Raw genomic sequence first — 72089 nt, 5'->3', positions numbered from 1 at the left:
GTGTATTAGGTATCCTACTGTTTTGCTTTCTCTTTCTTTCTACATTGCTCTCCATATTGTTGCCCTCTCTGGATGAGCTGCTGCATGCTTCCTCCCCTGCATTCTCTGCTTGGAACACACATAGACAGACTGGTGGAGGCCTTGTTACACCTGGATATGTTAATTGTCGTATTTTTGATGAAAATACTGTTATCACTGCTGTCCTCTGGTCTTGTACAAATGTGCAGTGAAATTGTCTGTTTTGCAACTCGTAACATTAGGTCTAATGAGTGACCGACAGGTCAAACCATATTAGTTTCCAAATGCACTGTAGTCAAACTAAATTTGCTCCTGAAATCACAGGAAGATTTTGGCACTAGGAAGGTGACACATCTAATCTATCCAGATCTTTTTTTGAAGAAAGCAACCTTTTTTTATATATATATTTTGCCAAAGATGGCTTCCTTTTGCATATGGAGCTGATTTGATTAAAAGAAAAATAACCCCCACCCTGATATCCACTGTTTATGAAGTCCACAGTCAGCTTAGGAACCAGACACTCCTAATGAATAAGTAATCTCCGAGCAGAACAAATCACTTGTAACCCTTTTTGTACAACAAAAAAAAAATGGAAAAAAAAAACCAATCATTGAATAGTTTTCCTGTGTACTTCCTGTGTGTCTGGTAGGAAGGAATCTGAAGTCTGACCTTCACACCTGCTATAAATAAATCAGTTTGCTCAGATCAGATGTCACACCTCCTCTGTCTGCATGTGTTAACTGTATGATGAGCCTTCGTATCATCTACTCACATATGTTCTCTCTCTCTCTCTCTCTCTCTCTCTCTCTCTCTCTCTCTCTCTCTCTCTCTCTCTCTCTCTCTCTCTCTCTCCCTTTTATCTCCACAGAAGAGCCAAAGCTGGTACAATGTAAGTCATATACTATTTTTGCATTTTTTTCCCCAGTATGTGTGTTTTTATGTATTTGTGTGGTTACATGTTTGGCATTTCTATGTAGGAGTGTGTACATAGTTTGTGTGTTTGTGGATGTGTGTACAGCACACAGTAAGCTGTTGCACACAAGTGCTTGTTCTTGGTGAATGTATATTTTAGGAGTTGCTTTGTGGGTTATGAGGTTAAAGGTTGTTGGGGTAGATCCTGCTGACTGTCACCATAGCATCATTTAAACACTAGTGAGGGTCAGCGGCTCGCCAACATGGGATCATCTTGGTCTGAAGATAGCGACAGGTGGGCCTTTGAGATGCAGTAGATGGGATTATGATTGCTAAAGTAGAAAATGTTGCTGTCGAGGCGTCATTATAAGTGTCCATAATTTCGCCAAAGTGCTTCATTCCTCCATCCATCCATTATCCAAACCGCTTATCCTGCTCTTGTTGTGGCACGGTGGTCCAGTGGTTGCCACTGTTGCCTCATAGCAAGAAGGTCCTGGGTTCAAACCCCAGGCCATCCCAGGTCCTCTCTGTGTGGAGTTTGCATGTTTACTCTGTGTCTGCGTGGGTTTTCTCCGTGTGCTCCGGTTTCCTCCCACCATCAGAAAGACATGCATGTTAGGTAGGGTTAATACTCCAGTCTGTGCCCCTGAGCGAAAGAGAACTGGAATTGGTCCCCGGGTGCTGCAGTTGCCCACTGCTCCTATACAATAGGATGGATTAAACGCAGAGAGCACATTCATTGTAACCTGTACAATGACAAAATAAAGTGGCTTTCTTCTTTCTTCTATTAGTAGTTTCATATTTTACCACCAGGTGGTGTGGTACCCCTTTTACAAAGAGTCACTGCAGATTCAGTCAAGCCATTGAAAGAAGCTCTGAACCGCCACACAGATTATAGTTAAACGAGTTCTTGTTTCTTCTATGGGATTGAAGCGGTGTCTGTTGTGAAATGTAAGACCACTGGATTTTGCTGATCAAGTGTTGGACTTCGTACTTTTAAACAATGTCAAACCCTCGTTTCTCCTGAAATGTCTCATTTGGGTGCCCTTTTTTTCCCCATTTGTGTATTTTTTATTTCTTTCCTTTTTTTATACCCCTGTGTCTGTATACTTTTCCCTTTCTCCCCAGCATGAAAGACAACACATCCTGAGAGTAAGCATGACTTGTCTTCTTGTGCCCTTGATTTCTCTCGCCTTCTTTGCTTTGTTTGTTCCTGCGACCGGCCGGAGGACTGCGCCTCCCACCCCGGTGCTGTTCATGTCACTGACCTGTGCTCAAGCTTGTTTCCACCTGTTAGGACAGTAAGGCACCTTCTACTATTGAAATACACCCACTGTACTTCAATGGCTGAACCATCTGTCTAAAGCTTAAGCTACAAACACAGAATATTTTATAGACTATGTATCTTATTTCATGACGTTGCACATACACAAACTGTTGTGTATATTAATCTTCGAAGTCCTTAGATGTGCTTTCTTGGGAGCTAAGCCCTATCAGGTGGTAAGAAGTCTGCTGAGCAGTTCACCATATTTAACAGACTAGCTGACCATTAAAGAAATCACTTCACAATTCAAGCCTTGAATGGCCTTGAACGATAAAGGCAAATGGAGCATGGTGTTTTTAGTCTTGGCATGCTCCCCTCACCACAACTCTTACTGTCTCTGGTAGTGTCATTATGTATGGATAATGGGAGCCTTTAGCTTCATTGTTCAGGTATGACAGTCAAAAGCCTCTGTGTGGATGGAGAAAGCAGAGGAGTGCTGCTACATCTGATGCATCATCCCATACACTGAGACTCATGGTTTGTCTATACTCACTCCTGTTTGTTTGACCAATTGACAACTATGAGAGGAGCACATCAAGTCACCATCTAGATTTGATGTTTCTCTGATCAACACTGGGATATTGATACCAAACAAGGTGCAAATGTCAGGTTTAGAGACAGTGAGGAGTTTACTAACCACTGACACGGGATGCAATGACTGCACAACATATTGCAACCACAAGCGCTTTCAATTAAATAAAGCTTTTATTTTGAATCCAATCAACACTTATTGATTTTACCTGTTAATGTCATAAAAATGCAGGGGGTATCCGAGTGGCGTGGCGGTCTATTCCGTTGCCTACCAACACGGGGATCTCCGGTTCGAATCCTTGTGTTACCTCTGGCTTGGTCAGGCATCCCTACAGACACAATTGGCCGTGTCTGCAGGTGGGAAGCAAGATGTGGGTATGTGTCCTGGTCGCTGCACTAACGCCCCCTCTGGTTGGTCGGGGCGCCTGTTCGGGAGGGAGGGGGAACTGGGGGGAAGAGTGTGATCCTCCCACGTGCTACGTCCCCCTGGCGAAACGCCTCACTTTCAGGTGAAAAGAAGCAGCTGGCGACTCCACATGTATCGGAGGAGACATGTGGTAGTCTGCAGCCCTCCTCGGATCAGCAGAGGGGGTGGAGCAGTGACTGGGACTGCTCGGAAGAGTGGGGTAATTGGCCAAGTACAATTCTGAGAAAAGGGGGGGGTTCTTAAAAATGCAGGATGAAAGATCAAATTAAGGACGGTAAAAGAAAATAAAGGACTATTTTAAGCCTTGGCTCTGCTGCGGTGGGACATGTACAGACAGATGCAGCCTGGCAGCAGGACGGTGGCCACGATGTCTTGTGAACTCAGTGTACCTCATAAGTTAAGAGTCACACTCATTCTCACTTTGTTAACATTTGAAATTCTTGTTCTCATCAGTGAATGAAATAAGCCTGATATATGTGCATATATATGCTCCTCTCTGTGGCAATGATGATTTCTCACGGCACCAAACCCACAGTGATTAAACCCAGCCGTCCTAACGAGGGCCCTGACCTGTCAGGCACACCGCCTTACAATCCTTTAAGGCACACTTAGATAAAAGGGGAGAGAACTAACACAGAATGTCCTGTTTCAGTTAATAAGATGGTCACATTCAACACATGACGGTATTTGAATTGATTTGGTTTCATTGTTCTGCCAGAATAAGACTGAGACAAACAGGCAGAGAGATATAGTGGTACTCTCTGAACAGATGAAGAAGATGTCACAGATGAGGATTTAAGTTAGATGAATCAGAAAAGAACTAACCAACACTTCTCTCTTTCTTTGTTTTAATCCTGAGACTCAAATTTTGGAAATTCAGTGTCATCCTTGAACCCAGGCAAATGAAAACTGCCCTTGTTAGACTGGCCGCTAAGAGCAGAGGAGACTGCAAAGATATTGCGGCCCCTGACCCAGAGATTACTGAACTACTTTTTTTCCCCCTTTTTTTCCCCAATTGCACCTGGCCAATTACCCCACTCCTCCGAGCCGTCCCGGTCGCTGCTCCACCCCCTCTGCTGATCCGGGGAGGGCTGCAGACTACCACATGTCTCATCTGATACACATGGAGTCGCCAGCCGCTTCTTTTCACCTGACAGTGAGGCGTTTCGCCAGCAGGACGTAGCACATGGGAGGATCACGCTATTACCCCCCAGTTCCCCCTCCCCCCCAAACAGGCGCCCCGACCGACCAGAGGAGGTGCTAGTGCAGTGACCAGGACACATACCCATATCTGGCTTCTCACCCTCAGACACGGCCAATTGTGTCTGTAGAGACGCCCGAACAAACTGGAGGTAACATGGGGATTCGAACCAGTGATCCCCATGTTGGTAGGCAAAGGAATAGGCCGCTGTGCTACCCGTACGCCCCATACTAAACTACTTTTAAGCCCATCACTCACTTTCTTTCATTGTTTGGAGTCCTGAGAGGACAGATCCGGGTCCGTATCAGTCACATGGAAGCAGCGGTTCATTTTTGGAGTGATTTTAGCGTCTAGTGCTGAAATGTATAATGTAGCCCCTGTCAAACAAGAGAAAATGTGTTATGGAATAGCAGATCCTAGCCAATTTGACTCAGCTGGGCTAACTATTGAAATGATGCATCCCAAAAATCAAACTGACTTTGTTTGCAAACTGGCTACCCATTTATCAGTTCTGTACAGTTTATCTCCCACATTCTGCTGTTACACACACACACACACACACACACACACATATATTTCCATCAATCGATGGAAGACCAAAGTGAAAGAATGGGCTTATTGTTGGCAACCCTGAACACATGCACACCGCAAATACTCTCTCTCTCTCTCTCGCTCTCTCTCTCTCTCTGGCATTCACACACACACACGCACGCACGCACGCACGCACACACACACACACACACACACACACACACACACACACACACACACACACACACACACCCGTTCCTCAGCCCTCCCCCATTAAGGAGTCAAACCCCACCCTGGTTAACAGCACCAGTCTCTGCCATTGCTTGTTGTTTGTTCAGAAAGTTAATGATCAACCACTTCCATGAATACTGTCTTTATCTCCATCCTTGCCTCAGACTGAGGACCCTGCTGTCTGTAGGACGAGCACACTCTTACCTGCAGAGGCAACGCAGTATGAGTCTCAGTATTCTCCTCACCCACCTCGCTTCCTGTCTTTTACAAAATGAATTGAGTGAATGAAAAGGAGTTCCTGTGAGCAGACATGGCAATAATTTAGAGGGAAAAGTTGTTCTTGCAGATCCTTTTTTTAGGAACCGTCACTCTGTTGAAATTTCATCATTCTATCCAGAGTGTAAAGACATTTGCAATCAGAGCCTTTTTTTTCTTCATGAATGATCATCGCTATTTTTCACAGGAGTTAACTGCTTAGGATAATTCTTCAAGTGAAATCCGCTGCCCCATTTGGAAAGGGGAAATGGAAACACCACAGAACAGAAAACGAGGAATTTATGACTAAATTCCAAGATGCTGCCTCAAAGGAATTAGTGGCAGGACACCTGCAGCCATTGTCTGTTCAGCGATGCACACACAATAGGCAAAGCCTGTCATCATCATCATCATAATAATAAGCAAAGCCTGTCTGTGGAGATCGAAACAAGAGAAACAGTGACCTCAGTAGAGAGAGAGAGAGAGAGAGAGAGAGAGAGAGAGAGAGAGGGAGATAGAGACAGACAGAGAGAGAGTGAGTTTTAATTTAACATGAATGGTCAGGATGACCATAGGGACTCTGTACTAGTCCAGCTGCTACGTCCCGAGTTTTAAGTGCAGGAGTGCGCCCTGGAGCACTCGCTGTCATGATTAATGGCCTTGTTTTTGTGGTTTAAGTTTGCATCTGTCAACTGCAACCTAATCAAGTCGTCACATAGCAAGATGGACCAACCACACGCATTAACCCCCGAACAGAGACGCCCCCTCGTTGTTTCACACAAACCGTCTCTGCTATAAATAGGGAGGATCAGAACCTCAGATTAGTAAGATGGTTTTATTGGAGGAAAAAAACAACTTTTAATTCTCTCCTGTTACGAAGACTGATATATTTAGGTCCTTTGGCTTTTCTTCCATTGATTTTTTTTTTTGTTTGTTTGTTTATTTATTTGTTTAAATTTTCTTCTCAACGTGAGACCGTTTCATCTGTTTACAATCTTCGTCTGCGTGGAAAAACGTCACTTACTCTTGCTTCATTCACTGCTGGTCTTCGTCAGCGTAATAGTGAGGCATTCAGACCTGGACAACAGCACACACTTACCAGGACGAGTGGGGGGGGGGGCATAATAATAAAAGACTTGTGGGCCAGGGTTACTAGAGGGCAACAGCCGTAACTCGTCTTCCTGTGTGTGTGTGTGTGTGTGTGTGTGCGTGTGCGTGTGTGTGAAGAAGGAGAGGGAGCCAGAGAGAGCGAGATGAGGATCATGTGGCTGCAGTCAGCTGGGTCCAGCACTCTACGCTGAAAGGGAGCAGCACCCAAAACAAGGGGGCACTTTCCTTCAGCTTTTCAAAAATCGCTGGACGACAATTTCTGTCAACTGTGCGCGCTCCATCTCTATGTCCAGAGGACCCCCCAACGGGGTAATTGCAGATTTTAAGCTGTGGCATAAACCTGAGTGCCATAAGGATCTCTGGTGAGGACTATGGAAGCGAATGAGGAGTACACGATGGCAGAGTGGGAGGCTGTGCTGGAGCTGGACGAGGCGCTGGCGGGCTGGCTCATGCAGGGTCAAGCCCGAGGCAAGATGGGTTGTTGGGAGTGGGGCTGGGCTTCTACAGACCTCCAGGACCCGGGCTGGGACACAGAGGAGGTCCCTGCTGTAAGTTATCCTTCATATAGGAGTATAAAAGCACCAGGAGTCTAACCAAACTATATGGTTTTTGTTAGTTTGGTTAACCTCCCATGAAAAGAGCTGGAGCCGTAAAGGCAGGCGGGGAAGAAGGCAGCGACAGGTCTGGTTTTACGGTTGGGTTTCTGTTGCATTGTTGACTGCCTTAAGTGCAATGCTGTGGCTGCCTCTCACAGTTACACTCAAGGAAACAACTGCTGTTGAGATGAGTCACAGCTATCTGAGGTCTCCCAGGGGCTTTCTGAGCCTTCCTGTCTGGACTGTCTGGAGCTCGTGGCATGGCTGCTGTGTGATGTGGACTTACAAGACAAAAGAGATGTATTTGTTTGTGGTCATGGTAGTACTGAAGTTGCTGTGGTTGGTGTTTTGAAAGAAGGTAAATAAAGAGGAACGTCACATCATGAGTTGTTTGAAAGTAGTTCAGTAGGGTTTCAGGATATAATGTAGGGCTTTGAGGGAGGTCGCTTACTTTCCATCCATCTTCCTTCATTGTGCTATGGTGTTTTGGAGGCGTAGTTATCTCCCGTGTTTAAGTCTATTGATATGCTTCTGTTCAGAGGGTCAATCCTCCTGGTCCTTTCTTAATGAGTACAGGACATTAAGATGATTTTAATGTGAACAAGTTGGTTTTTTTCTTTGAATCTCATCCAAAAGGGTTTTTTTTTTTCAAACAGATCCTTTTGTCCCTGTGTTGGCACACGTTCTTTTATGGCGCTCTCTTCTGAGGAGGGCATCTGGCACTCTCACCAAGAGCTTTCACAACGCAACCAGCTTAATCATCTGGGCTTCCCTACTGATCCCTCTGCAAACACACCCACTGAATTCAAGTCCAAGAATGATTCAGACATAGTTCTGGAGAGAGGAAAAAAACTCAAGAAAAACATGTTCATTGAAAGTGTTGCGTTCTTTCCAGTACAAAATGCATACAATGCCAATGATGCCTTGACAGATTAATTAAAGCACATTTTGTACACAACACAAGCCCTTGTTTCAGTTGTCCCACCTCTTATTACTGAGCAAATGCCTGTAGGAGAAACATTGTTGTACTTGTACTTGTACTTAGACTGTAATGTAGCTTAAATATGCTCACAACCGCGGCGGCATGCTAACTGAATGATGTGGAGCGGGCTGATACTGTGACATGGTGCTTAGCAGCTCGCTGGTATTCAGTATGGTCTCTGACACAGCCTGAGGGTGGACCGTGCACTTCTGCATGCTGTACACTTTACTTCCATTTGCTGTGCTTGTCAAAACCCCCCACCACCATTCTCACATTGATTCAATATGTGTTTAGGGCCAACCAAAACAAAAGCAACCCAATCCTGACTAACATGAGAAATTTTAACAAGGTCGTCTCACTTCCTACTGAAAAGTGATAGACTATGAAGATGAGGGAGGGTTTTGGGAGCGTCCATGTGTTCTTCAGTGTTTCATCAGACCACGTCTGCCTTTCTCACTGAAGGTGCTGAGCCCCACATACAAGCAGCGCAATGAGGACTTCAGGAAACTCTTCAAGCAGCTCCCTGACACTGAGAGACTCATTGTGGGTGAGTTTCTTGCATCCCACATTAGATACACAAAGGACTTCATGACAACTAGCCGTCCATAGCTGCATTTCTTGCTATTACAAAGCTATTACTACTCACCACTTGTTTACCTTCTTAATACAGTCCTTTGACAGCAGAAATAGTCAAATAGGTAAATTTTGAAATGGCTCGATTCACACGTCTAGGTTATGAAATAGATGTGTGGATTTAGTTCATTAACAATATAAAAAGTATGTAGCTGACGTTGTTGCTGGAGTGTCTTCATCTTTCTTTACTGAAGTTATAGAGGAAAAACTCTAGACTCTAAACACTAAACTGCAGTGTTCTAACATTCCCAGTAGGTTGAGGCAATGGTCCCCAGTGACCCTGTACCAGCCCGCCACCTATTGCTGAGCCGTGCAAACATGGACCATTTGTTGCCAGTTTTGCAAACCCCAAAGCTAAAACAAAGATTACATTCAATTTGGCACCATCCGCATCTGTAGGGTATGTAGCAATGTATTCATGTATGGCAGCCCCCTTTTCCCAGCTGGAACTAAAATAGTCAGGTCAGCTTCTTTCTCCAGGATGATGCAACCACAGCCAAACTACAGGGTTAGTTTGCTAGAATTAACTATTCATACCCATATTCTGCTGTTCAGGCTAATGTGGATGGAACATGAAATATTGGATAGGTTATTGTTGTATTATAGCCTATGCACGTGTCAAACATGGTGCTTATATTTGTTGTTTTGCTTGGTCTTTTGCATACCACAGGAAAAAATCCTGTGGGCACCTCTGGCAACAAGATAAATCCAAATCTGTTCATTTTGAATGAATGAATGTATGATATAGGCAGTCTAGTGTCAAACGATGTTTCCATCATGACAGTACGTTCCTCCCTGTCAGATGGCAGACTGGTTGGGCTGTGAAAATATTCTGAATATAAAATGGGGCTGTGGTGTGAGACGGTTTGTTGACCCTGGGCTAAAGCATATACAATGTATTGCCAATGCTGTCAGCACTTTGTTGCGCGCTATTCTTTCCCATTCCCCCATCTGCCTTGTTACCACTCCCCGCTCCAACTTGCCAGTACATTTCTTAAACTCATAAAATAGCTTTAGTGTAAAATTGAGCTCAGACTATTGCTTTTGATTTTAGCGTAGCAGAAAAGAGACGTGTGTCCTCATTGTGACCCTGTGTCCTGTGTGTTTGCAGACTACTCATGTGCCCTGCAGCGGGATATCCTCCTTCAGGGACGACTCTACCTCTCTGAGAACTGGATCTGTTTCTACAGCAACATCTTCCGCTGGGAAACACTGGTACATACGTGCACTCTGTGGAGCTCATTGCTTTCTCATACCTGTTTATTGTGTGGTCAACAATGTGGCGTGTGGTGATTTATTTATTTATTTCTTGGTGTTTATGTGTGTATATGTGTGTGTGTGCGTGTGCGTGCGTGCGTGCATGTGTGTGTAGTTGACGGTGCGGCTAAAGGACATCTGCTCCATGACGAAGGAGAAAACTGCCCGCCTCATCCCCAATGCCATCCAGGTCTGCACAGACAATGAGAAGGTAAGGGCCATAGAAGAACTACACAGATTAGTTCGGTGTACACAGTAAATAAGGCATGCACACATCACAACTTTCAACATTATCTCTCTCTATAAATACATATATGTCGTCGGGATAACACTCCTTTAGCAGCCGTAGTATGGAGCGGCTTTCTGTGTGTCTCTGAACGGCACCAAAATTGTGTGGGAAAAGTGTCTGTCAATGACATCACTGGCAGATAATCAGGGAATTGCTGTCTTTATAGTATTGCATTCGCTGGCATTCGCCCCATCAAATGTATGAAGCATTGTTATCAGGTAGCAGCAAACCAGGGAGTAGATTGTCGTTTTCACAATTGTGTATTGTATGTGAGTGACTTCACTGACAAAACACCTTTTCCATACAATTTTGGTGGCATTTCAAAGACATACGGAAGACTGCTCTGTATTATAGCTACAAGTGGAGTGTTATCTCTGCAATGATTAGCCCAGATTTGGGGAAGTCTGACTAATAAAAAGGGAGTTTGCTGTGTCACTTCTCTTTTCCAACAGAATGGAGAATTGGCATTACAAAGTGGTGACAGGCTCAAATCATTGCAGCCTGTTAGTGCTTGGCACCACTAGTTCAGCCTGCCTGAAGAGATGCATGTATCCAGGAGCGTAGGAGACTATGTAGTGAGCGTTGTATGTGCGTGTATTCATGGATGGATATGGAGAAATTATGAGAATTTCAATTATGCTGTGTGAGCTGGCAATAGATACTTCTTCCCTTCTTAAACTTCACATTTAAAAGGGGTCTCTCTATCTAAATCAGTAGCATAATATTTAAACACTACCCATCTTTACCACTACCACCATTCCTTTTCCACAGCACTTTTTCACCTCATTCGGGGCCAGGGACCGGACCTACATGATGATGTTCAGACTGTGGCAGAATGCTCTGCTGGACAAGGTGAGCCGACAACCTGAAATAACCCCGTCACTTAGTTAGTCATCTCCCCGTCCATCTTACACTTAACTCAGAATGCCTTAAACATTCAAAAAACAAAAGATTTACCACTGATGTACGTTACCCTGGCATGTCTTGAAATAAAATTGATTAGGATATTCTATTTCCTTCTCATTTTGAACAATAATCACATTTAGTGATTTGATATTTCCATTTAGTTTTTGCAGGTTCCTTTTTTTTTAGGGGGGGGGGATTTTGTCCCCCCCCCTTTTTCTCCCCAATTGTATCTGGCCAATTACCCCACTCTTCTGAGCCATCCCGGTCGCTGCTCCACCCCCTCTGCTGATCCGGGGAGGGCTGCAGACTACCACATGCCTCCTCTGATACATGTGGAGTTGCCAGCCACTTCTTTTCACCTGACAGTGAGGAGTTTTGCAAGGGGGACATAGCGTGTGGGAGGATCACGCTATTCCCCCCAGTTCCCCCAAACAGGCGCCCCAACTGACCAGAGGTGGTGCTAGTGCAGCGACCAGGACACATACCCACATCCGGTTTCCCACCCACAGACACGGCCAATTGTGTTTGTAGGGATGCCTGACCAAGCCAGCAGTAACGCGGGGATTCGAACCGGTGATCCCCGTGTTGGTAGGCAAAGGAATAGACCGCTACACTACCCAGACCCCTGTGCTGGTTCCTTTTTGATTGTTTTATCTTTTCCTTTGCAGCCACTGTGCCCCAAGGAGCTGTGGCACTTTGTCCATCAGTGCTATGGCAGTGAACTGGGTCTTACCAGTGACGACGAGGACTATGTTCCCCCCGATGACGATTTCAATACTATGGGGTAAGTGAGGTTACAGAAGTTAGCCCATTCATTTCCAGTGTGAAGGCTATAAATATTGTCATATATAATTGACATGGTTGGTTAAGAGACACTTGATTGGTAGTGTCACTGTTATGAGAACCTTGGCTCTGTGATTTAAACACACACAGACAAATACACGTGTACTTTCCTCTCTCAGTCACTTAGGCTTACACATTGTCGCCTACTTTCCCATCCTCCATCTCATGCTGACACAAATACACACTCTCACATAGATACAGAAGCACACACACCCTCTCAGATGCATGTGCATTAAAATGCAAGTATCCCGGCATTATTTGCTTTAAATTCCTTGTAGATTAAGTGGGCTTCCTATGACAGAGCAGTTAACTTTTCACCACCTCAGTGTTTCAGAAGCACATGAAATGCGCTTTCAATTACTTGACTCTGATTGTCAAAATCTACTTACACTAATGGAGTTGCCCTCAGAAGATAACCAAACACAATGCACATTTACAAGTACAACATTTTATTGCAAAGACCAGTAAACATCTTGCTTGCCTGGTGTGCTGCTGCTCCCAGGTTCTGTGAAGAAATTCCAAATGAGGAGAATGAGATCAACAATGACAACTCCTCCAAGAGCAGTGCTGAGGCCAAGCCTGAGGGAAGCCCTCCTCCAGTGCACAAGAAGGTCATCCCCAACAGCGCCATCCCCAGCCTGACAAACAGTGATGCACCCATCACAGTGAGTTTGTATGTTGCATAAGATGCACATAAACAGATGCATAAACACAGTTGTAGGCAAAACTCAAATGACGGCTACACCTTGAGCAGGATAGCCGTTGGGTAGAGTTCTTAGTACAGAAACACCCATTTCTGTACCCATCTGTTCTGCTGAGGTGGCTGAGCCTGTGCACTGATGCAGGGTGGCGCTATTCAAAAAAACATCACAGGGTATTTCGTAAGCAGTAGCTCTCTCCAGAGTTGTGCATTTTATGTAACTTATGCAGTCCATGAGGTGCTGTGGGGACTAAACTAAGAACAACATCCCGGCTCTTGTACGTCATGCCCAAAACTAGCTGAACCAACCATTTTAAATCTGTTAAACCATTCTTACTTCTGTCTAATGGCACATAACATTTGTTCCCTTTCTCTTCCCAATGAAGAGAAGAATGATGACAAAAAGGCCAAATTAAGCTCTCAAATTCCATATTACCTCCTTTGTTAAATTAGATGTATTGTTGCACATGGGTTGCTCTGACTCTCTCTCTCTCTCTCTCTCTCACACCTCTCTCTCTCACCCCCCCCCCCGTTTCCCGCCCAGTTTGACCTGCCATCAGAGGAGTATGCAGACTGTGTGCCAGATGGGGAGTTCCTGGATGTGCCGCTGGTGGTAGTGGAAAAGAGCAACGAGTCCAGCAGTCCCAGTGGCCCCGTCCCCTCCCCCTCACTGGACTTCAACGACAACGAGGACATCCCCACTGAGCTCAGTGACTCCTCTGAGACTCATGACGAGGGTGAATCTTTCCCGACACCAAGCACACAAAGATACTCTAAACACATGTTGCCTCCATGAAGTGGACCAACCAGCTGAATCCATGTGAAAAACTGAAGTCCTTTTGGCTTTTAACTTTTGAATCCATATCAGTCTTAATGGGGAATTAATGTGAAGCAGGGCATATATTATTAAGTATTGAACACAATATTAGATTATGAAGCATAGATTATAAATTGTGGAACACAATATTTAAATGGTGTTTACAGTGAACACTAAGTATGCTGTAGCAACTAGTCTTTAAAGGTGAAGACAAACATTTTACAGTACTTTCACTGCTTCAGGCTTAAATCTTGCTTGTGTACCTGCCTAAATTTACTGAGAGATTTGGTTTTGGGGATGGAGTAATGGCAGCTGGTTCAATGAGGTTTTGCTCTTCAAATGGGCTGTTCAAGTAGCAATGTTTTATGTATGGACTGACTTTCCTCAGGATAAAAAATTGACCTTTAAAGACACCTTCTTAAATACCAGTGATGTTGTTTTTCACAGTGCCTGTGTGTCTCTCTGATGGCTAGGTGAGGTGCAGGCTTTCCATGATGATCTGAATGGCAGACAGTACATTAATGAGATCTACAAGTTCAGCGTGGACAAGCTGTATGACATCCTCTTCACAGAGTCGCAGTTCATGAGTGACTTCATGGAACAGCGGCGATTCTCAGGTCAGTATTTCTTCTTGAATTTAGGATTTATTATTGTTAACTGTTGATTGCGCATCAGTACTTTCTATTGGATCATATATTATTTTTCTCTGGTCATGACACTGAGCAGTATTCAGGACTGATGTTACATAAAACAGGATAGAACTCTAATGATTACAGATAGTGCAAAAATGTTTTTGACCACATCCTGTGTTCAAAAGAAACCTTAACGTGCAACATGCAGCCCAAAAAAACAAAACTTCCTTTTGATGTGACCAGATAGACCAGAGTTGGATCAAGTGATACTGAAAAAATGCAGAACTTGATCTTTCCCTGGTCCAAAACTATCATCCAGTCTTGCTGTCCCTTCAAATCAGTCTCAATTTCAGAGTCGTCACTACTGAAACTGCTTGTCTTGCACTTAATGAAGTACTCTATTCAGCCAAAGCTGCCTTGAAGTCATCAGTACTCATACTTCTTGCCTTATCTGCTATTTTTGACAAAATGAATCAACAGATTCTCCTGTCACCATTCATGGACCAGGGCATTATTGGCATGACACTGGGGATGCAGTCGTATCTGACAGGGAGGTCATACCACATATGACGGAAGGGTCAGGTGTCCAGCCCCAGACAAGTTACAGTGCTCACTGCTCGGCCACGTTCTTTTTTTCACTCATTACTACCTCTCTTAGTCCATTCACCTTAGAACACAGTTTCTCCTACAATTGCTCTGCTGACAAAACCCAACTCCACCTTTCTTCTCCACCAGTAGACACTGAGGTGCCTACACAAGATGCTGGGAAATATTGATCCAGCTTCGTACATCGATAATCTTGATCTCCAGATCTGCAAGGAACCGCTGGTTGGTGGTCGCCAACTAGCCCTTTTTTCTTTTTCTTTTTTTAATGATCAACATATCTTTATTTGTATTTGAAATTATGAAAGAACAGCAACAACTACTTGAACAGTGCACATCTCTGTGCATGTCTGCCCCCTCCCTTATTCAACAGACTTCCACATCAATTGCCCCTTTAAAATTACATTTAATAATTGAACATATACATTACTAGAACAAAAATAATACTGCTGTAAAATAAAAAATTAATAATGAATAATATCTATAAACAAAATGTTGAAATAATAGTAATAATTAGAAAAGAAAGGAGGCATGTTAAAGTATTTATGACATTGTGACAGTGTTGTCCATCTTTTCCGATTGTCTTTAATCCAGAGACCAATAGTTAGAGGGAGCTCCCATTCGAATAGTATAAAATATCTGACTAGGAGCAAAGGCTAGTATATATGTTTGGCATATTGACTGATACAAAGGTTGCATGACGTAATTCCAAATTTTGCAGTGGCACAAAGTTCTAAGGGTGTTTGTAGGACCTCAGGGAAAAGAAAAAAAAACAGAATTAACTGTCTCTCATTTTTCTGGCCATACCACGAATATCTAACGTTCTTGACACTTTCAAAAGATCCAGTCATACTCATCTGATGATGTTGCTCAGTGCCTGATGCCAGCACCAGTCATCTCTCAGTTAGACTATTGCAGTGCACTTCTCACTGGTTTCCCAGGTTAAAACTTAGCTGGCTTTCTGGACAGTTTAACATATTGCACTGAAAACTGTACCAACTTACTTGCAAAACTATGTACACTCCTTTCAATGTAGATTCCTGTTCACCCCTTTTTTTTCTAGCGTGGACTGTCTCGAGGGAAAGTTGTCATGTCGCCCCCTGTTGTTTGCATTCAAAACTGACTGAATTAGATGGTTTGCACGTTTCAGTTCAAAAGGACTGGGCTCCAAATTCAGACCTTCTTTTTTTTTTTTTTTACCCGGCCCTGAAATGGTGGAATGAGCTCTCATCATCTATCAGGGCTTTAGACTCACTTACATCATTAAAGAAAGGCATAAAAACTTACTTGAATCCATTGATTGCCCCAGACATGACTGTGATGCTGCTTTGCGACATTGTCTAGCTTATTTATATATAATTCATTATCAAATACAATTTCCTCTCATTTTATGTTTCTACCTAGATGTGGTGTATCACCCCTGGAAGAAGGAGGATGCAGGAAACCAGACCAGAGAGATCATGTACACCATTTCACTGTCCAATCCACTTGCGCCTAAAACAGCAACAGTCACTGAGACACAAGTAAAGTCTTCTCATCTGTTTATAAGAAAAAATTATGATAGCATACAGTTGCCCAAAAAACAATGTAGAGGGAAAAAAAATTAGTTATATTGCAAGCATGCATTTTATTCTACCTCACTTTCAAAGAAATAATCCAATGAGAATATTATTATACTGGGCCACATTTTCTCTCTCTGTTGTCAGACTCTTTACAAGGCTAGTCAGGAAAGTGAGTGCTATATCATCGACGCTGAGGTCATCACCCATGATGTGCCCTATCATGACTATTTCTACACCCTCAACCGCTACATGCTCACTAGGGTGGCCAAGAACAAGTGTCGGTTAAGGTGAGTGAACTGAGATCAGTTACTCGGCCCCATGACCTCTCACCCTCCAGTCATGTTTGAGCAACATGTGGATGTGGAAGTGTGATTTAGATTATTGCCACCTCCGGAATGAGGCTGGAATAATCCACTGATATTAAACTGGTGAACATGATATCATTTTGAATGGAGAATTTGTCACTGTGTTTAAAAAATCGATTTAAAGATGAGCAATCACAAGAAGCAGATTCTCTTGATGTTTATTTAATTATTTGGTTTTGAAATGTCATAATATGTTCGATATGTGTTTCTTAATGTTCTCTCTGACTCCATCTTCCTCAGGGTATCGACCGAGCTGCGCTATAGGAAGCAACCTTGGGGACTGGTTAAAGGCTTCATTGAGAAGAACTTTTGGAGTGGGCTGGATGAGAATTTCCGCCATCTTGGTAAGATTCAGCACATGTTGGTATGAAGACCCAGTGGTCAGTGAGGAATTTCAGTCTCCTGTGAGACCATACCTGGAGTGTCCCTGAAACAGAAATTAGACCCTTATCTGCTCTGGGGATACAGGTGGTCTGGTGCTATTACAGCAGTGCATGGATTTGAATGAGATGGAGTAAGCATTCACACTTGTTACATTTGCTTAGAAAAATCTGCAGCTGGCAGTTACAATGGCTGGACTTTCAGAGAATAGGAATAGGACATGCCTATTTAAGGGACATTGGGAATGAAAATTAAAAAAGAAAAAAAAGACATATGGACCCCTTTAGGAGCACTCACAAAGATTATGATCTGCTAATTTAACTAATTTAAAAGCTTCCAAATGGAGAAGAATGTGATACAATTGTTTCCTTTCCTCCTCTCAGAGATGGAGCTGTCGAAGGTGGAGGAGCTGCTAACTGAGTCCCACCACCCATCCCCTAAGGCCAAAGTGGGAAAGAACTCCACTGTGAGGCGGAGGAAGAGGCCGCTCCCTCACATGCGCAGCCAGCACCTGGAGGAGGCTCTCAGCCCCGTTACCACCCCAACAGATGAGGAGGTTATCCATCGCATCAAACAGGTGGCGGGCTCCACCCAGACCCGACATCAGAGCTCAGAGCACCATCACTTGTCCGGAGGCCTGGCGCTCTACAGCGTCTCCAAATTGCTGCTCATCATCAGCTTTGTGTGAGCCACAACACATACAAACACAAAGTATATCATGTACATGACCTGCAATTTTTTTACGTTTGGGTATTTTTATTTCCACCACACCCCTCCAAAAATAAATGTTTTGCATCACATCCTTAGTTAAAACTGCACCACTGGTGTTTGCTGTAAGAATCTATCCAAAAAAACAACATCGTTATGAAGTAGAGCAAATTCCTAAAGGGAAACACCCCTCAGCTAAAAATCAGTCAACAGTTATGACTGACTGGTTTAAGCTGCTGCTTTTGTTGATTAGGTAATTTACATACTCTTGTTTAGATAACTTGTAAGTCATTATTTTAAATCTGACATGTCTTTTTTGCTAGGCAGAGGGGAAAAAATGTCCTGCACTTTCTGAGACTCTTCAGTGGGAAATGTACTATTGACAATTGTTAGTGCTGGCTCTGTCTGTCTATCTGTCAGCCTGTCTGTCTGTCTGTCTGTCGGTCAATGCAATCCAACAGATCCATTATTACTGTTCTTAGCTGCAGCTGTTTTAACCTGTAGATAGCAACAAACTCACTAAAATTGTCTACGGTTTAGTTACTCTTTAACGTTGTGTGGAAGAGGTTTCATTTTCGTACAGGACAATGATCCAAAACAGCTTTGGCAGGACTATTTGAAGTCCAGGGAAGAGCAACAAGTGTTGACTTGGATGGCGTTCCCACCTTAACCCCATCATCACACATCTATGGGAGCATTTGAAAAGGGGAAAAGGCAAAGCTCTCTGCAACAGTACAGAATGACCCCTTTAATGCTCTCAAGGAGTGTGGGAATAATTTGGATTCTTAAATTCTGCACAAACTTGTAGAAGTGATGCCAGATATAACATAAGGTATAGTTAAAGCAAATGGTGGATATACCAAATAACAGAACTGTTGACTTTCTTTTCATATTCGCAAAATATGTTGATGTGTGTTCATAAAAACCAAAAAGATGTAGTATTACTTCAGCTATATCAACTTAGACAATTGTGTTATTGTATTATTTTTGGATCAGTGATGAACACACAGGTCTTGATAGTGGACTCAGACTTTTGAGCCCAGCTGTGTACACACAAAAGCACTTATCTGAGCCTATCTGGTACAATCGAGGGCCAGGGGAATAGCTGGTTTTAATATAAACATTTTTTTTATTTGTTCTGAATGTAACCCTTCTCTCCTCCTCTATTGCTCTCCATAGGATCTGTCTAAGGTACATGCATACCTTTCCCAATCATCTAAGCTTTGGCTTGGTTTTCATTGCCACTTTTCATTGATTAGCTAATTGGACATGTAATGCTTACAAAGCTCGGATATTAAAAGCTCATTTCATCTTGGCTGTTCTCTCTTCCCCTGTTAAGCCTGGTGTTGTTGGTGTTCCTCAACATGATGCTCTTCTACAAACTGTGGATGCTGGAGTACTCTGCACAGTCGCTTACAACCTGGCAAAGTCTGCGGCTTCACGAAAGGTAGATACACACACATGCAAAGTCAAATAGGAATGCAACCAAACGCAAATACTTACAAGGAAACATTTCACAGCCTTTTTACATCAATTGTTTACAAAAGATTTAAAGCTGAAATCTGTGATTTTCCCCAGTCCATCCCTCCGTCTGTCAGGGAGAACAACAAACAAGGAGTAGCAGCCATTGTTGCTCGTGTGCCATTGGCTGAGCAACAAACAGTTCCCACTGTTTTAAAGATGGCGTCCCTACACAGGCAATCTAATGTATTACAAACTACATCAAATTAAATGGGGATGCTACTGTACCATAGTATTGAATGTGGAGTTGGTAGATTAGCTGTCCAACAGAAACATCGCCACATTGTCATCATGTTTCAGTCCTTCTTCCTGTTTGAGTAGGAATGTATTTGTCGCTGCATCAGTGCTCATCCTGATCCTTCCAACAGCAGCATACAGAGAGCGTCTCCAACCTTGACCTAAATACCAGTTACTATTATACAGTGATTCAATGGTCCACATGGATAAAATAACAATTTACTCATGGAGAAAATCACAGATTCAGTCTTAAATATTACGTAGGTACAACGTAGTTAAATTACATTTGAGGTATGTAAGGATACTGAAAGTGTCTGCCTCTCAGTCTAGCTAACTAATCGTGAGGCGGCACGGTGGTCCAGTGGTTAGCACTGTGCCTCACAGCAAGAGGGTGCTGTGTTCAAACGACAGGCCATCCCAAGTCCTTTCTGTGTGGAGTTTGTGTGTTCTCCCTGTGTCTGTATGGGTTTCCTCCGGGTGCTCCAGTTTCCTCGCACCATCAAAAAGACATGCATGTTAGGGTTAATACTCCTGTCTGTGCCCCTGAGCAAGGCAATGGAAAGAAGAACTGGAGTTGGTCCCTGGGTGCTGCAGCTGCCCACTGCTCCTATACAATAGGATGGGCTAAATGCAGAGAACAAATTCATTGTAACCTGTACAATGACAAAAAATAAAGTGGCTTTCTTCTTTTCTTCTAATGCTGCAGAGACTGAACACAATTTTGCTGTTTGGTGGCCAGGTTTTTTTTTCTCTCCCAGAAGGCCTACTGGCTTACACACATATAATATAAGCACAGGCTCGAACATAAACATTAATGCTGCTATTACCACCAACCACTCAATCATAGCCATATTAATGTTGAGGAGGGTTAGGAAAACACCTCTGAAATGGTTGTGGGTTTATTGACACAATTAACTAAACTGTTGTTGGCATTCTGTCAAAATGGCAGTCATGGTTCACTGGGTTTGCCCTGTGTGTGTGTGTGTGTGTAAACGGATGTGTTACCAGTAAACTGCCTCAGACGCAGATGGAGTGGGCTCAGCTCCTGGAGTCACAGCAGCGTTACCATGATGCCGAGCTGCAGAAGTGGAGAGAGATAATCAAGTCCTCTGTGGTGCTATTAGACCAGGTGCTGAGACATACAGAGACACTTACAAGATTATAACACATTCTAGCAGAAACATAGCACTAAGAGGCTTACACAGCCCTGGGAAAATAACAATCATAGCAATAGTCTTACTGTTGCAATTGGTTTATGTCAGTGAAATAAAACTTTACCTACATTTTATGATGCTATAATTCTTTGCTGTAAAGTCACAGTATTCTTTAAAGCAACATTGGGTATTTGTTTTTTCTGTTAATTTATTAAGCTCTGGAGTGTGTACACAACAAATTTAGACCTCTGGTGCTTCAATACACCACTTAATTCCACTGCTGTCTCCTCAAATGGTCTGGTGAGACAAGCTATGCAGAACTGTTGTGATAGCAGAGAAACAGACGTGATCCTTTATTCATGCACAGGATATGACGCTTGCTACGAGGCATGATACAAATGCACCTGGGATTTAAGATGTTTTCCTCTTGGCATGTTGATGGTAGATGTTGCAGCAAGATATGTGTGGTCCATTGGTGAAGAACAAAAGATCTAAAATCCCACATTCCTTTTTTTATCATGCCTCGTAGCGAGCGTCCTTGCCTGTACATGAGGAAACAATTACATCTAGTTCACAAAATGGATAGAAAAATTACACAATTTTGTTTTAAGTAAGTGGTATTCAGCGTTCTCTGTGCACAGTTATGCGGTAGTAACATGAGCCAGTGGTCAGTTGTCCCCCATCCACATGCACATCATTAGCATTAGCATCATTAGCATTGGACCATGTCGTTCCACAAACTTCTTTCCCATTTCACCAGTTTTCTATTTCTCTGTCGGCTTTCATACTATCTGTTGAGTTGATTAAAAAAAAAACACAACATTTGAGGAATCGAAGAAAGTTGAATCAGTTCATCTGGTCACAACGTTTATGAACTGATTCAACTTTCTTTGATTTTCTTACCTGGATTATTGAGCATGCATGAACACATCTGAGGAAAAATAACTTGACAGATTAACAATCTCAGAAAATTGGTGAATGTTCCTTTTTTTCTTGTGCATCCTTTTTGATTGATTTATATCATGCAAGCCATTTCACTGATTGTTTTTCTCTTTTTCCTCTTGCCTAGATGAAAGACTCTTTATTGAACCTACAGCAGGGAATTGGCTTAAGGGACTACAGCCCTGAGGCTGAAGAGAAGAGAAGTCGCTATCACTGACACACCACTCCAAGGCCATGAGGGCATGCTGTGCAATATAGTAGGACCTGTTCAGTTTGTGTACCAGTATGCAGGCAACAGCAAGACAGACAGAGGACAGAAAAAAGCAAGGCAGGACCAACAGTGAGCAGATCCCCAACGGGGACAACAAAGGGACAATGTAGAGCCCATCCTCCTCCTCAAGAGGTCACTACTCCAGTGAGGAGAAACCACGACAGGAAGTTCCGCACACACACACACACACACACACACACACACACACACACACACACACACACACTCACACACACCGTCATAGACAGGAACTGAGGTGTGCCCAACAGCACGTAGGCATTGTGGGAAGGTGGTAGATCCTGTACACCTTGACCACCCCTTGACTCTCCTTCTCTTCTCTTTTAATTTGATGTATTTTTTTTCAAGAGCATCCTGTGGTAAGCCATGGCTATGAGAAGAGTCAAGGAGACGAAGAGGGAAATCTGCTGCATGCACTTAGTCAACTTAGCTTCCTTCAGTTAGCGCTACATGGTCCAATTCCTGTCTGTGTGTGTCAAAAAAGAAGAACAGAGCAAGAGGAGAGATAAATGAAAAGAAAGAGGGTCCTTTCAAGTCGTAAAGGCTTTCTACACTCTCTCGACTGTTCCAAAACAATCACCCCTGCAGGTCCTCGCTGCAGTGTCCCTTTTACAAAGCTCCACACTGGTCAGTAGGTGCATTATGGATGCAGGATCGTTGGCATGGCGGTAGAAGGATGTACACTGAAGTATTGTTTGGGGAAGCTCAAGTTCCCTGATTGCTCCCTGCTGCCTTGTTTCAGCCTGGCCTTCATGCTCCCTGTCAGGGCTGGTTCCCTGCTTAGCCGGGGCCAGGTAACGGTGTTGAAAATGTTTCTGCTGATTAACTGTATCTACTGATTCCACTTTTCGATTTCAGGAATAGAGTCGAGTGATTGTGAAGATCCTTTGTGGGCCCAATGTTTTCTTGGAATACGCTCCAAACAAACTTGGGATTTGGAGATGCTTAAGAGTCGACTGTGCACCTGTAGACTTAACTTTTCAAACAGTTCAGATGTTTTTTTTACAGTCACGTCCGATAATATCTATATCAAGTTTGCTGCCATTGCTACTTAATCATGATACATTTGTTTTTCTTTTCACTATAAGTGTTGATTTCATTATTTGGTACATGTCTCTACCAAGCCACCCTTCCAAGAGAAGAGAATGTATTAGGCAGGACAAATACACCGTGCAGACTGGGAGCAAATGTTTTAGTCCAGCACAAAGGGATGCTGCAGCCAGACAAGCTGGGACACCTGTGTTCTCACGTGTTTTATTACTAAACTGTGACTATATCTCTTTGAATATGTTTCAAAATAGAAAGAATTCTATGAATATATTTGAAATATATACGTATATTTCATTATTTAAATATATATTTCAAATTATATAAATACTACATATATTTATTGTTAATTTATGTACAAAACAAAAAGTTAGAGCTCTAGACTGATTAATGAATTTCTAACAAATGTATTCTCTTCTGAAATGCTTACCAGATATGTCTGTGACATGTCTACTGTACATGTGTGAGTGTGTATTGGTGCAAGTGTATTCACGTGTGTGTGTGTGTGTGCGTGCGTGCGTGCATGTGTGTGAGAGACAGAGATTATGTGTGTTTTATGAGTTCTACGTGAAGTGTGACAATTTTTACCATTCCACATGTGTAGATTTGTAAGTATTTCATTTCTGGCACATGTAGCCATACTGCCTTTTTGATGCCCATGCGTGTGGATGCAGCCTTGCATAAGCCCCAACAGGCTACAGTTTACAATCCAAGAGTTTTGTTCCAAAATGAGGTGTCCACCATTTGAAACAATTAAGTCACACCTATTTTCACATAGAAGACTGATCGCACAACATTAACATTTTATGGTACTCTCTGGTGGATAAGGTAGCTTACGTACTTTTGTTGACAAAATGATGGGAATTTCAAAGGATTGATACTTTGAATTATAGAGACATTGAGTGACGAAATTCAACGCGTGATTTGCTTTTCAAAAATGGATTTATAGCATTTTGGAAATCAACTCTTCCATCTGCCCTCCTATGGGCAGCTCTGTGTCCATGCCACCACATCAGGGTCATGGTCTGCCCCGCGACCTTTCACCTTCACACCCTGCCATGCTCTCCCTTCTGTGTGTCAAATGCTTGTTTTGAATGCAACGAAAGCATGAGAATGGACTTTATACAACTAAATTTAACCAAAAGAGCTAAGTGTACATGTACCCTCACAAGATGTCACGGTATTTCTAGCGACGTATTTACCATGTATTTGACGTAATGTACATAGTGGTTTGGGTGCGGTAGTTTGCCAGTGGACACCCTTTTAGAAGGATGTAACTCAGCAATGAAAGCACTTCCAAAGGAAAAGATGAGGTTACCTTTGTAAAAAACAAACAAAAAAACAAAAAAGAAGAAGAAGAGATGCAATTTATTAACTTTCCACATATAGAATGAAAGAGAAAATGGCTGTGCACTAGTTTGGAGGTGAAAGCAGGGCTAGTCAGTTTCATTGGGTTTGCTCATAAGATAATACTGAACATTTCCAACATTTTGACCATAGCTGGATTTTCCTCTTGTCATTTCCTTCTCCTTCTGAAACAGTTTTACATTGGCATGTTTTATGACAGGTGATTTAAAGTGCATTTTTATTTCAAACCCACCACTTTGACATGTACTGAAAAATTGATAAGATGTTTTAAATTTGTATTTTAGAACATTAGTCCAAATAATATGAACTCCAAACTGCACAGAGAGTGTTGGTTTGGTGTGCGTCGGGAGTGAGTGGGTGGTGTAAAGGTGGAGGCGTCTGTACAGTGTGCCTACACTGCTGTATTAATACACCACTGAAAATGGAAAAGCATGCTGTGTGCGTGTGTATATTGCAATCTATATTGGTAAATTATTGAAATCATAAGATGTGAATCTGAGTGGTTGGAAATGTTTCTGTTTTATAGAAATCACTTTCACAATCAGACTAGATTGACGATAACAGATTATATACATGGGCCGTGTGTCACTTATATATGATTGTATATCATATATCTGAAAATGTGATTGAAATGCTTTAAGCAAGTTTTGTTTGTTTTTTTTTTATTATTATTATTTCTTATTCCCTTTTTAAAATTGGTTTAATTCAACCCAGGAAGTGAGGAAAATTCTGGACTATTTTGAGTTGGTTGATGATGTCCGTATGTGGTTTCTCTCACTCCATTTGTTCATAGCTTACCTTCTAGGGTTATCCGGCTTTGGCTTTATTGCCACCTCCATTTTTATTCTTCTGTAAATTTCAAAGCTTTTTTTTCATTATGTCAATATAAAGCTGACAGATATACTAGTTATGAGACGATTGAGTGGAAATTTTGATTTTTGTCAGAATTACTTAATACTTGAAGTATTATGTTACAATTATTCATTTAGGCTACCAAGACCAAGCATGTGCTTCATTTTGAGAGACATTATGGATCTGTCACAGGTAATCTTAACAAAGCTTGGTGATTTTTCACTGTGAAATTACAAAATTTTGGAATTTCACCTTCATCAATCCCTTCTGAAGTCCATGTAACTAAGAGTGCAAATGGCACATCTGATAATCCAAAAATGTAAACTATGATTACTCGTAGATATGACTTTTTGATTTTTTTTCTATATGTTCTTTTTTTCCTTTGCTGTGTGCACTCACACCATTATTGGCATTACACGTATGATTGTATGACTGCTATTGATGCACAACTGTGGAACCGAGGTGACTCGGGAGGCGTTGATATCACTCTTATGTCATTGTTGACACCTTATGAATTTCATGCTTCTCTGGCTATGTTAATTGGCATTTTTCTTATTTGTCTATGGTCACGGGTTATTGATGAAATAGCCCCTCATGAACAACACAGCACCAACAGCATCAGTTTACTCATAACAGGAATCATGCAGCCTCTTGGAAAAGACTACTGATCAACACTCAGCAGATGCTGTCCTTCAAGTGTGTCTTGATGAAATATGTACTGTTGTAGTTCTGTTCAAAAAGACTTCTATTGTATGTTTTTTTAGAATATGTTTTGAGAATTTTAGTGAAATTTATACATGAAATATATACAGTAGGTATATGTCGTGTATATCTGCAGTGTACACACACTGACTAAAAGAATCCAACCTGCGCTGCGCGTGGGTGTTGACTTGCCGATGATGTTGCCTAAGATAAAAGTGGCTTTCTGGTTCATGTGAAGTAGAGAAGGGAAATATGAAATAAAAAAAAGTATTGAACAAATCTGTTACGTTAATATTGGAGTTTGTTCTTTTGAGTTTTCATAAATGAAGCAGATAAAATTTGTCAAACTATTGTGATTACTGTCATGCATCTGAGAACAGTTTCTTGCCTCATAATCCGCTCAAACAAAATGTTAAAATGCCCAACAAAATTCCCAGCCCTCACTCTCTTCCTCTTCTTGGTCTCCAAAGTCATCCTACATACCACCATCCGATGCTGCCTAGCTATGTTCTCCCGTCACCACCTTGCAGTCTCCAAACCCTTTCAGATCACGCCTTCTAAATAAGATATTGTCCACCTGTGTGCACTTTCCTCCACTGTTGTATGTCACCCTGTGTTCCTCCCTCTTCTTGAAATATGTATTTACCACAGCCATTTCCATCCTTTTTGCAAAATCCACCACCATCTGTCCTTTCACATTTCTCTCCTTGACACCATACCTACCCATCACCTCCTCATCACTTCTGTTCCCTTCACCAACATGTCAATTGAAGTCCTCTCCAATCACCACTCTCTCCTCCTTGGGTATACACTCCACCACTTCCTCCAACTCACTCCAGAATTCTTCTTTCTCTTCCATCTCACACCCAACTTGTGGGGCATATGCACTGATAACATTCATCAATACACCTTCGATTTCCAGCTTCATACTCATCACTCTATCTGACACTCCCTTCACCTCCAGCACACTCTTGACATACTCTTCCTTCAGAATTACCCCTACCCCATTTCTCCTCCCATTCACACCATGGTAGAAGAGTTTGGACCCACCTCCGATACTCCTGGCCTTACTCCCCTTCCACCTGGTCTCTTGGACACACAGTATACTTACCTTTCTCCTTTCCATCATATCAGCCAGCTCACTCCCTTTACCAGTCATAGTGCCAACATTCAAAGTTCCGACTCTCACCTCCACACCCCTACCCTTCCTCCTCTCTCGCTGCCTCAGGACATGCCTTCCCCCTCTCATTCTCCTTCGCCCAACAGTAGTGTCATTTCCACCGGCACCCTGCTGGCTAACAGTAGCAGTGGCAGTCATTGGTAATCCGGGCCTCAGCTGATCCGGTATGGAAATCTTATTTATGATCCACATGTTTGATTTGGCAAAGATTTTATGCCGGACGCCCTCCCTGATGCAACCCTCCCCATTTTCTGGGCTTGGTACCAGCACTAAGAATGCACTCGTTTGTGCATCCTCAGTGGCTGGGTTAATACTTTTTGAATATAACAAAATAAAACAACACCCAATGGGGTACATTACGTATGTCATCTAGTGGCATGGGTGCGGCGCACAGCTGAAAGAACAGACAGGCAAAACATAAAAATGCCACATCTAATAACGGTCGTTACATGTATATCATCCAATGGGAGGGGGGGTGGAATAATAAAGGCAATGGCTTATTTGTAATCGCAAAGCAGATTTTTTTTTTCTGTGTCTACAGCTGCTGGCCAATTCATTTCTACTGTTCAAGGTAGACATATCAGGCTTGCAATAAAATATGTCTTTTGCTAGAGCATAGGTTACATCTTTTGTTGTTAGTTGAATATGCATTGCTGTTAGGATTTTCCATGAGGTAGCGTAACTAATGTTCTTGCTTGTCCACCAATGACAAAATGTGGCAGCTTAAGGCTGTTGCAGTTCTTGAATGCTCATTCCTGAAGCTACTCATACGGGCATTAAACCTAATTTTAAAAGGGCCCTCTGTTAGCCCAATGTAAGTGTCCACTTTGCAGTTGTCTTCTCTTGTCACTGATGCCTGGTAAATGACTCTAGTTCAGGACCGAATTTGGGAAAAACCCTTCAGAAAATGAGGTAGTAGGCATTTTGGGGCAGAAGTGTTTTCTTGGTTGTTCCTACAGTATTTTTTTGTGCTGAATCCATTTCTGCTGGATGCAAAGCTGTACAAGTTACGGTTTAGTCATAATTATTGATTAATTAGCATAATTATTGATTAATCGCCCAAACTTAGAAATGGCTATAATTTTCCTATTTGTTAATATTCAATATATGATTGTGTTGTATCATTGTAAAGGGGACCGTCTAGGCTTTCATTTAAGCCCATGGTTGTATCTTTCTTACAAACACAGAGGTCACATGACCTCTTTAAACCATAAATTACACATTTTCCCACAATTTTCGCCTAAACTATATAGTTTTTTTTATACCTGTGGGATCAAGGGATATCAGGGACCCAAAATTCAACAACTTCAATACTTAATGGCCTCTGTGGATTCAGGATATGTATAATATACCTATACTATTTCTTTGTGAGAGGTTATTGTGAGCCTTAAAGTAGCAGTAACAGGCTCATGCCCATTCACCTCCATTCATTTTTTGGACTAGCATTACATAAAAACTACCAAACCAATTTTCACTAAACTTTGTGGAGGTGTGTATCATGGTCCACCTTAAAGCCATTTCAATTTTGGGACTGATCCAACCCACAGGGCCAGTCCAAGTGCCACCCAAACATGTCAGATGACCACCCATTCACCCCCATTCATTTTTGGACCAGGATTTCATGAAAACTCTCAGACCAATTTTCACGAAAGTTGGTGAAAACCTGTAACATGGTCCAACTTAGAACCCATTCCATTTTTACACACTCAACAACTGCAACTGAGCGCACCACAAATCCACCAACAATCTAAGCAACCAGCAAGACGACTTAACGTCAACATCACTGCAGACCAGTTCAGAAGACTTGACGTTACAGCAGACAACTGCCAAACAGGTATGATGCTGCCAGTTGGTGTTTCTACTGTTGTTGATGTGATATTGCTGACTACATGGATTGCCTCATCGTCAGATTAGGTGGCCTTCATACTGCAATGAAATTCATGGCAGTCATCGGCAAGCACATCCAATCATCTGGACTGTTGGAAGCATGGGTTGAGAGCAACCTACTTGGCCCCAAAACTGCTGAACTAGTCATGATAGGGAAGTCCTACAATAAAGGAATCAGAGCCCACAAAATCACTCTCCAATCCATGTGGACGATGCTTATTCCTGAGCTGCTTAGCTTCCTGGGAGACAGGAATCCGGACCTCAAAGAGCAATTGGAGAAGACCAAGACCGGCCCTGCAGAAGATTTTGTGACGTTGCTTGCTTCCAAAGAGTTTGAAGCCACCACAGAAGCCTACTTGGCAGCCAATGACAACCCAAAATTCAGATTTTGGTGGGGCTACATGTAGATGGTCCACATCCTTCTGTTGTTCATTCGCGCTCAGAGAGATGGGATCTGGGACCTGCACCTTTATGCATTCCAGCGAATGTTGCCTTACTTCATGCGGTACAATCATACCAACTACGCTCGCTGGGGGACCATCTACCTGAATGAGGTGCACCAACTTCCACAGCAAGTCAAGAGGGAGTTTGAGGCTGGAAACTTTGTGGTCAAACGCTCTTCACAATGCTTCAAACAAGTGGACCCAGATCAAAGTCAGGAGTGGCTAGGCTGTATCGGCAAAAAGAGAGGAGGCATTATTGGAATCACAAAGACATCTTCAGCTCTCAGCCGGTGGGCTCTGTCTTTCAACCTCCGAAGTGATCTTGCCCATAACACCAGGGTGGCCTTGGGTCTGGGAACTGGTGACAACTGCATCCACAATGAAACCACAAAAGGCAGAATGAAACGGGACTCAAAAGATGAAGATTCTTTGCTCACTGTCTTGCAGAGATTTGGTCTCTTTTCCACTAACCTGCCCCAGACACTGCAAAAACATTGTGAACAATGACTTGGCTACACAGGATATCAAAGATGACCTGTTGAACGCTCCACAGAAAGGGCAAGATCAGTTGGATGCTTTTGTCAAGGAGAGGCTCATGCCATCTAAGGAGAGAAGAGTGGGCTTCAGGGACAAACTGATACACAACAAGTATTTGACTTTTTCCTCGCTGTTTGAAGAAAAACAGTCAGATCCCAAAACTGGAAAGGCAAAAACTGTCAAGGCAGACAGGAACATCCTACAGCGTCTCATCATAGCCTATGAAGCAGGAAGTACAGTCAACCTGGACAACATAATGATGCATGAACTGTTTGTTGTACCTCTGTCTTTGGCAGAGGTTAACGGGCAGCTTCGTTCAGGTTCAAAGGCAATATTTGCTAAGATCTTGACAGCTGACATACCATGTCCCAATCGCCTCAAAGCCAGAGATCTACAGTGTGAACCAATGCTAGTCATTGATGGACAAGCTGTAATCATTTCCATTGGAAAACCACAAGAAGCCAAAACCCTCTGAGACCTGGCAGACACCTTTGTTCAATCTGTTCTTCAAAGTGGCACACAGTTCCAGCGAATTGATGTCCTGTTCGATCGCTACCATGAGCACTCAATCAAAGGCGGAACACGGAAACAGCGTGGGAAAGGCTCGGTGGCAATCAGAAGACCAGTTACAAACAGAGATGTACCACTTCCTGCAAAGTGGGAGAACTTCATTGCTCACGAAGACAACAAGGCAGACCTTGCTCGCTTTCTCTCCCAACAGCTGATTCTGAGGGCACCAGCAAACAAAACCATAGTTGCTGCAGGTGGTTTCAGCGATGAAGAGAGGGTTGAAATTTCTGACCCAACCCTTGATACAGACAGCTTGGAAGCTAAACATGAAGAAGCAGCCATGTGTACCCACGTTCTCACCCTTTCAGTCACTACCCAAAGCTCATGACCATAGGTGAGGGTTGGAATGAAGATTGACTGGTAAATTGAGGGCTTTGCCTTCCGGCTCAGCTCCCTCTTCACCACAATGGTCCGGTACAATGCCCGCATTACTGCTGATGCTACACCAATCCACCTGTCACTCTCTCGCTCCATCCTACCCTCACTCGTGAACAAGACCCCGAGATACTTGAACTCCTTTGCTTGAAGCAACAACTCATCCCCAACCTGGAGTGAGCAGTCCACCATTTTCCGGTAGAGAACCATGGCCTCAGACGTGGAGGCGCTGACTCTCATCCCAGCCATTTGACACTCAGCTGCAAATCGCCCCAGTGCACACTGGAGGTCATGTTCTGATGAAGCCTAGAAAACCAATTCATCTGTGAAGAGCAGAGATGCAATTCTGAGGTTCCCAAAATGGACACTCCTCACCTTGTCTGCGCCTTGAGATCCTGTCCATGAATATCACAAACAGAATTGGAGACAAGGGGAAACCTTGGCGGAGTCCGACACCCAATGGAAACGTGTTTGACTTTGTGCTGAGAATGCGGACACAGCTCTCACTTTGGTTATACAAGGACCAGATGGCTTGTAGCAACTGTCCCGGTACCCCATACTCCCGCAGTGCTCCCCAAAGAATGCCGCGGGGTACACAGTCGTAAGCCTTCTCCAAGTCCACAAAACACATGTAGACTGGCTGGTCAAACTCCCATATCCCCCTCAACACTTCCTCGAGGGTAAAGAGTTGGTCCGTTGTTCCACGGCCAGGAAGGAATCCGCATTGTTCCTCCTGGATCCAAGGTTTGACAATTGATCTGAGCCTCCTTTCCAGCACCCTAGAGCAGTCTTTCCCAGGGAGGCTGATCAATGTGATGCCCCAATAATTGGAGCACACCCTCTGGTCCCCCTTTTTTAAATATGGGAACCACCACCCCAGTCTGCCACTCCAACGGTACTTCCCTGATCAGGGTGTGGGGATACTCGCAAGTCCCTAGTTGAGTGCCGCCATGTTGGAGTTCTACCCAGGGAATGAGAGGGTCTGACTGTTGTGTGGGCTTATATCCGGCCTTCTTGGAGTCTCTAGGTTGGGTCCTGGATAGGACTCCACCTCAGGACTCTATAGTTCTGCTGGAGGACTTCAACACTCACTTGGGCATGTCTGTGACAAGCTTTAGCGACAGGCGCTGGTAAACATCAGGACACGAAGAGCCATGGACATCTATAGCTCTGACAACGACTCCAAGAGGATACATTCTGAGTCTCATCACCAGCCAGTCAGACTAGCTTCGTCTAGTCAGAAAGGCACGAACTGAGGAAGCCTCTTGGATTAGAGGCGACACGTCTTCACGGATATATACCAAGTCCAGTTGCACTTGATTCAACTCCCTTGGATCACTTGGGCAATGATGGAGAAACTTGAAGGGGCGTGATTGGGATGAACGGCCTCCCTGAACCTGAGTAGTGCCTTGGTATTGGACTTCTGTGCGAGTCATGGATTGGCTATAACAAACACCATGTTCGAACATAAGGTAGTTCATAACTGTACTTCGTACCAGAACACCTTAGACTGAAGATCAATGATAGACTTTGTGGTTGCATCATCAGATATGCGGCCGTATGTTTTGGACACTCAGGTGAAGAGAGGAGCAGAACTGTCAACCGATCACCACCTGGTGGTGAGTTGGATCAGATGGCAGGGAAGGCTGCCAGACAGACCTGGCAAACCCAAATGTGTAGTTAGGGTGAACTGGGAATGTCTTGCGGAGGCCCCTGTCCTTGAGGTCTTCAACTCCCACCTCCAGAAGAAGTTCTCATGTATCCCGAGGAAGGCTGGGGACATGGAGTCTGAGTGGGCCATGTTCAAAGCCTCTATTGCAGATGCGGCAGGCAGGAGCTGTGGTCATAAGGTCACCGGTGCCTGACGAGGCGGCAACCTAAGAACCCGCTAGTGCAGCGGTCGGGAACCTATGGCTCGCGAGCCATATATGGCTCTTCCGGTGACGGCATATGGCTCCCAGACAATTTTGAGTTGAAAATTATTTTTTTTTCAAAAAAATCAGTTTGGAACTGATTTTAAAATACTTGTGATATTTCTTAATAATACTGTGTCATTTTAAAGTAAACAGAAATTAGTTTTGAAGATAAATTTCACGGGTCACGGGTCACCCGTGGGTCGGGTCGGGAACCAATGGCTCGCGAGCATGTCCGGGTCATTGTAAAGGTGAAGAAATCAATTTTATCAGATAGCCAACTAGTTTATCCGCTTCAACCCTTGTAACGGAAAAGATGGCGAAAAGAAAAAAAGACGATGATTACCGTGCATTCCAGGCTGCGTGGACAGAGGAATTTGCATTTGTGGAGAGAGCAGGATCTGCGGTATGTCTAATATGCAATGATAAAATTGCATCGATGAAACGGTCAAATATAAAGCGGCACTTCGATACGCACCATGCTTCATTTGCATTGAAATATCCAGCGGGGGACAGCAGGAAAAGGGCATGCGAGGAGCTACAGCGGAGAGTGCAGACGAGTCAGCAGCAACTACGTGTGTGGACCAAGCAAGGTGACGGCAATTCCGCTAGCTTTGCGGGGGCTTTGGCAATAGTAAGGAATGGAAAGTCATTCACAGATGGCGAGTATGCCAAAACATTCATGCTTGATGTGGCCAATGAACTGTTTGATGACTTCCCAAATAAAGACAAGATAATCAAACGAATAAAAGACATGCCCCTGTCAGCAAGAACTTTGCACGATCGTAGCATCATGATGGCAAATCAAGTCGAGGAAACACAAATTAAGGACATAAACGCCGGGACATACTTTTCTCTCGCGTTAGATGAGTCAACAGACGTTAGCCATCTATCTCAGTGCAGTATCATTGCCAGGTATGCTGCAGGTGACACACTGCGTGAGGAAAGCTTGGCTGTTTTGCCAATGAAAGGGACAACAAGAGGAGAGGATTTATTCATGTCTTTCATGGAGTTTGCTAAAGAAAAAAAACTACCGATGGATAAACTTATTTCTGTCTGTACTGATGGTGCACCCTGTATGTTGGGGAAGAACAAAGGATTTGTAGCGCTTCTCCGTGAACATGAAAAGAGAGCCATCCTAAGTTTTCATTGCATCCTGCACCAGGAGGCGCTTTGCGCTCAGACGTGTGGCCAGGAGCTTGGCGAGGTGATGTCTCTGGTCATTCGAGTGGTCAACTTTATTGTTGCCCGAGCTTTAAATGATCGCCAGTTTAAAGCTCTGTTAGAAGAAGTTGGGAATCATTATCCCGGTCTGCTTTTACACAGCAACGTGCGTTGGTTGTCAAGGGGGAAGGTGCTCAGCCGTTTTGCAGCTTGCCTGAGTGAAATCCGGACTTTTCTTGAAATGAAAGGCGTCAAGCATCCTGAGCTAGACAACACTGACTGGCTCCTGCAGTTTCACTATCTCGTGGACATAACTGGCCATCTGAACCAGCTCAATGTGAAAATGCAAGGTATTGGAAATACAATCTCATCCCTTCAACAAGCAGTGTTTGTATTTGAAAGCAAGCTGGAAGTCTTTCTCAGGGACATTGAAACAGGTCGTCTTCTGCACTTTGAAAGACTGCAACAATTTAGAGATGCATGCTTAGCAAGTGACTCCACTCAACATCTGGATCTCCAGCAGCTAGCGTGTGAGTCTCCAGCGTGTGAGTATTGCCGTATTGACCATGTTTGGCTCTACATATGCATGTGAACAGTCTTTCTCGCATATGAGGAACATTAAGACCAACCTACGCTCACGTTTAACTGATGGAAGCCTCAACGCCTGCATGAAGCTCAACCTCACCACGTATGAACCAGACTACAAGGCCATCAGCAAAACCATGCAGCACCAGAAGTCGCATTAAAAGTAAGACATATTTAATTTATTATACGTTAAAAATAGTATATGGCTCTCAATGAAATATATTTAGAAATATTTGGCTTTTATGGCTCTCCCAGTCAAAAAGGTTCCCGACCCCTGCGCTAGTGGATACTGGCGGTGGGGGAAGCCATCAGGCTGAAGAAGGAGGCCTTTCGGACTTGGTTTGCCCAGGGGTCCCCTGAAGCAGCAGACAGATACCGGGAGGCCAGAAGGGCTGCCGCTTCAGCGGAAACAGAAGCAAAAACTCGGGTGTGGGAGGAGTTTGGCGTGGCTATGGAGGAGAACTTTCAGTTGGCCTCAAGGAAGTTCTGGCAAACCATCCGGTGACTCAGGAAGGGGAAGCAGGGCTTGACTCAGGCTGTGTTCAGCCAGGGAGGGGAACTTTTGACCCAGACTGGGGATGTTGTCGAGTGATGGAAAGAACACTTTAGGAGCTCCTGAACCCGGCTAACACATCCTTAGTGGAGGAGGTAGAGTCTGAAGACTCAGGGGAAGCCCCACCCATATCCCTGGCAGAGGTCTCTAAGGTAGTTAAAAAGCTCCTCATTGGCAAGGTGCCAGTTGTGGATGAAATTCGCCCTGAGATGCTGAAGGCTCTGGACATTGTTGGGCTGTCTTGGTTGACACACCTCTTCAGTGTCGCGTGGAGGTCGGGGACAGTACCTGTGGAGCGAAAATGTATTATATATATATATATATATATATATATATATATATATATATATATATATATAAAGAGAGAGAATGAGAGAGAGAGAGAGAGAGAGAGAGAGAGAGAGAGAGAGAGAGAGAGAGAGAGAGAGAGAGCGTTTTTTTCTGGAACCCATCAATGGTGTTGTTGATAAAAGTGCTCAACAAATGAGGAACGGAATATTAAGACAGATGTAGGGAAAAAAACTTTAATAAATTGCATGCATTACAAGCTTGTTCCCTCCTCAGGGGAAGAAGCTTGTACTGCAATGTATTAAAGTTTTTTTCCTACATCTATCTTTATATAGATAGATAGATAGATAGATAGATAGATAGATAGATAGATAGATAGATAGATAGATAGATAGATAGATAGATAGATAGATAGATAGATAGATAGATAGATAGATATGTGGCATGCCTATGCCCAGTTTTCCACATCTTCGTACATCCCTACCCAAAAAACACCTCTGCCGTATTAGGTTTACTGCACATTCGATTCCTTGGTGCCCCATACTGTCATGGACACTTTCCAGCAGCTGGTCTCTCAAGCAAACAGGTAAGAGTAACTGCCAACACTGGCCATGACGTGGGTTATCTATGACACGATACAGCAGCCCTTCTCACTGCTTTATGTAACCCCACTGTTTCAGAAGGCGTTTGACAGAACTAGACAACCCTACTCTTTCTGTGTGATTTGGTTTCTTATCCCTGTCCCAAAACCTCCTAAACTCTCTAAGAGTATGGTACTTCTTCTGTTCTTGGGTATACCCTGGAAGAGTATGTGTGTTCCCCTGTGACTCATTCACTTCAGTGCAGCCTGACTCTAAAGCACGGATTTGCCGCAACTTAACGCACTACACACTGGCAGAGACAAGTTCAGGCTCTAAGACTGTTCCTCTTTTCATTAGGTTGCAAATTGTCACACAGTCATCATATTCTGAGTCAGAGTTTGGTTCAGGCTCCCCTGCAAACTCCTGCCGAGAAAGGGCATCTGCACCAGCATTACTATGTCCAGGACGATACTTAACCTCAAAATTGAACACTGACAGCTGTGCAACCCACCTCTGCTCTCTGGCACCGAGTTTAGCGGTCTTAAGCTGACATAGGGGATTGTTGTCGGTAAATATGACAAACTTCGATCCAAGTAAGTATGCCCTGAACTTTTCAGCTATTGCCCATTTTAATGCAAGTAGCTCCAGCTTCATGCTACTGTAGTTGCGGTCATGCTTCTCAGCCTTACGTAGTCTGCGGCTAGCATAGGCTATGACTCTTTTTGTGTCACCTTGCTGCTGGTACAACACAGTGACATGCGGTGAGGTTCGTGGCTGGGGAGGCACTGACTTTTTCAGAGTCAGATTTACAAATATATGAACCCAATATAGTAGCTTCAATTCACCATTCATTTGGCAGCTTGCACGTTGACTACTGCTTGTGTTTCATATCTCATCAGCATTCTTTACACACACATAATTAAAGTACATATTTGCACAAGGAGCGGCTCAGAGAAAGAGCGCATTTGCTCTGCACCGTGCGTGTTTTCCTAATTTGCCATCGTAATTAAAAAAATACCATTACTATTTTTTATATTGTGTAGTTTTTATCTATTGTTGCTTTTTGTATGTGTTTATCTTTGTACAGTGTCCTTAAGTTTCCAGAAAGGTGCTTATAAATAAAATGTATTATTATTATTATTACTACTATTAATATTTAATTAATTACATACTCATTCAATACAAATAAAAGGATGTACTGCAGTGTATGCATGGGCTTACCTTTACTTGAAAATGAAGCCCATTCTCCTATCCTTCTGGACAAAAATCTCCGTGACTTTGTTGTAAAAGTCCTCCTTATCTTCTTTTAGTTTTAGAAGTCTTTCCGTCCTGTAAACTCGTGGGCTCACACATACGCCCCATTCAGTGAGGCAGAGGTACTGGCTGCCTCATCTCATGCTTTTTCAGTGCGGTTTTATGTAAGATCAGCAAGACTAAATATGTTATACACATACATGAAATACATTAACTATTTTAAGGAAAGTGAGGACATATAATAAATGTGCCTACAAACATTACATTGGTGACAAACAGTGAGAAAGCAAAAGGCATGCACTCAACCCAGTTTGTGAGGGATTGCGCAATCTGAGGTGAGGCTCCACTCCTCACTGCCTCAACTCGCATATCTCCCCTCTAATTGAACAGGAAATATGCAAATTCAGCGATTTTGATAATAAAAATGATTTAAATTATTGGAATTGTACATAAATTACATTTATAGCACAGATCAGTAGACAAATATTAATATTTATTTTATTTTATCATCATTTGTTTTCTCTTTTCATGATGAAAGGTGAGGCTCTGCCTCACCTGCCTCCCCTGACCGCACGTCCCTGGTACAACACAGCCCCTAACCCATGCTGGCTTGCATTCATCTCAACTATGAATGGCTGTGTGAAGTCAGCAAAACCTAAGATGGGAGCGGAAGTGAGTCTTTCTTTCAGCTGCTCAAAACGTTTTGACATTCAGTAGTCCACACAGGGAACTAAACATTCGACTCATCTTAGCTGACTTCTCCTCACTTAGTGATTTACCAAGTCATGCAGCAGTCCAGCTATCTGAGAGAAACCCTGTATGAACTTCCTATAGTAGCTGCAAAATCCAAGAAAAGATCTAAGCTCCTTGACAGTGGTTGGGACCTCCCATTCGCTCACAGCTGAAACCTTGCTAGGATCTGTACCAACACCATCTGCAGACACCTGATGCCAAAGAAAACGTACACTCTCCTGCAGAAAGTCACACTTCTGCAACTTCACCTTAAGGCCCGTCTCAGCTAGATGCCTCAACACAGCCTCCAGTCTATCTAGATGATCCTCAAATGTTTGTGAGTAGACCAAGATGACCAAGATAAACTAACATAATCTGAAAGATAAGATCACTCATTGTAGCCTGCATGAGCCTCTGAAATGTTGCAGGACCATTGCAAACCCCGAACAGCATCCGTGAGTACTCAAATAAACCAAACGGTGTGGTAAAGGCTGTCTTTTGTCTATCTCTCTCATGCATGGCCACCCGTTGATAGCCACTTGACTGTCGAGAAGAACTTGGCCCCCCTCAGCGCATCAAAGCTCTGGTCTATTCTATGCAAGGGAAACGCATCGCGTTTTGTCTTAAGAGTTTAGTCCCCTGTAATCAACACATAACCTTAGACTACCATCGGCCTTGCGCACAAGCACCACAGGCGAGGCATATGCACTTGCACTCTCTTGAATGACATCCTGTTTCAACAGCTTGGCAATGTGCTCATTAACTTCCTTATACTGTGTTGGGGGAATTCGTCTGTAAGGTTGTGTCACTGGTACACCATCAGTCAAGTGTATCTCATGTTGCACTTTGTCAGTGTGGCCCAAATCCTCATCCTCAGAGGCAAAAACAGTAGAGTGCTTCTCAAACAGTGCTCTCAACTGGGCCTGCTGTTCTGGGCTACCTACCATCTTGACATTCTCAAAAATGGACTGTGTGTCTATCGGCTGGCCTATGTGGTTGTCAGTAGTGATCTCCTCTGTGTCTGCCTCTCTCTCACCTGAATCAAGCTGGCCACGAAAGGTTGTGTCAAACTCTGCCTGTGCTAGCTGCCTACACCTCTTGACAATGTTCATGCCCACCAGCCCAGGACCAGAGGAGGAGTTCAGTTCATCTTTGACAATCAGGAACCCGCACTCTGATATAGTCATCCCCCTGGTTCCCACATCTAATTCTACATAGCCTAAGTGGGGTATATCCAACCCGTTGGCTGCTGTTATCTTTAACCACTCAGATGTGAAGAGCATGTCATCATCTTCTCCAGACAGACGGTGTCTAAAGAAGCTCTCTGTGATTGTGCTGACATTACCACTAGTGTCTAATATACATGATGCTGGTACACCTTTGATTTTCAGGTCTACAACTGGACATTTGCCAACTGCGTGTTCAAGTTTTACAAGTTTGCCAACTCACCCCTCAAATGTTATAGTTAAATTTGCAGATGACACCACAGTCATTGGCCGTATCACCAACAATGACGAGATGGCCTACAGAGATGAGATTGAGCACCTCACATCATGGTGTACTACCAACAATCTTGTCCTTCATGTGCAGAAGACAAAGGAGCTGATTGTCAACTTCAGGAGGTCTAGAAGCTGCAGCCACTCCCCCATACACATCAATGGGGTGGAAGTGGAGCGTGTTTCCAGCTTTAAATTCCTTGGAGTCCACATCAGCGAGGACCTTTCGTGGACATTTAACACCCAGGCCCTTGTGAAAAAGGCCCAACAATGCCTGCATTTCCTGAGGAGGCTGAGGAGCGCCCGTCTACCCCCCAAAATTCTCACCAACTTCTACCACTGCACCATAGAGAGCATCCTGACCATCTGCATCTCAGTGTGGTATGGCAACTGCACCTCAGTAGACCAGAAAGCTCTGCAGCGGATCGTCAAGATGGCCCAGCATATCACCGGTACCCAGCTCCCAGCCATAAAAGACATTTATCACAAACGTTGCCTTCGAAGGGGTCTGAGCATCAGCAGAGATCCCACCCACCCCAACCATGGACTGTTCTCCCCCCTGCGCTCTGGGAGACGCTACAGGAGCCTCAGAGCCCGCACTACCAGGCTCAAAAACAGCTTCTTTCCACAAGCTGTTGCCCACCTGAACCTGGCTACCCACTGAATGTCTGTAGATATTTTTAAATATTTTGTACTCCAGCTCTTTTTTAACTTATTTTAGCTTTTGGTCTTCATGTGTGTATATCTTATCCTGTGTTTGCTGTGCTTGTGTCTGTTTTGCACTGTTTGGTGAAGCCACAGCCCTCATTTCATTTTTAACATGTGCCTGCACATTGTTTTTAATGACAATAAAATTGAATTGAATTGAATTGAATTGAAGTATCCCACTTCTGACACCAAATGTAGCGAATTCGGGGGCCAGCCCAGGAACTGCCACAGCCAGGACACAAACCCAGAAAAAAAACTCAAAAATAAATCAAAATACGGCAGTGGGCTTATCACTACAAGAAAACACATGAAAATGTACAAAATAAACATACATGCTCTCTAACCCCACTAGCAACCATGAAACAAGTGAGAATTCAACTCAACAGGAATACTTAAACCACACTCACATTCCATTTCCCTTCAACAGGGACCTCCAAGTTGAGCTTCTGGCTTTGTACAAAAATCCTCTATAATATCTACATGAAATAAAGATACATTTACAGAAACATTTGCTCAACTTAACCAAATACATAATTAGCTAAGGAGGCTATACTGTAGGCTTGGTTACCTTGCTAATCACGTTTGGACTTCCTCAAACAGTCTGGACATTCCACGACATTCATCGCGCTATTTGCACCTTAAAACAAAACATCCGTCAAACTACTATATAGGATACAACTATTAACCTCCACACTATAATATTGGATCGAGAGATGGCATCATTAAAGCATATTTACCCATGGATTTCATTTGATGGACTCAGAATGCATTTCGCCTGCGTCTCTCAGCTTACTCAACCGGAAAAGGACCAGAATCCCCTGAGCACAAGAAGAAATTCGCCATGGAATTCGTCATCTAGTGGCGCCAGATTGTAACAGCTAAGAGTTAGCCTTTTTTATGAGCTCTGTTGTTCCCTTAGGTACAATGTACAATCTTACCTTTTTTAATGGTTTGTACATATGAATTATATTTTAACATAACAGTAACTGTAAATACCTCTTCCCTTGTACATAGTTAAACAAAAATAAAATCTATTCTCTGTTTTTTATACTGAACATATTTACACAGGGTACATGGCATTTACCACCTGGCTACATACATAACAGTTATCGCTGATGTTAAAGAGTTGAAGAGGACTCCAGGAGATGTGGAACACTGGTGCTACAAGAGACTAATAACCCTGCCCACATGACGAAATATTAATATCCCCCTGCACGTTTCTAAAACAAAAATAAAATCATGACAATGAAATATTTATACAAAAAGGAGTGAGCATTGTTATTTCAGGGCCCGTGACCTCCTTTTCATCTATTGTGTGTTTACAGTAGTCTTTTAGACTTGACAGTCTCCGTTCATTTCTGTTTCACTCCACTTGTGTGTATTACAAGCATCAGGCACACACTAAAAGAGGCATTCTGGTGGAAAATGTGTGATATTCTCAGTCCTTCATTCCTTCTGCTATCAGGCTGTTAAATGCTGAGATTAGTCATTTTAAATAAATGCTTTATATTGTTTTAAACCACAATAGTTGGTTTATACTTTGTCTGTTTTTCACATGGCTTGTGGGCCTGTGCGTTCATTGACTGTAGTGGGGGAATGTGGCGTGCAGTGCATCTTGGAATGCTTCATTTGTTTATTTATTGTTCTATTCTTTTGACTGATGTCGATATTTGCCTTTTGCCTGGTCCTCATGCGAGTCTGCATGCAAGGGCCACATGAGGGTGGCAGTGTGCATCTCTTGCCCATGTACTGATCTGTCTGCTGTCTCTTACATGGTGATGATTGCCGCTTGTCTGTGAGTTTGTGTATGTCTGGGTGGACTGTGGGAACTGAATTGCCCTTCTGGGATAAATAAAGTTGTCTGAATCTGATTGTTTTTAAGGACGTGTACACACAGTTTATCAATGAGGCTGTATTCGAGAGCAGTATTTTCAGAAATGTGCCCTTGCAACGGCTGAAAAACGGCAGTTCAAATATTTATCCTCCTTTATGTGCATGGTGTAGAGATCCTGAAGGTCCCCACTGATTCTCCCTACCTCCAAACCATGTCCCACCTGCCACACATACACACTCATAGTGTGAACTGAGCATGTGGAATGATGGACCACCAGCTCATTCTTTGATATAAAGTGAGCAGCTAAATCCAGGTCAATTCTATAATATTGAGTTTGTTTGTTTGTTTGTTTGTTTGTTTGTTTGTTTGTTTGTTTGTTTGTTTGTTTGTTTGTTCGTTCGTTCGTTCGTTCGTTCGTTCGTTCGTTCGTTCGTTCGTTTGTTTGTTTGTTGGTTTGTTTCACATAACTGATACATGAATGTTCAAAAATCATTTTTCATACGCCGTTTATTTCCCTAAACTGTTACAATATGATACAATATGAATTTACTTTGCTTTTGAAATGGGCTACAAAACAACCATACTTCATCCTCTGTATGTACAAACCATAACTTGCTACACATTAGCTTGTTTGCTGGTTGCCCTGCGTCCAGGAATGACGTCATGATGAAGTCAGAGTGCAACACTGACATCACAGATTTTCCTCAAAAGTGCCGCGGCCGAGTCGCAATTGTTTGTGCGCAAGCGCAGATGAGTATCACGTCGTAAATCAGAGAAGTGAAAGAGCTAGTGCTGCTCCCCATCCTGAGAAGGGTGAAGTGCAGAAGAGTGGCTGAAAAGGAGGATAGAAGGGAGGTCATTTGTTTGTTGCCTTTTCAAATTGAATTTGTTTATTTCGATTTGTTTCTGACACGTTTAAATCGTTCAGAAAACGTCCAAATGTCACCACTAACAGCTACATTCAAAAGCTGTTTTCCTCTTTTGAAAAAAAAAATTGCAAAAACACACGATCCCCAGTTTTCATATTGACCTCCTACAGTTGTAGCCTACAGTTGTAGCCTACAATTGTATCATTAAATCATATAAATTGAGTCTTAATGTATGGAGTGCATGCCGAGACATCTGTGTTCACACGTGATGTACGGTGCTCCTTGCATATTAAGATTTATTGTTGCAACCTTGGAATCAAATGAAGTTGTCACGTAGGCGGTACCCAACACTCCAGTTCTACGATAGTTGATAGATAGATACAGTTTAACCAGAGGAAGAAAAAAACAAAACATGACAAGCGCGCCACTAGAAATATTCTCCCACTGAAATACGAATCAATCGATCCTGGACGAAAGGGGCGAGGTCGTCGCGGCACGAAAAATGAGATAGCTGAGGGGAAAACAGGACATTTCCTCCTGCCTCGCCATGTCCAATGAGAGCTAAAATTGGATGTGGAAGGGAGGGGTAAAATTCACCATATTCTGTGGCTGTTCGCAGAGGGCGGAGCGTCGTTGTAAGTTTGACAGCTGCGGAATAGAAAATGTATATAGCGAGCGAGCGAGCGCGCGCGCGCACACACACACACACACAGTCTGAGGAAAAGCATGCTGCTCAGCGGCCACTTCATCCTCACTCCAACAAACGGAACAGCACGGGTTTTGTAGCCTGCTCATTGCAGCTTTAAATCTCGTCCTCCAGAATGCTGAGTAGAAAGCGGGGCTGCTAGACATCTCCTCTCTTTTCTTCTCCCGCAAAGACTGGAAGCTGTTTGGCCATGCACCGCGCATTCTCCTACCCCATGACTGCGGAGCGCAGCCGGACCAAGGAGCGCCTGGAGGCGAGCGTGGCCGGCCTGTGCGAGCTGGAGCTCCGCCGGCAGAGGCAGGAGGCTCTGGTTCTCGGGGCCTTGGCTCTGGGAGACCCCATGCCCCACGCTCACTCCGCAAGCAAGATGTCGTGTTTCAGCAGCTGGGGAGAGGAAAACTTGACATTGAGACGACAGCTGGTAAGAAGTTTCTCCGTGCAGTTTCACCGCTTTGGCAATGTGTTAATGTCCATTTGAAAGAATGTGTATATACAAGAGACGCGTCCTCATGTACTGCTATACAGCATCAAACCACTTTCACCCCTGGTGTGATTAACATCGCCCAAAATAGTCTCGATGGTGTAGAATACAGCCCGGGATGCGGTTTTATTGTTAAATGCTTGACCGCTAGCTGGACATTTGGTCTAGGGTGCGTCTTTTGTGTTAAGGAGCGCCTTATCTGCCAAAAAAAGTTACTTAACTTGATTAATAGGGTCTCTATGTGAAAGGATGCAATGCATCTTCACCCTTGGGGCCGAAATGTTTGCATGTGGCAACGAAACCCGGGGGCGGGGGGGGGGCTCCGTTTGTGGTATAGGGGCTTACCATTGGGGGGGGGGGCTCCGTTTGTGGTATAGGGGCTTACCATTTAATGGCCCATTGTTCCCTGATCAGGGACTTTTATTGGTTTTAGTAGGTCTACTTAGCAAGCTCTTATTGATGCACCGTTGAGATTATAAGGAAGTGAGTGGCCTGCTGGATGCGTCCGTATGTGGCCTGGCCATTGCTATACAGTAATAGAGGCTGTGGATGAATTGGTAAGTTTCAACAAAGTAAATGCGCACTTTTGTTTTATTTCGCGGCCTCTGATTTCAACAAACATTCCCGTTCAGAGTGCTCATTCAGCTAAGAGGACTAAATGAAAAGAAGATAGAAAAAAGGAGCAAAACCCAGGAAACTTTTACGCACGACCGACCGACTATGGAAACACACCGAGATGTTTCCTTCTTCCGCTACCATTTCTTTATAGTTACTTGTTTTGTTTTGCCCCCCCCCCCCCTACTCATTTCATCCTCAGGGTCCTCTGGACCTTTTCTGTGTGTCACACTTCAGCAGTCCATTTAAGGTGGCTTTTGCGCAGTCCGCTCGCTGTCTCAATATTTCTACACCAGAGAGCCTTTATGAAAGGGGGGGGGGGTGAAATCAGCCGCCTCCCACCCTCATCTCTCTTTCTTTCTCCTCCCTCCTTCCGCTCCGTCCAGGCCTTAACAATAGCGGTGTATGGAGCGGAATACTAATGATGTGCGCGTCCCCGTCAACTGACAACGCGTCTCTCGCTGTGCACGTAGACACAGAGGAAGAGAGGTTTCCTCGTCCCCCCGCCGGCCGTGCGTTCTCCCCGTGCAAATGTTCATTTTCTTCTGACACCGGCTTGATTTCTTTTTCTTTTTGTATTAAATGCAACCTATATTGAAGCGTGCATGTAATTACACGGGGTAAATCCCTTAAAGATGGTGTCGAGGTAGTTTGCTGACATGTGTGTTATTGAACCATCAAGACGGGGCCTACAAAATATCAGGTCACCATATGCTCACAAAGCAAGGCCCAATCCCTCCTCCCATGTACGCTAAACTCTCCATAATGTATGTCTTGTGATCTGACCCAGAAACAAGTTACCTAGCCCACACTACTGGTGGGTGTGTGTGGGGGGGGGGGGGGGAGCGAGAGCGAGAGAGAGAATGTGCTGTGTGTCTCTACCTGTTTTGCCTTTTTTGTTTTGTTTTGTGTTTTCTTTATCTGCAGATGCAGGCAAATGTGCCTTGCCTCTGCATGTGCATCTGTCTGTGTATGTCCCTGTAGCCTCCGTGGATGGAGTGTGGCCCTGGACAGGCTGACGTGAGGTTTTCTGGTCCATGGAGCTATAGGTGTTGACAGCCACGGGAAGCCAGACAGCAGCTGGGAAAGCACAAAGCTCTGACTTCACACTCAACCCCCACCCCCCACCCCACCCCACCCGCTGTGTATGTTTGGAAAGCTTGGCCGAGCCTATACGTATATTACTGTCATCCGTGTGTGTGTGTGTGCGCGCGCGCGTGCGTGCACGTGCGTGCGTGTCTGTTTAATTGTCATCTGAATTTTAAGTAAGCTGTAAATAATTCACAGCCAATTCAAATCAAGCAAATTAATGTTGGTTGGTGTGCACTTACCTTCAAAGTGAGTACACAATATTTGTGTGTAAACAAATTCCTATCATGTATGTATGTCTTATTGTGTGTGCATCCAAACATCTGTGTGTCTTGCATAAATAGTGCATACATTAGTGTGTACTGCCAGATAATATATGTGTGGGTGTGCATTCATATGGTTGTCTTCCTGCTGGGTGTGTTTTGTTTGTGTGCTTATTGATTGGTTGGCTCGGCCGTCGTGTGATTTAGCTGTCTGCGGTGTAGTATGTGTCCTTGGATTGACACAGTGCCACATCATTAGTGAGCGAAGTGGACTGGATCTACCCCACACTGGCTGATCACTGGATGGATGGTAGCCTCCTAGTCTTTGTTCCAGCACACACACACACACACACACACATACTCAAAGAACAATAGAAGTTTCCCTGTTTGTATGCAAAATTATACAGTAAAGCAAATAAAAGAATATCTGACCCCCCCACACACACACACACAGATTCACAAACACACTTTCGATTCACAAATACACTTTCAAATACGTGCGTATGAACGAAAATGCATGTCGAGGATAAATTAACACTCGTTATCTACACTCAGAAACACATACACTCACAAGATGGCCAGATCTGGTGTCTCTTGACACAGCTGTTAGTTGCATGAGCACAGTCTGTGGTAAGTCACTAATGTAGAGAACTCTATTCACAGCCAGCCAGCCCCCTCTCCAGCCTGCAAGCCACCTCTCCAGCCTGCAAGCTGCTGTGCACATCGGGTCAGAGTCAGGGCCTGCTAATGAATCCCATCCACCTCTGTTGTGTAAACATTGTGTGTGTGTGTGTGTGTGTGTGTGTGTGTGTGTGTGTGTGTGTGTGTGTGTGTGTGTGTGTGTGTGTGTGTGTGTGTGTGTGTGTGTGTGTGTGTGTGTGTGTGTGTGTGTGTGTGGTAGTTTCCAGTGTTCCACAGCCCTCTCTTTTTGAAACAACTCACACCATTGCTTTATTTGAATGGAGATGCCTTGTGCGCCCTGTTCCATAGATGTCCAAGCTCCATAGCTTTTGTGATCCGGGCTTCAAAACCCTCGAAATGGCTTCAGGTGATGGGTGCTTTGTTAATGAAATCCCAGATGATACTGGACATAATCCATATCATGCCAACCAACAGAGCAATCTGAAAATCATTATATATATATATATATATATATATATATATATATATATATATATATATATATATATATATATATATATATATATATGGTGCACCATGATAGGAGATACTAGGACCACTAGGACTACATTGAGTTGTATCCCCTCTATGTCTCATTTGTCTGTTGGCTTGAATTTTTTTTGTAATCTTTTTTCTCAACCTTCATCCACATATCCCCTTCATGCTTTATGGTGAGTGGCTTTAACTCCTCCTGAGTCTATCCCATCCCCCACCAGCCAGGGGCGGAGGATGCAGTAAAACAGTAATGATACAGTGGGTCGGCTGTTAGGCAATCGGTGGAGACCATAAATAATGGAGAGAAATCAAAGACCCACTGCGACAGAGACCCTTCCAGGAGGCTGCGTTAAAGCCACACTGTACAGCTTTGTGTTGCATTGTGCTCTAGATAGTGCAGGGCTGGTTGGGCTGCCTCTCCATCAAGCCTTGTTTGCCTTCTGTGCCATTCATTACATTTTAATAAAACAAACGTTTCACAATGCGTGTGTGTAAGTCTGTGCGCGCGTGTGTGTGTGTGTGTGTGTGTGTGTGTGTGTGTGTGTGTGTGTGTGTGTGTGTGTGTGTGTGTGTGTGCCTGGTTCAAAACAAGAGGCAAAAGAATCAATTGTGTGAAAGTGCGTCATTGATTAATTGATTTCCAATCGTCTGCCCTCCTCCCTGCTCCTTCATTACCTCACACTACGTAATAGCTTGGACGAAACATCCGTCTTCCCCTCTCCTTCAGACAAACTGGCAATGAAGTGGCAATGGCAATGCTTTGTTTATTGTAAAAAGAAGAGTTTTTGTCGGGACAAAAGAAATCACAATTTTATTTATTTATTTATTTATTTGTTGCATCAAGAGGTTGTGTTGGAGACACAGGTTAGCTCGGGTCAATCCCCCCTTCAACAGCCGCTGCATTGTCCCTGCATTGATCTAGTATTCTAGACAAAGGAGCACAAGCTCCGGCACTGATTGGTGCAGTGGCCAGAGTATCACACTAAAAGACATTACAGAACTACTAGCTAGTTTTCTCTAATACATTTTTTAAACATCATATTACACATAGAATAATAAGGAATTCATCTCAGGAGTCCTGTTTGAGAGCAACTTGACAGGATGGAAATATTGGTAATTACTGGGATCAATTCCTACAGGTCATTCCTAAGGATGAAGAATTACTTGCTAGTTTTCCATAGATAAGCCTTTGTGTATTTTGGTGCTGTTTTACACTAGCATTGACTACAATTTGATGTGCACAAAATGTACTTGGCATTGGGTTCATCCCTTGGTTATCTCACATGCACTGTCTTTTAAAACGGGGCTGTATTTTTATGTGATCTCTCATCACTGACATGCATACAACAGGCCATGTGTCTACATCTCTCCTTGATACAGACATTGCACGTTAGTATTGGGTAAAAAACAAAAACAAAAAAAAAACATTAGTATTGGGTTGCCTCTGTAGACGCTACTATGGCTGCTATGGTAGCGCCTCCTTATGGCGACATGCTCAATTTTCTGGTAATGATGTCGCTTAATTAATGCATGCTTGCATCTGTCTGGGTCTTGTGCATTTATAGCATTGACCCATGCAGACAACCTTGCAAGCAAGCACATGCCGATTATGTGTTTTTGTCATACGACCTCGACATGAGCAAGGCGGAAATTAACGCCTAGCTTACTTGTAACAACGACGGATGTGTGTCGGATCCTTTAGTTCAGTGGTTCTCAACCTTTTTGGGGTCCTGGACCCACTGCGTATTTTTGATCTACCCTGAGGACCCCTCCACCTGACCTTGGGGGAGGGGGTTGCAATTTGATAGAAACAGTAGAAACTGCATTTTAAATTGCATTATAGCATTTACTCACTCTTTGGGGCAAAAATAAGAGTTTTCAGTTGTAACTTAGATATAGTTGACAAAACAGAATTCTTATGCAGTAACTTTCAGATATATGTAACAAAACAGAATATGTATTCAGTAACTTTTAACAATGCAAACGGGAGCGAGATCTCTTATTAAAATACAATAAATTACACTTGTGAAACAGATGTAATTAGAGAAAAAAGTCCTGTTACCCTTTATAGTTTAGGTAGATAAAGGTCTCAGTCACATTTGAGTAAAATAATCCTATTTCTATAAATGTCATAGGATCTTTTTTTAAGATATGTTATTTTCACGGACCCCTTGCAATTACACCACGGACCACTAGGGTTCCGTGGACCCCGGTTGAGAAACCCTGCTTTAGTTGACTGGTTTGCGCAGTCGCCCCGGGTTCGCTTCCCGGCTGCGGCGGTTCCCGGCTGCCCTCTGAACTTGCTATATTGGTATCAGAAGTGGGATGGTGAGACCATGAGGCCATCGGAAGCGCGTGCGCCCAGAGGCGTGAGGGAGCTGATATGCTGAAGTGCGGGGATGCGCTTCCCGAAGGAGGGGGGATAGTGAAACGACCATGGATAACTAGACTCGCTAGCCCTTGGCTAATGGGTCGGACCCTTTAGTCGACTGGTTAACGTAGTCGCCCGTGATGCGGGAGACGCGAGTTCGCGTCTTACCTGCGGCAGTTCCCGGCTGCTCCCTGAATTTGATACATGTTAAAGTATCTTTATCAGATTTTGTGTTTATGCATGATTTGTGGCTTTCTGCTCTTCATATTGTGTACCTGTGTGTACAGTTTTGAGTTACAACATGTGGGCAAGCAAATATCTTAGTTCATCTTGACAGAGTGAGTGTATGTATATTTGTATGTGTGCGTGCCTTGCGATCTTTCATCTATGTAAAAGAACATTTGAATTATTCATGTGCCAGCTGACTGCCTCCTCTGGCAGCTCTCTTATGTAAGAGGCCTGAGAAAAAATATATAGAGGACATACACAGATGTACTTCAGTACAGCTCCTGCTTCACACATATTCTCGTGGCATGTGATGCCCATTTTCAAGCTTTCTTTATCCAACATGCCCTTCTAATTAATGTAAGGCTGTGAAATACTCCTTCACAGGTCTAGAACGCATGAATGATAATGGACTTGGCACCTCATAAATAAGTTGTTTTTGTATCTTGACAAATTGAAAACATCCCAGTGTCTACACCTTCTTGTTCCTGCAATTAGCATTCATTTCCATCAAAAAGCCTTGCAGAGCAAGTTCAAATCAAAATATCACCTTCCAATTTTACATACTTATCTCGAAAAGTAATTGGATTGAATGATGATTTTCAAAGATTTAGCTCCATTACATCTCAAAGTCCTCACAGAATGAGACTCTGCTGCAGCTGCTGCATGAAAGCCAGGGTTAGCATTATAGCTGCATGTTTAAACAGTGACGGAATCAAGCAAAGGCTTTAAAGAAACATGCAAAAGCTAATGAGTTTCGGTGACTCTTCCTCTCAGAGCGCTCTCCAGACCTCACCCTGGGGATTGATCCAGGTGTTGGAACAGCAGGTGGGAGAGCTCAGGATCGACACTGACAACAGCGCCTTTGATGGAGTCCAAGGGGGCATGGGGGACAGTCGTCCTTGTTCAGGTACCCCTTAGTTGTACCGTTTGCTTACATCGCATTTCTGGCATACATGCAATATATATAGAGCTTGTTGAATGCATGGTAATAAGTCTAGTTTCATATAAAGATGAACCCATCATTTGTGGTTTCGAAATATGTTTGTAATGAATTTGACATTACTTTTACAGTGGGGTTTTTTTCATGCTCCAGTTGCTCATGTTTGTGGTTTGTAGTCTGTTTGTGAAATGCAGTGAGATGCTGAAAATAAGTTTCCGCAGCATGAATATTATATTCAGAGAATTGGAAAGGTCATTGGGGTGTACTGATGTAATTAATGAGCTCACTAACATCATTATTCCCATCCCGCTCTTCATCTTTCCCTCACTCACTCTCCTTGTGCATGTGCGTTCCCCCAGGCTTCTGTGAGCCAAGCGAGGGCCAATCTCCAAAAGAACGATCCTGTTCCACAGAGCTGACAGAATCAGCCTCATCCTGGGCTTACAACAGCGAGACGCCAAAATCTCTAGGTAAGAACAAATAGCAGGAAGATATAGGACTTACTTGAGGTGAACTTGATTTAAATTACCAGTCATTCACACCTCCCCAAAATCAGTTAAAAGACTTGTATATTTTTTTTAAATCGTGCGTCTTCACTTTTTTTCAAATATTTGAAACACATTTAATAATATTTCATGAGGACTTTTTATATGTCCTATGAAACGGCATTTAGAGCACCACGAACTTCTAACTTGATTTGATGTGTTTCCAAATGAAATGGAACTGAGGGAGATTGATTCGACTGACAGCCAAAAACGAGTGGGCATTTTGGAAGAATGTGGACATAGATATGCTATTGGCTAGTTTCAATTTGGTGGTAGAAGATCACTCATCTTTTTTCATACTCATTCCCATTCATTAGAAATTGTTGTTAGTGTACGCCAGCAAGTGCAGGATGATGTGATGAAAAGATTATTGTATTTGTCAGGGAGAGAAAAAACACAGATATATAAAATATATGTTTAATTTTGTGGGACCTTTATTAATTAGGAATTTTATATACTTACATGAATTTTAATTTTTTTTGATGCTGTCTATATAACTAGTCTGGTTTTCTTCTGTCTAGATAGAATGAAAACACACACAGAGGGATTGTTCACTCTACTCTGGCAACTATAATTTTTCTGGTAGCCATATTTGGAGACTTGACATCAGTGTCTTGATATGTTCGCCAAACTGAAAACACAAGCTAGACTTATCAAGGGAAACCTAAATATTATAACTTAACTATTGTTATAGTGCCGTATTTTGCTCATGGTTATCCTAATTTCATTTATTTTTAGATGCCCTCAACCTGAATGGAGAACACCTCATGAATGTGCCTGCTCCACATGCCACTCTGCCCCGCTCCTTCTCTGCCCTTTACCCGCCTCTTCAGGGCATTGCTGAGGAGGCAGCAGGTGAGGAGTTCTGGCAGTGGGAGGTCCAAGGTGCCAACCAAGCCTGGCATCAGCAGTCTGTGGAGGATCAAGTGTCTGAGGAGGACTATGAGCAGGCTGTAAGGGTCGAGGGTTATATCCTTGGTCTGATCCAGCGCCATACCCTGTTACCACGCCCATGTCAGCCTCGCACCAGCCTGAACCCTGACCTCCCATACTGTGGTGTCACCGCACAGAGCACTATATACAAGAAGACTCCTTCTCATACCCCTGAGCACTCCCCCGTCGACCTCTTTGTCAAGCCTCCCGTTGACCTTTCAACTAACCCCGAGAGCCAAGGCTGGGGTTGTGACCTGCTGCAGGGGGAGGCCTGTGGAGGAGAAGCCCCATCTTTGGAGGAGGGCTGTTATTTGGCCATGCCCTACCCCCACTCCAGCCTACCCTCCATGGCTGGAGGTCAATCACCTTCATTGCCCTCACTGGATCCCAACTGTGATGTTGGGTCTCTTGATCTTTGTCATGAGGCCCAGCCCCCTCAGCACCACACAGTCCCTTACTCCCAGACACATCACAACCAGAGCCTAGTCAGTGCTCAGTATATCCCAGGCCAAGGCTGCCATGCCCCTGTGCGGTCCCCCAGACACTTCTCACCAGTGCAGCCTAAGTCTGGTCGAGATGTCACCTCACCTGAACAGCCCAGCATCAAGTCCAAAACGTCTAAGAAGAACCAAGAGGAGCGCCAGAGGTCTAGGAATAAGACCAGTCGGTCCCAGTCAGACAACAGCCTTCAGGGCCATAGAGTTCTCCCTGAGCGCAGGTATAGCACCACAGAAAGGCCACAAGCCAGAAGGGAGCAGGCTCACAACCAGGACCATGTTGCAGGGACACAGGCTGGCTATACCAACAGTTCCAATGGGAGCCGACGCTGGTGCTCCAACCTGGAGCTCAGCCAGGATGAAGGGGATGTTCAATTGGGGCAAGCATACAGGAGACCACCTCGAAAGGCTCGTCATGACTACATTTCCCCCAGTGCTCATTTGCAGACTCACCATCACCGTCGCTACCATGGACAACCTCGGCACTCAGACTTTCCAGAGAGAGCACCTCTTTGTAGGGGAGAGGAGGGGAGCTACGCCGGGGCCGCTCCTGGAGAATCTGAGTCCAGCATGAGTGAGGTGTATTCGCCAGCCTCCAGCTCTCTGTCCAGTGACTCAGACGAAAGTGGGGGGCTAGTGTGGCCTCAACAGCTGCCTCCACGCCTCGTCCCATCCTCCTCCTCTTCATCTTCATCACCACAAGCCACAGCCAACACCTCCTCCCAGCCCAAGGCCTTCATCAAGATCAAAGCCTCACACGCTCTCAAGAAGAAAATCCTCAGATTCCGCTCTGGGTCTCTCAAGGTCATGACCACTGTTTGAAAAGCAAAAGTGAAAAACTGCTTCAGTAATGTAGCATTTTCTTAAGTATTGTCAGAGATGCAGCTAATTTTGATGATAACTATTAAATTACTAGCCCAGGTTTTGTACTCTATCTACCTCTACTCGTTATCCTGGCACAGAAGTGTTCCTACAATGGAAATGTTTATAGATGCCAGTATCATCTGGTTTACTTGCTAATGTATCATCATCAACCATAATGACAAGTTTTCTGGTCTGATACACTGTCATAATGTGCAGGTGCACATTGGCCATCTTGAAGAACACAGCTGACTGCAGGCTATGCTGCCAGTTATTTTTACATGCGTTTCTGAACATACTGGCTTTTGGTTAAGACTTCAATTTCAAAACTATATGTGTGGTTTGAATAGGGAAACAGTAAGTTATGCTCGTTTTATTCTGATAAGCAAACAGCCTTTATATGTGTATCTCTGAGTGCATAAAAGTGCGGCTCCTTTCCTAACCCAGCGGCACTTTTCAACTACGACAAAATGAAATGACCTCTGTGTGTCAATTTTTTGCATTGGACCTGTCACAGCTCATATTAGGGTGCGTTCACAACAATGCAACACTAAATATAGTGTCGGTCTGTTTGTACACACAAAGTGAAAACAGCATCAGTAGTGTGAAGATAGTTTGGTGTCTGGGTAGCGTAGCAGTCTATTCCGTTGCCTACCAACACAGGCATAGCCTGTTTGAATCCCCATGTTGCCTCCAGCTTGGTCGGGTGTCCCTACACAACTGGCTGTACCTGCGGGTGGGAAGCCGGATGTGGATATTTGTCCTGGTCGCTGCACTAGCGCCTTCTCTGGTCGGTCGGTCGGGCGCCTGTTGGGAGGGGGGGGGGACTGGGGAGAATAGCGTGATCTTCCCACGCGCTACATCCCCCTGGCGAAACTCCTCACTATCAGGTGAAAAGAAGCGGCTGGCGACCCCACATGTATCGGAGGAGGCGTGTGGTAGTCTGCAGCCCTCCCTGGATCGACAGAGGGGGTGGAGCAATTATTGGGACGGCTCGGAAGTGCGGGGTACAACTGGGGAGAAAAAGGGGGGAAAAGCCACAAAAAAAAAAGATAGTTTGGTGACATCATCGCGAGTCTGCTTGACCAGTGGCTACAGAGCCAATGATATTGTGCTAACATTACCATACTAGCGATTGTACAGAAAACGGCTTGTGTGCTATTGTAACAGGTGTCTGAAATTCAGATTTGACCAGAAACGTAAAGCGATTTGAGTGGCTGTTACAGCTAAAAAAGCGCTATATAAAATGCAACTTGATTGATTGATTGATTGATTGATTGGTTGGTTGATTGATTGATCGATTGATTGATACTAAAATCTATTCCACTATATGCTAGAGCGTAGCGTTATGTATCAAATTATTGTTGCAGCTGACAAAACAACAGCAAGTCATCGTTTTCCAAATGGGACACATGGAACACAGGATTTCTGACAAGTCCCTTGGTCCCCAAATGACTTTGAGAGTAAAGTAGATTACTTTCTAGTTGTCGTTCTATAAGTGACCATTTCCCGCATCTCGATTCTTGGGGCAAAACAGCGGCTTGTCGCACTGTATTGCCTCCTTCCCTTCACCTTTCACTGATTCTGTGCTGAGGTTGGGCATTGTGTTTGGTGTGAACGCACCATTATAGGGCCAACACACGTGCATGCCTGCTTTCACATGTGTTAACGCTCACTGAAACACAATAACAGACTGGCACACATTTTTATCTCTGTGAATATTTAGTGTACATAGCATTCTGTGGCCTTGTTTGGAAAGAATGTAGTTTGTAAATAAAGACAATTTTGCCCTTTGACTTGTTACTTTTACCATGTATTTTTGTTTTAGACTTGCAGCTCTTTCTAAAAAGTTCTTCCCTACAGAGATGTTATATTTTTTAGTATGTTTATCTGTATGAACATGCATCATTCTCCAATTCATTTTACATCCAGGGTCTTTTGTCCGCAACTGGACACATACTGTATCCATTATGGAACAATGTGCTGACTTCTGACCATTTTATAGTCCGGGGGAATGCAGTTTAGGTCTTGGCTTATGTACGCTTGAAATATTTTTCAAGTTACTCTCATGAGTATTTCTTACTGAATGCGATCTTACAGAGTGTTGAGATCGGTTCACAGTTCTCTTGTCAAATCATGAGAAAACGTGATGATCAGAAATGTCCATTTAAAAAAAAAAAGGAAAATGAATAAATAAAAACATATCCGTCCACGTGACATGGAATTAGATAAGCATTTGTTTGAATTACAAGTTCTAAAGTGATCACCAAAGCTTACATAACCTGACTGTTTTGGTTATCTTTGCTCTTTGGTGCAAAGATATCCTTGAATGGGCACAATAAATCACATGTTGTCCAACAAAGAGGTCGAAATCTTTTTTCATCTGCTATATTAAAAATGAGACGGTGACTGTGGGGTTTCTTATGGTGTAAGAGAAGTGGGGTAATCCTTCTGCAAACGGGAAATTACAAATTGCAACTGCCTGACCAGAATTTTAAACTGGAACTCTTCCTGAGGACTTTGTAGTCAAGTTATACAACATTGTTGCTTTCTTTTATGAAGCAATATTTCTTTCAAAGTTTATCATGATGAGGACAGGGGAATACAACCACTTTATCTCTCTATCATGTGTATATTCCATGTCGGCATCATAAAGGTCATCTGCTTATATACACATGTTGTGCGTGCATGTGTTTGTACCTTACATGTGAAACCCGGCGTTTGCAGTGTTTGTGGATCCCACTGCCTGGATGATATCAGTGGCTTGAAGTTGCACACACACACACACACACACACACACACACACACACACACACACACACACACACACACACACACACACACACACACACACACACACAAATGTTCAAACACGCTCCTTGTTGGCATTTTGGCATGTGTATTGGTCATCCCTTGGATAATTAAGTTTGGATTTCCACAGTGAATTAAAATTGCGAAGGAGAGGGGTTGAAACTTAAAGTTGGCTTTCCACTGGGACAACCTGTAAACCTACAATATCTTGCATTATACATTGCATCAAATATACAAAATGGAGTTGCTTTGGCCTATGCAACCTGACAAGATATTCTACAGAATGCACTGCCACTGCGGGTCTTATTTGAGCGATGGCTAGTAGAGTTCCTTGGATGCATCAGAGAAAAAGATTTGGACAAAAATCAGTGCATTTGTATCTTGTCTATTGTCGATTACAGATGCTTATGACAAATGAAGAGAGATTATCGTGTCAGTCTTGGCGTTTGAATGAAAACTCATGCGCATACAGATGGGTGACAAATTAAAGGAAAAACCCAACACCACGTGTCTTAGTAAGGTGTTGGGCCACCACGAGCCTCCAGGACAGCTTTAATGCTCCTTGTCATATATTCTACAAGTCTCTGAACTCTACTGGAGGGAAGGAAAGCATTCTTCCAAAAGATATTCCCTCGTTTGGTGTTTTGATGATAGTGGTGGAGAGGGCTGTCTAACACTTTGGTTTAAAAGCTCCCATAGGTGTTCAGTTGGCTTGAGATCTGGTAACTGAAGACCACTGCATATGGTTTACTTCGTGTTCATCCTTATCAAACCATTCAGTGACCCCTCTTGCCCTGTGTGTGTGTGTGGGGGGGGGCATGTGTCCTGGTCGCTGCAGTAGCGCCTCCTCTGGTCGGTCGGGGCGCCTGTTCAGGGGAGAGAGGGAGCTGGGGGAACAGAATGATCCTCCCACGTGCTACGTCCCCCTGGCGAAGCTCCTCACTGTCAGGTGAAAAGAAGCGGCTGGCGACTCCACATGTATCGTGTAGGAAAGCCCTTGTTAAGAAGAGGAGTTTGGTTTGGTAATTGTCCCTGCCCTTTAGATTTATTAGTTATTATTCATTGGCAAGATATAGTTATTGATGTTACAGCAATGCGATTGTTTGTTACTACCACGGGCTCCCGCTCGTATTACTGGTATTGTGCACTCACTTGAGTTTACTGGTAAGGTTACTGGCACTTGAAGAAATACAGACTTTCCGTTTCTAACCAACTTGTCTCAGTCCGTCTGTCTGCTAGTGAGCTACGGTTTGCCTCTTCCAATTTGAGGAAATGTGTGTCAATGACAGATACAACCACACATTCATCGAATAAATATCCTCAAACTGAAGCTCGGTGTGTTGCAAAACATATAATGTTAAACTGTTTGACACACTGTGTTGCAAAAACAAAACAGTGTCAAAATCGCACTCACTTCATGAGCTCTTTGACACAAAACGTATTTGACACAATGTGTTGCAAATCACATTGTGTCAAAAAAATGTTGTGCAGAACATATTGGCAGTCGTTTCATTTAGGACACGTTTTGTTGTGCATCCTTAGGTGAGCCCTTTTCTGACATTGTAGGCTACACGATTCAGCATTCTGTTCTATCATGTAGTATATCATTCCATCATTCTTGCAAATGTTGTCCATCCATCCATTATCTGAACCGTTTATCCTGCTCTCAGGGTCGCGGTGATCCTGGGGTCTATTCCAGCAGTCATTGAGCGGCAGGTGGAGAGACAACCTGGACAAGCCGCCAGGCCATCACAGGGCCGGCCGGCTGACACACACACACACACACACACACACACACACACACACACACACACACACTCATACCTAGGGACAATTTAGTATGGCCAATTTACCTGACTTACGTGTCTTTGGACTGTTGGAGGAAACCGGTTTCCCCGGAGGAAACCCGCGCAGACACGGGGAGAACATGCAAACTCCACACAGAGGACCGGGATGACCCACCAAGGTTGGACTACCCCGGGGCTCGAACCCAGAACCTTCTTGCTGTGAGGCCACCGTACCGCCCTTGCATATGTTGTTGTTGTTGCTGCCTCCAGCTTGGTCGGGCGTCTCGACACACAATTGGCCGTGTCTGCGGGTGGGAAGTCGGATGTGGGTATGTGTCCTGGTGGCTATATTTCAGCGCCTCCTCTGGTCGGTCGGGGCGTCTGTTCGGCGGGGGGGGGGGACTGGGGGCAACGCCGTGTATAGAGAGAGTCTGGCCATCCTTTGATCTTTGCAACACGCGCTGTGATTGGCTGAGAGCCTGTCACGCGCTTGAAGGGTGTCATGTTGCCTACCAACGTCGGGCTATGTCACCATGACGTTTCAATATTTTTTCCTGCGTTTTCAGCCCATTTCTTGCCGATTTGTAGCAGTTGAAGGAAAAATTGTGTGTTGTGCGGCTTGGGGCTGTTCCCCTTCAGCTTGGGCCTAGGCTGGTCCCCCTCAGTTTATTCCTACTTGTGCTTGGTGAGCTCATTTCAGTGTTTATGATTTTTCGATAAACTAACTTCCCTAGTGCAAGCCGAGAGTCTGTAAGGTATTGATGGGTGGAAATCAGTTGTATAGCACAGCCAAGCCATGCATAACCGTTGACAGAAATCAAGCAAATGTAAACAGTGTCAGGTTGTCATATGGGATGGGTTGAGTGACAGGCCTGAGCCTGAGCCGAGGCAGTGTGTGGGTAGTGTTGAGATAAACTAGACAAGAGCCCCAATACAGAACTAACACTGCACTGGCTAAACCTCGAAACAGGTAGGCCTAATATTTCTCAAGTGTCCCTGATATTATTGCTCATTATCATTCACTGGTAGCCTACTAAACGTTGCAAAATATGTAATACTGGTACTGATCATCAATTTACCCATCACACCAGTAGTGTAATGGATAAAAACTGAAGTCTCTGCAGTAAATTCTTTGGGTTGAAAGCTACGTGTATGCAGCAGAGGCCCCTGCTCAGTGCCTGCGACTGTGTTGTGACCGCTGGTCGGTTTCTCCCTGATCTCATCACCTTCATCATGGACTGTAAAAGTGAAACACATTATTACCATAACCTCTGCCCCTGATCTGGTGTTAAACTACCTACTCTGACTACTGGTATGCAATGATACAAACATTTCTGGCTCTCTGAAACTGGGATTGAAATGATGGAAAATCCATAATTTCTGGAACCCCAAGTACTGGTACTGAATGATGTAACATACATTAAGTGCCTCTCAAAATTATTTACGCAGTGGTATGGCCTTAAAAAGCCAAACCCTTTTCTCAATAGCTTCAATATGTTGTCCAAATTTTTAATCTAATAAATTATTTTTTCCTCTAAATTGGGGTCAAAGTCAAGTAATAGAAATTAACAGTGATCCATTCATAATACATTACTCTCACAAAACAGGGTAAGCTGTGAGCCTCATTTTCCCATGTGACCAATTAATAATGTCGCATTCATTGATACAGTATAATGAATGAGGCAGTTTACTCAAATTGTTTGTCTTTAATGAACTCCATCGGGGCATCCCCATGACATCTATGACCTCCAGTACTTCCGTACGTCCTATGTCATATCCTGTCGTATCAACTGTACACGTCATATGTCATATCCTATCATATCGACTGTAATGTGATAGGTTACAGGGAATACTACATCTCACTTCTTAAAATAAAATGCCTCCATAACATACAACACATTTGGCATCAATCACATTTCTACTGCCCCAGTAAGTAAACCATGTTATGACATAAGTGCATTATTCTAAACGTGCACATTTTTTAAAACACTAAATATTTCAAGGCAACAGGGAAAACATAACAATGCTATTTTTTTAGCACATGATAAACAGAACACTCGAACGAGGCATACCCTTTAGGTAAGTAGGTAGGATAAAGAGGTAAGTATCATATTCAAATCTTGCATTCAGTATGGTCAGTGCAATTCAAAATACAAAATAAGCAAGATAAGCAGGTAATAGTAAACTTTAACTCTTGCATTTGGCATGTTCAGTGTAATTCCGAAAATGTAAGGTTCAACATATGTTTATTATTTGTTTAGTTTTTTTGTTTTTTCACAAATGTCCATAGGGCAGCGATCCACCTACACCCTTTACATTTACAGGTCAAGGACCTTTCTTGGGTTAACTGCACGTCCGTAGTGTACGTGTATGAAGATGTAGTGTCCAGCGTTGACGTCCCTTGTTCTGTACCATCATTTGGTTCTGGCTGTACTTCACAGCTTGTGTGTGTAGTGTTGTCCTTTGGCTGTAGCAGATGACGACGATTGCGACAATAGGCTTGACCCTCATCAGTGTGGACGTTGTAGGATCTCTCTGTGTCTGCAGGCTCTGTCATATTGGCAGGTTTCCAAGGTCCGTTTGGTTGTTGGATGTGGACTGTGTCACCACACTTTAGTGTTGACAGTGGTCTGGCACTGAGGTCATATCTGTGAAAGTTCTCATTCATCCAGGTCATGGTTAGCCAAAGGAATTGAATCGAGTGCAACTGGACTTGGTATATATCCATGAAGATGTTTCACCTCTCATCCAAGAAGCTTCATCAGTTCGTGCCTTTCTGACTAGACCAAGCTAGTCTGACTGGCAGGTGATGAAACTCAGATATTTATCGTCTTTGGCATCATTATCAGAGCTAATGATGTCCATGGCTCTTTGTGTTCCGATGTTTAGCAATGCCCGTCGTTATCAGAGGTATTGATATGCGTGGCTCTTTTGTATTCCGATGTTTAGCAACGCCCGTTGGTCATTGGGGGTGTTAGTTTCGAATTCATTAGTGCTCCATTCAGTGGTCATGAGTCATTGGAGCCGTTAGTGACCGACTGTTGTTCTTGGAGGCTAAGCTTCTTGAGTCTCCTGGGTAGAGATGAAAGGACGGCATTGTAAGTGGGAGATAGGTGGTGTCGCAGACCTCCTCCTCTGTTGAGGGATAGTTTTTCCAGTTTCGCATAGATGGCTTCCTTCACCCCTCTTTCAAACCATCTATCTTCCCTGTCCAAAATGTGTAAGTTGCTGTCCTCGAAGGAGTGTGTCTTCTCCTTTAGGTGTAGATAAACTGCTGAGTCTTGTCCTGAGGAGTTTGGCCTTCTGTGTTGGGCCATCCGTTTGTGTAGTGGTTGTTTGGTTTCTCCTATGTATAGGTCAGTGCAATCCTCATTGCATTCTACAGTATACACCAGATTGCTTTTTTGGGTGTGTGGTATACGGTGGGATGAACCAGTCTTTGTTGGAGTGTGTTTCTGGGTTTGAAGTATACTAGGATGCAGTGTTTGTTAAAAATTCTCCTGAGTTTCTCGGAGACCCCAGAAACATACAGGATGACTATGTTATTCCTTCTGTTCCTTTTCTCCTCCTCGCTCACCCAGTTGGTCTTTTTGGAACATGATGCAGTTTTCACAAAAACTGCATCACAGTTGCACTCGATTCAATTCCTTTGGACACTGAGGTCATAGTATTGCTTCTGTCTGTGCTGACACTACTCTCCTGGCACACACAGCCTTTTGACAGGTAACTTGTGTCGAGTTGTTTACCAGTGGTGGGAAGTACTGACCTCAGTCTCCGACTCATTAGCAGCTGCGCTGGTGACTTCAGACCATCGACTGGAGTGTTGCGGTACTCCAGCAAGCTGAGATATGGATCCTTTCTTTCTGCTCTGGCTTTGTCCAGTATCATCTTGGCTGTCTGGACAGTTCTCTCTGCAAGGCCGTTACTCTGTGCATAGTGGGGGCTAGAAGTGATGTGGTTAAACTCCCATGCTTCTGGAATTCTCTTGAAATCCCTGAAACTATAACAAGGACCATTATCACTGATAACTCTCTCAGGTATTCCTTGTCTAGCAAATATGGCCTTCATTTTGTGGATGACTACAGACAAAGTAGTGTGATGTAGTCGTTCAATCTCAAAGTATCTACTGTAGTAATCTACAACTACTATGTGGTCTTGCCCTTCAGAAGTGAACAAGTCCATACCTACAACCTGCCATGGCCTCTCAGGAATGGGATGTGAGATCATTGGTTCTTTCGTGTTTGAGCAGCGGCGCTCTATGCATATGGGACATCTCCCCACTACATATTCTATCTGTACATTCATGCCAGGCCAAAATAGAATGTCTCTAGCCCTTTGTTTACTCTTTTCTACTCCCATGTGTCCTGTGTGTATGCGTCTTAGCATTTCTTCTCGTAGTGTGTGCAGGACGACGATTTTCTCACCTTTGAACAACACACCGTTGATTTCTGTGATCTCGTCCCTGTGATTCCAATATTCAGCAACACTGGGTGGACACTTCTTTCTTGATTCAGGCCAGCCCGAATTACCTGTTTCAACACGGTGAGCTGTGCGTCTCGGGATGTAGCTGCCTGGATTTCCATAAGCTTGCTGTCTGTCACTCACAGGGTAGGTTACTCATGAGCATGTGTACTTGGGCATCCATGCCTTCACTCAGATTGGTCTCGTCAGTGACTATTGACTTCCTGGACGTGTCTGTCACTTGAGTGTCTTTTCCGGGTCGGTGCATGATAGTGATGTCATATGTTTGCAGTTGCAGTATCATGCGCTGAAGTCTGACTAGTGCTGCTGCAAGGGGTTTCCTCAGTATTGATTCGAGAGGCTTGTGGTCAGACTCAATGACTACGTGGCGACCATACACGTATTGGTGAAAGCGCTTACACCGAAAGAGGACCACGTAGAGCTCCTTCTCAATTTGAGCGTAGTTTTCTTCAGACTGATTTAGTGACTTTGAGGCATATGCAGCTGGCCTACCTTCCTGTAGGAGCACTGCTCCGAGGCCACTCTTGGATGCATCAACTTGTGGTGTCGGTTCCTTTATTGGATCAAAGTACGTGAGGACTGGACCTGGTTCCCGTACAATGAGATCTTTAATGTTCTGGAATGCCTTGTCATGTGTTGAATGTCATCAACGATGGCTGCAACGCCACTGAGGCCCTCGTAGGTCTCATCAATCCTCCTCTGGAACTCATCCTGTGCTGAAATGACACCAAACGGAAGGCGGAGAAACCTGTACCGGCCAACCACAGTGTTAAAGGTTGTCAACATTGAAGACTCTTCTGTTAGTTTGATCGCCCAGTAGCCTGACCATGCATCATGCACACTGAAATATTGTGCTCCAGCCAGCTTTGGTGTGATGTCATCTAATGTAGGTATTGGGTAATGTGGTCTTTGTATTGCCTGATTCAGGTCTTTGGAGTCAAGGCACATTCTCAGCCTGCCAGTGCTGGGTTTTTCAACAACCACCAGTGCATTTACCCATTCTGTAGGTTCTGTTACCTTCTGGATGACTCCAGCTCTATCCATCTCATCCAGCTCTTCTTTCAAACGGTTGCAGAGCTTGAGTCGAATCCATCGTGCAGGGTACACCACTGGTACTGGATCTGGTTGCAGGTGGATTGTGCATTCTCCTGGGAACTGTCCAATGCCCTTAAACACATCAGAGTACTCAGCCATAATTTTAGTGGGTTCATTTTGTGCAGCACTGAGATAGCACCAGTTTGACTAAACCTGTGTCTAGCCAGGCTTGCAGGCCTAGGACAGGTGGGCCCTGTGTACTGACTATGTAAAACTCTCGCATGACAGTAGTGCCTTTGTACTTGCATTCTAGGTCACACATCCCTGTCATATGCAGTGATTGACCACCATATGCACTGAGTTTTATTTCTGCTGGTCTTAGATCTGCATCTCTGCATCTCTAAAGTCCCTGTCATAAATGTCTCTCGGTATTGTGTTTACATCAGCACGTGTCCAGTGTAACGGGGGCAGTCCTATGCTGTTCTCTGCTGGTCAGCCTGCTGCACGCCCGTCACTCTCATCATTAGCTCTGCGTTGTGTTCTATTTTCGGTGGGGTCCCAGGTGTTGTGGGGGGCCCTCAGTCTCTCATCATCATCATCATCATGATCAAGGAAGGAGGGGGGACACACAGGACTCTATTTGGCCCACCTTGCCATTTATTTTGGTTTCAAACCCTTCGACAAACGTCCAGTCCTCCAGCGGGAGCGGTGTTTCTTACGGACGTGGAGGTCGAAGTTCAACCACTGCCCGGACTTCACTCGTGTGCGTTAGAAGGAGAAACCGTCCACGGGACTCCGATGTAAGAAAGGATAAACAAGTATTTTATCCCACAGCTTGCAGTATCTTCTTACAGGGATACTCAAGGTTACGTTCTCCTCAACCAGCAAAACTGTCCTACGGTAAGAAACACGCGTGGCTCAGCTCGATCGCTGCTTGAGACTCCTCCCACAAAACAAAAATGGCCTCTCCCGCGTTCCCTCTTCCGTGTACCCACAAGACCTCTCTCTTAAAGCGACAGTACACGTATATGACGGTCGTTGTAAAACATACATAAAAGTAAATAATGACATAAAATAAAATGTCGTAAACACAAATAACAGCACACAGACAGGATTTTGTGATATTTCATACTCAAACAAAATAAAATAAAAACATTAATTTTAACCTGGTTACATTCACCCCGCCTGAAATTCACCAACATCCTGACAGCAGGATAAAAAGAGAAAGAGGAAAGGAAAAGCCCATCACTGACTACTGGCACAAGTGAAAAGAAGGACCTAGTCCTCCAGTCAACTTAGGAGCTACCTCGGTTACGAGGTCCAGAAAATAATGAGGTTGATCAAGTCTCAGAATTCCCTTAGATCAATGTGACGCCTGATACGCCACACCATGCACTTGGCCCAAAACAACCCTTTCTGATAGACACCTAATAACTCACATTAAACTAGTTTGAATGACTCCAACCTCCATCAAAGTTCAAACCCTCACACTCCGTAGAAATGGCATCTGAGCCATAGATTCTATTAACCTGTTCACTGACCTCACCAACCTCCCTGTGCGTGTCCTAACCCGACCATCGCTCTCTACTTGTGTGCGTGAGACAGTGCGAGCTGCAACATCTGTATCGAGTGAGGGTGGTGCCCCTGTGTGCGAATCAGTGTGAGATATAACACCTACATCGAGTGAGTGTGATGCCTCTATGTGTGGTGCATGTGTGTTGTGTAGTGCGTGTGTGTTGGGTGGAGACTGAGCAGTGGCCCCCACAGGACTGACTACCAGACTAGACGGAATGAACTCTTCCGCTTCTGCCCACTCAGATCTAGGTGAGTCTCCAAGTGATGAGACTGCTAGCCCCACTGCATCCCCTGAGACCGTCAGGCCATCTGCACTGTCCTCCTCATCGGACTCTGCGCAGTCAAACAACTGACTGGTTGTACTGGACTCTTCACCCTGATCTAACTCAGGAAGGGGCAAGAAGTTGACCTCCAACAAACGGTTCCTGTGCACCACCCTGGTGTGCCCCTCTGCATCCTGAATCTTGTAAACGTGGATATTGGGGTTCACACCGACAACCGTGTACACTCCGTTCTCCCATTTGTCAGCCAACTTTCTCTTCCCTCGCTCACTCTGGTTCGCAACCAAAACACGATCCCCGACAGACAGGACAGTGCCCTTGGCATGTCTGTTGTACTGTCGCGCCTGATGCTGCTGCTCAGCCGTGGAGTGCTTCCGAGCGATCTCCATTGCACTCCTTAGACAGGAAAGCAGAGACTGAGCATAGGAGTCATAATCAACAACGTGAGGGTCATGCAAAACCTGCCTGAACATAACATCCACCGGCAGTCTTGGGACACGCCCATACATCAGGAAGAAAGGCGCGTAACCCGTGGTTTCGTGAACAGTGGCATTGTACGCGAGCGTGAGAGAATGGATCTGCTGAGGCCACTGTTGCTTCTGCTGAAGCGGAAGGGAACGGAGCATATTCCCCATCGTGCGATTAAACCGCTCTGTCCCGCCATTACCCATAGGATGGTAGGCCGTCGTGTGGGACTTCGCTACACCCGCCAACCTGAGAAGCTCTGCAATCAGGTTGCTCTCAAAGTTTGTGCCCTGGTCAGAATGTATTCTCTCCGGAAACCCGGAAACACAGAATACATGATCCCAGAGTTTCTTGGCGACCTGCTTTGCTGTCTGATTGGCGCAGGGGAACGCGTGAGCAAGCTTAGTGAAGTGGTCAGTAACCACTAGGACATCGACCGACCGCTGCTTACTGTCCTCAGCGGACCAGAAATCCATACACACAAGCTGCATCGGTGCGGAGGTTTTAATGCTCTCCAGGGGCGCGCAAGCAGCTGGCTCTGGGGTCTTCCCAAACACACATCTCCGACAGCATCTGACATATGCTCTGATATCCCTCTCCATGTCAGGCCAATAAAAACGCTGCCTTGCAAGAGAGAGAGTACGGTCCTGGCCCTGATGACCAGCGTGATCGTGGATGCCAGACAGTGCCTTGTCTTTCAGACTCAGAGGTAAAACATACTGAGACCTCCTCTGCTTGGACACTGGGTCCTTTGTCACCCTGTACAAGACACCATCATTGACTTCCAACTTCTCCCACTGTTTCAGCAGCCTGAGGACCTTCTGGTCAGCACCATGCCTCTCACGTCTCAATGGCCGCTTCCGAACAGCGACAAAGGGCAACACCTTGGAGATGCAGGGGTCCTGCTCCTGACTCAACCTGAGCTCCTCGGTGGATAACATTGGCAGTGTATCCTGACCACCCGACAGATGCTGAACGTGCTGGACCAAACTGAGTGCTGTGAATACTGATGCATCAGGCCAGTCACATTTGGCTTGACAAAAAGCCCTGACCTCAGCTGCATCACAAGCAAACCCAGATCGCGCACTACTCACTGTTTGGGACTGGCAACTGAGTCTGAAAACATCCTGCACAGAGTCCCCCTCAACCCCGTCCGCTTCCTGAACAAGGGCCGGGTAGGGCTCCCTAAGTAGCCTCTGACTGACGGGCTTGGAAAAAGGGTCGCGACTCAAGGCATCCGCCACCACGTTTTTCTTCCCTGGCAGGTGTTTGAGATCGAAAGTGTAAGACGCCAACTTAGACACCCAGCGGATCTCACATGCGTCAAGCTTCGGCTTCGTTAGGAGATAAGTCAGCGGATTATTATCTGTCCAAACGGTGAAGCTTTGACCCTTCAGCCAGTGGCTGAACTTTTCACAAACACTCCACTTCAGTGCCATGAACTCCAGTCTATGAACTGGATACTTCCGCTGTGAGGCACTGAGGGACTTGCTTGCAAAACCAACAGGTCTGGCCTTGGACTCTCCTCGGGGCACTTGAGACAGCACCGCGCCGAGTCCGTCCAAAGACGCATCGACCGACAAAATGAAAGGCACCTAAAAGTCTGGATGGGCAAGCACCACACACTCCAGTAACATCGTCTTCAACAGATCAAATGCTTCCCCACATTCCACCGTCCAGTCTGCAGAGGTAAGCTTACGGAAGCTGCCATGGGGCTTCTTATCCTTAGCTGACCTCCCCCTCCTCTTTTGTCCAGCTGTAAGGGCGAACAGGGGCTTAGCCACGGAGGAGCAGTTCGGGAGGAAATGCTGGTAGTAAAATACCATACCAAGGAAAGATTTGATCCTACGAACAGAAGGCGTGCACCCATCACCTTCCATGAGATCCTGCACTGTCATGTTGGAGATGACCTCTACTTTGGAGGGATCGACAGACACACCTCCGCCATCAACCACGTGGCCCAAAAACCGCACCCGCTTCTGCAGCAGATGACACTTCTTCGGAGCCAGTTTCAAGTTGTTCTCCCTCAACCTCTGAAACACAGTGCGGAGCCTCGACAGAGCCTCAACCTCTGATGGCGCGAAGACAAGAAGATCCAAGATAGCACAAAAGCTTCGTGAAGTTCAGATCCCCAAAGATCCCAATCATCATTCTCATGAAGGCTGCAGGGCTATTACAAAGGCCCTGTGGCATGCGATTGTATTCATGCAACCCAAGGGGAGTCGTGAAAGCAGTGTACTTCTTGTCATCTTCATGCATTGGGATGTTGAAGAAGCCAGAGGTGAGGTCCATCGTACTAAAGAGGCAGTTACCACCCAGCGCGGCAAGACAGTCCGACTGGTGTGGCAAGGGATGAGCGTCTTTCAAGGTCCGAGCATTCAGCCATCTGAAATCAGTGCAGATCCGAAGCCCGCCATCCTTCTTCCACACCATAACCAGCGGTGAAGCGTATGCGCTCGAGGACTTCCGGATAATCCCTTTCTCCTCCATATCAGTGAGAACCTGTCTCAACTTCTGATAGTGGGCTGGGGGAACCCTCCTGTAGGGCAAGCGAAAGGGGCGCTCATCCACCAGATGGATGCGATGTGTGTATCCTGTGACCTCGCCACAGTCCATAGAGTCCCTGGAGAAGATGTCATGGTACTCGGTGAGCAGCTGAGTGAGCTGGGACTTGCATGCCTCACTAACCTGACAGGAGCTGAGGTCAATGTCACTGAGTCCGAGCTCTGACAAACTCCTAGCCGGCTGGACAGGCGGACAGGCACTATCTGTGGCGTTGGACTCATGCCTCCCTGCAACTGATTGCAGTCCCTGGAAAACATTAAAGTCCTCAATCGCCAAGCATGGAAACACATCAGCCAACTTGCAGTTCCTTTTCAGCGTGATGGCTTTGTCAGATGGATTGACAACAGTCATGGGTACCCACCTATCACCCCAGAGCGGTGTGACAAGTCGACCTACGAATACACTGCGTGGCATGGCCTTGGAGTCTGTCGGCTCCACAACAACAGTGATTCCAGCTGACATAGGCACCTTAGCAGGAAGTCTGCCCCAGACTAAGTGCTCGTGCCTCGGTAAGAGTGTCACGGCCTGGGTGAGCTTAACAGTACCTATCTTCTCAGGAACTGCACCACCCCTCCAGCGCTATACATTCGTGAACATGGACAAGAACTGTTCAACGTCAGGACAAGACGGATGTTCCTGTCCGGAAGCGATGTCCCAGTACTCAGTACCACTCTTGAGTACATGGGCCACATGTTTAATGACGTTTGTGCCGACTATCAGATCATCATTCTGACCGGGCACGACCAGAGTGGGTATGACAAAGGAAACACCATAAAGCTGCATGTTGAGGTCATAAAACCATCAGGCCTAGTCTCCAGACCACCGCAGCCAATCAAGACAATGTTCTCTTCAGGCTGCTGCTTCTCAGGTAAAACACCCCCAGAGCGGAGCTTCTCTACTGCATTTTCACTGATACTGCATGACATAGAGCCAGTATCCAACATGCCATTAAGCTGCACACTCTGGTTGACCAGAACAGGAGCATAGAACAAGTCACTGAAAGCCTGAATCCTCTGTGTCGCCTGAATGACCATACGCGAACCCTGAGGTGTTTTGGCACACTTGTCTTCATACAAGTGAGCCAGGTCGGAGACATCAGTGAGGGATACATCTACTTTACCCACACCATCCCTCTCTAGGTGTGGGTTTAGTAGTTTAACGGACGAGACTGACGACCAGCTCTTCCACCAGGCTGAGAACGGAGCTGGTTGGGCGGCTGAGGGTGAGGACAGTCCCTCTTCCAATGACCAGGAGACAAACAGTTTATACATCGGTTCTCCCGGCTGCAGTGGGAAAATGTGGAGTGATCCGGAGACTTATAAATCCTGCACAACCTCTGTGGTGCGTCTGGCACCCGCCCTACGGCGTTAGCTGGCGGTTGAGTCAGCGTCGGTGTCCGGACTGCAGCGCTAACTGGAACCTGAGTCTGCATTGTGACCAAACGGTCTAGCAAGCTCACCAAACTCCTCATATAGCCATCACCGCCAGAGACAGGTGCGGGAGACGGTGCGGGAGACGGTGTAGGAGACCTTGCAAAAAATGGTATAGGAGATGACGCATGAGCCGGGACGGGAGATGGCACCACCGGCACGGTCGTGTTCAAGTTGGGAGCCATGCCGACTACAGGGCCATGAACCTGTGAATGGAACCTATGCTCTACCGCGCCTGCTTCACGTTGTCCACCTGCAGCAACATGGGACTTCCTCTCCAGCATGTGCTCATCAAGCCTCTCCTGGATCTCGCTAGCAGACCATTTCCCTGCGGACTTGAACTTAACAACATTGGCAAGAGACTGATCTGGACAGTGTTTGATAAACATCATGCTTACCTCGTGGCTTGGCTCTTCAATACTATGGCCCTGCCACTTCAAGCATTCGTCAGCCACCTCCACTGTCTTATTAAGCCTAATCCAATACTCTATAGCGTCCTCACCTGGCTTGGGCAGCGTACTGTAAAAGTCCGCCAGGGGCATGCTCGAGTATGTGAAGTCACTAAAGTGTTGCTTCAGTACATCAAAAATAATGTGGGGGTTCGCTATGTGGTCGACAGATGTGTTGCGCAGCTTTATCCTCACCACGTCCCTTGCTTTCCCCATAAGCTTAGCTAGAATCTCATGTGACTGCTCACTAACTGGAATGGCTCGCTTCCTCAAATACAAAGTCATAAGGCTCTCCCACTCATGAACTGTAAACTTATCAGAGCTATCGCCCCTGAAAATAGGAGGCTCCCTAGCATCTGTCTGCATTACTACTCTAACACTAGGCACTGTCTCCGAACACTGTTCAGCAGACCTAGCACTGTCTGTGTGTGTGTTTCTAAGCATTTGTGTTTCCTGCAGCTTAGCAGTGATTGACTCTCCTATCTTCTCTGCTAACTGAGTAATGAGCATTGCTAACTCACCCACTGGCTGCTCGCTGTTACCTAGCACAGCCCCTTCGCTGATACCTGGCCTGGCCCGTTCTACGTAGCGTGTGGAGGTGAACTGAGGAGTGCCAAATGTGGTCAGGTCTCTAGGTCCTGGTGCTCTGGTGTCTGGTTCCCCGCCCTCTAAGAGCTGCCCGAAACTCCTACCTACACCTAGCCGTAAACCCCCACCCACATCTAACTGGTACCCCCTCTCCATAGCACACTGGCGATCCAAAAGATCCTGATCAGCAATGTTACCCCCACCTACGTACGAACCACCCTCTGCCATGTTCCTACCTCTAACACTCAGATAAAATAAAAAATAAAATAAAAAAGTGAAAAGCTCAATTCATTTAAATAATAGAATCTAGAAAGCACTAAGAGATTGAAACAATCACACACAATCAACAAATTCACCAATAGATTAATCACATATGCACATATCCAGTAGTTTACATCAATAGATTATTCACACGAGTCCTTCAATCACATCAACATTAACCTTTTTTCTTTTTCGTGTGTTTTTCTTCCTTCAGTATATACAAATGTCCTGTTCACAAGCCCAGTCCATGGTAACCACAGCTATGACTGTCCAGTGTCCACACAGCTCAACTCCAGTCCACTGTAACATGAGCGTACAGTCTATAGAAATACCTGAGGACGTCTGGGGCTTGATGACGACAGCAGCCTCCCGCTGCGAGCAACTGATGTCACTCTCAGGATCCAGGAGGGTCACGGCACCAATGTAACGGGGGCAGTCCTATGCTGTTCTCTGCTGGTCAGCCTGCTGCACGCCCGTCACTCTCATCATTAGCTCTGCGTTGTGTTCTATTTTCGGTGGGGTCCCAGGTGTTGTGGGGGGCCCTCAGTCTCTCATCATCATCATCATCATGATCAAGGAAGGAGGGGGGACACACAGGACTCTATTTGGCCCACCTTGCCATTTATTTTGGTTTCAAACCCTTCGACAAACGTCCAGTCCTCCAGCGGGAGCGGTGTTTCTTACGGACGTGGGGGTCGAAGTTCAACCACTGCCCGGACTTCACTCGTGTGCGTTAGAAGGAGAAACCGTCCACGGGACT

At 44.6% G+C, this 72089-nt stretch overlaps 2 protein-coding genes across 4 annotated transcripts in view; both read left to right on the top strand.

Moving 5' to 3' along the window:
• gramd1bb (GRAM domain containing 1Bb) overlaps positions 1 to 21885 on the top strand; it is a 140896-nt gene extending 119011 nt beyond the window's left edge. For 2 of the 3 annotated variants that reach the window (XM_056283005.1, XM_056283004.1), the window contains exons 4-19: positions 887 to 907; positions 8581 to 8665; positions 9863 to 9966; positions 10124 to 10219; positions 11069 to 11149; positions 11872 to 11987; positions 12549 to 12711; positions 13291 to 13483; positions 14037 to 14180; positions 16203 to 16321; positions 16505 to 16647; positions 16966 to 17069; positions 17490 to 17790; positions 19154 to 19261; positions 20581 to 20701; positions 21796 to 21885. In XM_056283005.1, the coding sequence (XP_056138980.1) occupies positions 887 to 907; positions 8581 to 8665; positions 9863 to 9966; positions 10124 to 10219; positions 11069 to 11149; positions 11872 to 11987; positions 12549 to 12711; positions 13291 to 13483; positions 14037 to 14180; positions 16203 to 16321; positions 16505 to 16647; positions 16966 to 17069; positions 17490 to 17790; positions 19154 to 19261; positions 20581 to 20701; positions 21796 to 21885 (1989 nt within the window). Of the gene's footprint in view, positions 1 to 886; positions 908 to 8580; positions 8666 to 9862; positions 9967 to 10123; positions 10220 to 11068; positions 11150 to 11871; positions 11988 to 12548; positions 12712 to 13290; positions 13484 to 14036; positions 14181 to 16202; positions 16322 to 16504; positions 16648 to 16965; positions 17070 to 17489; positions 17791 to 18993; positions 19006 to 19153; positions 19262 to 20580; positions 20702 to 21795 lie in introns of all 3 variants that reach the window. The other variant, XM_056283006.1, reaches the window with a different exon arrangement.
• A 21906-nt stretch (positions 21886 to 43791) lies between these two features.
• LOC130116153 (dapper 1-like) lies at positions 43792 to 53561 on the top strand. Its single transcript, XM_056284105.1, has 4 exons — positions 43792 to 44022; positions 50599 to 50731; positions 51124 to 51234; positions 52048 to 53561. Exons 1-4 carry the CDS (start codon positions 43792 to 43794, stop codon positions 53559 to 53561), a joined length of 1989 nt encoding a protein of 662 aa, XP_056140080.1.
• The last annotated feature ends 18528 nt before the right edge of the window (positions 53562 to 72089 follow it).

Source organism: Lampris incognitus, chromosome 7, assembly GCF_029633865.1.
Source record: "Lampris incognitus isolate fLamInc1 chromosome 7, fLamInc1.hap2, whole genome shotgun sequence".
NCBI lineage: Eukaryota > Metazoa > Chordata > Actinopteri > Lampriformes > Lampridae > Lampris > Lampris incognitus.
This window is presented reverse-complemented; position numbering and strand designations above follow the sequence as displayed.

What these genes read in the sequence shown, in the direction of transcription:
- LOC130116153 (XM_056284105.1), top strand. Translation starts at nt 43,792, where the DNA reads ATGCACCGCGCATTCTCCTACCCCATGACTGCGGAGCGCAGCCGGACC. An exon ending in TGACATTGAGACGACAGCTG is followed by an intron (nt 44,023 to 50,598) that starts GTAAGAAGTTTC and finishes TCTTCCTCTCAG; the next exon opens with AGCGCTCTCCAGACCTCACC. An exon ending in GGACAGTCGTCCTTGTTCAG is followed by an intron (nt 50,732 to 51,123) that starts GTACCCCTTAGT and finishes GCGTTCCCCCAG; the next exon opens with GCTTCTGTGAGCCAAGCGAG.